Source organism: Microtus oregoni, unplaced genomic scaffold (assembly GCF_018167655.1).
Source record: "Microtus oregoni isolate MIOR12 unplaced genomic scaffold, Mior012 000000F_ref0000247, whole genome shotgun sequence".
NCBI lineage: Eukaryota > Metazoa > Chordata > Mammalia > Rodentia > Cricetidae > Microtus > Microtus oregoni.
Window position 1 is genome coordinate 92,599,239 of NW_024543059.1, and position 71,564 is coordinate 92,670,802.

Here is a 71,564-nt window from a genome sequence, read left to right on the forward strand (position 1 = left end):
CTCAAGTTGTCATATGTCAGATAGTGCAAGCACATCTCCAACTGTCTGATAGTCAAGACCTGGTGATCTGAAACCTTAAAAATCTTAGATCATGTCCCAGCAGGTTTTTTTTATTGTTTCTTTAAAACAATTTTACATTTTTGTTTTCGAGACAGGGTTTCTCTGTGCAGTCCAGGCTGTCCTGGAACTCACTCTGTACACCAGGCTGGCCTTGAACTCACAACTTTAAAAATGTGTATGGATGTTTTGTCTACATGTCTGTGCACCACATGTATGCCTGGTGTCTGAGGAAGCCAGAAAACGGTACTGGAGCCCCTGGAACTGGAGTTATAGATGATTGTAAGCTGCCGTGTGGGTCCTCTGGGAGAGCAGATAGAGATGCTAACCACCAAGTATCTCTCCAGCCCTCCAACAGTTCCATCTCCTATGTCCACTGACATAGCCTTAGGCTCTTCATCTGTCAGCAGTGTTCCTATGGCCATTTCTGAAGCTTGAATGGAATGCCTGTTAATCTTAACCAATCATAGGAGAGCAGCTCCTTAGAGTTCAGAGTCCAGCAGAAACTACTTCTTAATTTTTTACGGTTCTTTTATACAGCTTAGTATATAACTCTCATTGCTACTGAGGGGAAAGCCATTCCTTTGTTTTTTCATAGTTCTTAACTTCATAAAAGGGTACCCTTCCCACAAGGTCCATCAAGATATACAAAGAGGGATAGCCTTAGGGATGACTTATCCCAACTCATCAATATTTTGCGGTGGCCCCAGGACAGTCTTTTAATGGTCAATGAGCAGTGTCTTTTATAAAGGAAACAACAGAAGTGTTTCCTTAAGAGTGACTCAGACTAAAATGGATTTACAGTGGTATTAACACCTACTAACCACAGGAGGTGCTGGACTAGTCTGAATTCATCTCTAGCACCAAAGGCAAGAGCTGAGTGTTGCAAAGAACCACTACAATAATTTTAGAACAGACATGCTCACAGAATAGGAGTATTAATCACTATCCTTTTTGCCTACCAACATAAGCATTTAAAATTATAAGAGCACAGACGATGAACAAATATTTTAAAATTCTTTTATTTCAGAATTGCTGTAATGTACAGACATCATAAAAAAACACACATACTGGATATTTTCCATGACATAAGAGCTGGAAATAAAGTTTAAGGGCAATTAGGAGAACTGAAATTGTCCCACAGATGTCTGAGGCTAGCTCCTCCTTAAATGTCCTTGATCACCTCCTCCAGTTCTTCCTTTGTGAACATGTGGAAATTTTGACCAGGCTGCACCGTGGCTAGCTGCGGAGAAATAGAAAGGGGTTAGTAAGTAAGCTGAGTCGGGCTTCTTGCTGATGGCCCTAGCTTGGTCAGAAGTGTTGGTGAGGCAGCTGTTTATTAGGAACTAAGGGATCTGCTGTCCTGGGGTATCCTTTACAGGCAGCAGGTCCCTAAAATAACTCTGACTCCCAAATAAAAATTCTCATTGACCAATTTTTCTATTTTGAGGTTAATCCACCACATAACAGTTATGCAAACTGACATTACTGTTACCTCTTAAAGTTACTTCAGTAAGCATTACAAAAGCAAAAACAGCATAGTACACAGAGCCGGGCCCTGCAGTGGTGGCACACACCTTTAATCCCAGCACTCAGGAGGCACAAGCAGGCAGATCTCTGAGTTTGAGGCCAGCCTGGTTTACAGAGTGAGTTCCAACACAGCCAGGGCTACATAGGGAAACTCTGTCTCAAAGCACACTTCCCCCCTCAAAAAAAAAAAAAAAAAAGCAAACGAAAAACAAAACACAGAGCTAGTACATTTGCTTTCAGCTAGATTCCTTTAGGGATAAATAACATTTGTGTGTGTGTGTGTGTGTGTGTGTGTGTGTGTGTGTGTGTATGTATATATATATAGGGGGTATTTTTCATTATATATGAATATATAATTGTGTTTTTAAAAAAGATTTCCTTAATGTATTTTATGCGCATGAGTGCTCTGTCTGCAGGCATGACTGCAAGCCGGAAGAGGACATCGGATCCCATTATAGATGAATGTGAGCTGGAAATTTAACTCAGGACCTTTGGAGGAGCAGTCAGTGCTCTTAACTGCTGAGTCATCTCTCTAGCCCCTAGGAGTGTCTTTAAAGTCCGGCCCAGCCCACAAAGATAGCTCAGGAAGTGAAGACACCTGTCACCCAAGTCTGACTGCCTGAGTCTGATCCTCAGATCCCGCTGTGGAAGGACAGACTGACTCTTTAAAAATTTTTCTCTAAGCTCATACAAATACCGTAGTATGTATGTATGCCTGCCCTTACACACACTACACAGAAAATAAAGCACGTGTACTCATGCATGCGTGCGCGTGTGCACAAACACACACTTGAACGTAAAAATCAAACTTAGGGTCCAGCATGCCCTAGGCAAGCGTCCTAACACTGGGCTATATTCCCAGCCCCCAAAAAATATACTTAAGGCACATTTGTAAACTTCCAAAATGAACTTGTGTGATATTGGATTACTTGTCCAGCCTGTGTCTTCTTTATTTCCTCACCTGTAAAATGGAAACACTAAAAATCCATAGAGCAGCAGTGAAGATTAAATGTTAATCCATGCAAAGTATTTAGGATGTTAAAAAGGACCAAACAATTGTTAGCAATGATTCTTTGTTAAGATATTTTCTCTACAGCTGTCTCTGTGGCAAAGATGGTTTTGTTTAAGGGGAGAATGAAGAGCATCCAGCAGCACTGCAAGAGGAAATCATTTTGGGTACCAGTAAACCCGCAACTGGCAGTGCAGACCAACACCTCCAACCAAAAGAAACACTACATTAAAGATTGAAGAGACAGCATAGAACCCCACGATGGGGGCAACCCTGACAAACAGGTGTTAGTTCACATCGGTCTCAGATGGCTAAAGATTTATTTGGTTTTTCAAGTTTACGCCAATGTGTGTGGGCCTGCATGACTTTATGGGCACGTGTGGAAGCCAGAGCAGGTGTCAGGTCACCTAAAGCTGGCATTACAGGCAGCTGTGTGCCATCCCATATGGGTTCTGGGAAACTAAGTGCTCTTAACTGGGCCCTTGTGCTTGTTTTAAATGTCATCTTTTCCATACCGTCTTTTTACATTTTAAAACTGTACACAGTGTATGTTGTACGTGTGAACATGTGTGTTCACATGCTAGTACATGTGTACATGGAGACCAGAGGACAAACTTGGCTGTTGTTCCTTGGGTGCTGTCTACCTTGTTTTGTTCAGATCCGAACTCTACTTGCCTGGGAATTCACCAAGTAAGCTGGCTGACTGATGAGCCCCAGGGAGTCGCCTATCTTTGTCTCCTAAACATTGAGATTACAAGCACATACCATCATGCCTGGCATTTTTACATGGATTCTGAAGATCAAACTCAGATCTCTGTAAGCATTGTACTGACTAAACTATCTCCCAACCCCAGTCTACAGCATTTAGAAATAGGATTAATTAAAAGTTAGCAGATAAAACTAGCACAGTCTAGTTCTATCGTTATTATTCTTTTTAAATAAGTAAAATTCAGAAATGGGGGGAAGACATCTAACAATCTGATCTGGGAAAAGATGAAAATAAATGCCTTCATCACAAAGCCTGTCTAGTAGATTCTTCCAAAAGATATATCCAATTACAGAAATGTCTGAAGAACTTCAATTATATTTTACTAATACATATTAAGCAATGTATTCTAGTCCAGACAGCCTATAAATGAGTTCTATTATTAAGGTACTATAACTATAACTAGAATTCCCACTTCTCTTAAGGTATCTTTACTTCTGCAATATCAGTGAGAACAGAGATGAAGTATCAGTAAAAGGAATCAAGACTACAGGATGGTTCTGTGAGGTCACTCATGTCCCAGGGGTAATCCTCCCAAAAGCTTACAGGAGCTAAAAACAGAAACTTGGCAAACTCTGAATAAAAAGATCCTATAGAACCAGGAGGGAAATGAAAACTAACAGGTTTTGAGCCCTGCACTGCCTTCAGGAAGTTACTCATCACTAGGCAAGTAAAAATAACCCATATAATTCACATAATGATATGCATTTACATAATGAATAAGACGTTTTATTATTTCACTCTACTCTTATAAAACCTCCATGAGGAATGTGCACAGATGTCTTCTCTCTTTATCAATAATCCATGTATATACTAGAGGTGCTAGCAAGCAGGACTTGAGCTAAAAGTCCTGCTCCTCACTTCCTAAGGACACCAGACGCTCTCAGTGTCACCCGACATTAGAACAGTGCTGAGTGTTTGGAAAGGAAGGCCCAGAGGTTCAGGGAGGAGTCAAGGAAGAGGACACTTTTGAGTTGTGTATTAACTGGACAATGAAGGAGAGGAAGTACAGGCTGGATGTACAAATGCATACAAACATGAATACAATATTTGCAAAACGAGGTAATTCTGTAAGGACAGGTGGAATGGAGGATGAGATGAAGAGGATACTGGCTCACATCTCATGCAGAGTTATAGTACAGCAGTTTAAAAATCTAGAACCTTAGCTGTGGTGGAACACACCTATATAAACTCAGCACTAGGTTGAGTCAGGTGACTCAGTGGCTGAGTATAGCCTGAACTATACAGAGAATTCCAGGACAGCCTGACCCACCTAGTAAGACCCTATTAAAAACAAAACAAAAAATTTAGAACTAAAAAAAAAAAAGACCTGGGTACAAATCTCAACATAATCATACAGCAGTCATTAAGTAGGCAAAGCTCCAGACTCTGGGAGGGTCTAGAGTGCCTCACTAAGGCATTAGAGACTAGGAGAGGAGGTCAAAGTCTTCTAGGCTTCTGCTGTGAATGATAAGTATACTGGCTGTTCTTATCAACCAGGATGAGAAATATTGGAAGGGGAAACAGTTTTTCTGGAAAGATAATGTTTAATTTAGGACTGTTGAGCAGGGTGACAGCATTAGATGGTCAGCTGAGAGTTCTAGAGCTGTCAGGAAATACTGACAAGCAGGAGTTACCACAGCAAGGGGCAGTCTTGAGAACTAAAAAGCGGAAATAAATGATAATGACTAAGGAATGAGTAAGGAGACATAAGATACTGAATACAGCTTCTGTTTGGAAAAATAGACTTAGCAATACAGTTATAAAACAGGCTCAAGGAATATCCCACAGCAGTAAAATCTAAGTCAACTGACAAGCCAGGTGCATGTCAATAAGCTGAGTCAAAGTACCCCACTTGTATGAAATTCTACAATGCAATACAAACCTACAGTTCTAAGAGACTACAATGGGGCTAGAGGGAACTTGGAAGAGGAGGATAAAAATGTTTGTATTGACCATGGTGGCAGATACTGAGTTATAGTTGTCAAAGGTCAATGAATTCCATACCTAAATGGGTTGATGTTACTGTGTATAACTTACACAGAAAAGTTGATTTCTTTAAAAGACAGGACACACATTAAGTGGAAGATGTTTTTGTTGTTTTTAGAGACAGGGTGTCACTATTGTTCTGTCCTACACAGACTGGACTGGTCTGGACTCCTGCATCATTCCTGTTTCTGCCCCAAGTACTGGGATTACAGGTATATACCACCATGTCCCACTTGTCTGTTTTGCTGAGATAGTCTTGTTATGTGGCCCAGGTTAGCTGGGAACTCAAGCATTGTCTCCAAAGGCTGAAGTTACAGGTGCGTGCTACCACCTTTTTCTTTAAATTTGTCTTTTCTCAGAAGGAGCATCTTGTAGAAGGGATGGATACAAGTGCCAACTGAAAACCTGACCAAGAGGGAAGAAAGGCTTGAGAGCTGTACCTCTCACATGGCTGGGGTTACTTCGGCCATCAGAATGGGAGGAGCATTTGAAGCTCTAAGTCTTGGGCCTCTTTTCCAAAGACTCTCAGGCTGAGAGCTGCAGCGGAAGAGCAAGGAGACTGAGAGTTGGAGGTCACTGTGCTCACTGAGCCCAGACACCATACTGACGGAACTAGGAGTATCTCTGTAGTGAAACTTGAACCAATCAAGTCCGAGAGCCTTGACTGAAACCAAGACTACATATGAATTTGCTGAGGTGCCGAGACTCACTCCTCCAGGACCAGAGACTATCAGAAAGGGCTGACATCTCCCCGAAGGGTCAACATCATCAGTAGTTATTGTGCCACACATCTCTGAGACTGCCGAGAGGAATAATTTAAAAATGTCTGTTAAGGTAAAAGTTGGGGTTGGAGAGACTAAGAGCGCTGACTGTTCTTCCAGAGGATCCGGGTTTAATGCCCAGCACTCACATAGCAGCTCATAACTGTCTGCAACTCCAGTTCCAGGAGATCTGATACCTTCACACCAATGCACACAAAATAAATCAGTGAAAATAATTTAAAAAAAAAAAAGTGAAAGTCACCAAGGAACCCTACAGCAGTAAAGAGACTACTGACACCACCAGGCGAACTTCAGAACCAGTGCTGAATCAATGAAGGCACAAAGCAGCACATGTTATACAATTCCACTTACATGAGATTCTAGGGTGTAACTTCAGGGCATTTCCCACTGGAAACACAGTAAAGCTCCTTTCTACTTCTGCTCAAAGATAAGCCAGGTCCCTACAATTCCTTGGGACTCTGCTTTCTAGTACCCATCTTTGCCCCTTTTGTGGCAGCCTCTGAAACCAACAAGATGCCAGGACTCTCCATACTTGCCTTTAGCTAACCAATCTTCCACCAGGGATTAATCCCACCACTCCACCCAGACACCCTGGTTGGTGCTGGTTTGATTTAATACTGACTTGTGATTTATAGCATCAGATATAATAGTGCTTTTCAAACTTCTTTAAAAACAGAAATAGCCCCATATTATATGTTCTTTATCTCGGGATAACCTCTCCTCTAGCCTGAGCCAGTACTTAAGCTTAGTCCAGCATTTCCCCCATCCTTCCTATCTGTAATGTCTTGTTCTTCAACAGCTCCCATTCTCCTTCATCCCACTCGGCAAATGACCTAACAATTCCTAGGCAAATACAGGATGTCTCTCCCTGTTTACTTCCAAGCCGACACGTGTACTCATCATTGCCTCCTTTTCTTTTTTCTTTTTTTTTTTTTTTTTGGTTTTTCGAGACAGGGTTTCTCTGTGGTTTTGGAGCCTGTCCTGGAACTAGCTCTTGTAGACCAGGCTGGTCTCAAACTCACAGAGATCCGCCTGCCTCTGCCTCCCGAGTGCTGGGATTAAAGGCGTGCGCCACCACCGCCCGGCCCTCCTTTTCTCCTGTCTACTGTGAACGTCCTAAGTAAGAACATACAGAACTTGACCTGTGGTCCCCAGTCTTGATTATTTGTCACCCCTCTATTCCACAACCCAGCAAAAGGAAAAAAGAAAAAAGAATTCCTGCTTGAGTTTTACTTTTTACAATGCTGAGGAGAGAACACTGTGTTAGGCAAGCACTCTACTGCTGAGTTGCACCCATGGCCCCAACCCTTTGATCTACTGCATATGCTATAATTCTCTTTCCTGGGATATATTTTGCCTCCCTCCTCCAGGATGCTTTCCTACTCTCATCACATGTTACAGAGAAATCTGTTCTTACAGCATTCAGAAGTTCCACCCACACCCTAATTATCTGCGTAGCCCTTATACTGCACAGCACACTGCTTAGCTAGGGATTGGATTTCCTATATTCTTTGCCTGCATCCGGCATACTACCTAAAACAAAGCTGGGGTCCCATATATTGGGGTCTCAAGAACAACGCTGAATTAATTTTATTTTTTGAAACACTGTTATCTGTGCTATTTTCACCTTTTTACAGTTTTCTCTACATTAATTTTTTTCTTGTTTCTTCAATGCTGCTTTTTGCTAATGTTAATCGGCCATAAGAAAGAACCCTGTTTTTCCTTCACTCTTAAATTCACTGCACTCTGGATCCCAGCGTGACCTCATTAATGCTGATTATTACTCAAATGCTATCAATGACCTAAAAGCAGTGCATGCAGAATGATTTCCTTGATCTACCCAGTCTTCACCAGTGGGAGCGATAGCACTGTCAAGTCACAGAAGAGCAGGAAAGTACCTCTATGTTCGTGGCGTTCAGCTTCTCCTCCATTACTTGTTTGAGAATGATGAGCGAAGACTTGATGGCTTCTTTCAGTGTCATAGACTTAAACAGAGTGAGATGAGCTGTTAGTGAACACATCCCTTTCTTCAGCCCTCTCCCCTCCTCGGAAGAAGCGGCTTCGCCAATATTAATAAACTTTACATCATATTATACATTATATAATAATATAAATATTCAAGTATATGACAAGTAGAATATACTGATTCATAAGAAAAATGTCTTACTTTGCGCTGCTAACTCCCACATAGCAAATGATCATTGAGAAAGAGAGAAAGGCCACACATCTCTAGTGTATACTTGAATTCCTTGATTTAGAAAATAACATAACCTGGGCAATATTCTAACAATGCCCAATTCACCTAAAAAGGCAATCCAATGATTCAGAAAATCCAGTTTTCATTTTATTTTACCTGTCTTTGGGTTCCTATTGCTGTGATAAACACCATGACCAAAAGCAACTTAGGAAGGAAAGGGTTTGTTTCCCCTTAGAGCTCTCAGGTCCCACTTTATGACTGAGGGAAGTCAAGGCAGGGAAAGAAGCAAAGGCTGTGGAGGAGTGCTGTTTACTGCTTCTTCCTCCTGCCTTGTTCTGTTTGCTTTCTATGGATTTTTTTTGTTTGTTTGTTTGTTTTTGTTTTGTTTTTCAAGACAGGATTTCTCTGTAGCTTTGGAGCCTGTAGTGGAACTAGCTCTTGGAGACCAGGCTGGTCTTGAACTCACAGAGATCCACCTGCCTCTGCCTCCCAAGTGCTGGGATTAAAGGTGTATGCTACCACCGCCTGTCAGTTTGATTTTTTTATAGACCCCAGAAACACCTGCAGAGATGGCACTAACCACTGTGAGCTGGACCCACCCACACCAATCATTACATCAAGAAAATGTCCTACAGAATTGCCTACAGGCCAATCTGATGAGGTATTCTCTCAACTGAATTTCCGCTTCCCACATGGCTCTAACTTGTGTCAGGTTGATACACATAAAGTTAAATGAATAAATAAGAGGCACCAACTAGGACACCGACCACACCTCATGTCCTCCACATCCAACATCTGTATTACCGCCAATGGCACTTATTGTGCTTTGTTTTGCAGCACTGAGCTGATACTGCAGGTCTGTGGCAACCCTATGGTGAACAAGTTTATTGGGGACATTTCTCTAAAAGCATAAGATTACTTTGTGTCTCTGTGCTATTTCTGACTAATTGTCACAATAGTTTGAACTTCAATTTTTTGTTTGTTTGCTTTTTTGAGACAGGGTCTCTGTGTAGCCCTGGTTGTTCTGAAACTCCCTCTGTAGACCAAGCTGGCCTCAAACTCAGAGATCCACCTGCCTCTGCATGCTGGAATTAAAGGCGTACACCTCCACCACCTGGCTTAACTTCAATATTATCTATCACCCTTCCCCCCTCTTTTGTGTGTTAATGTTCATGTGTGTGCAGAGTCATGGGAGGCAGGGTTGAACGTGCATGCATGTGGATGGAGGTCGGAAGACAACCTTAGATATTATTCTTCAGATACCTTTAAAAGTGGTTGAAACCAATCTCTCACTGGCCTGGAATTCTCTAGAATGCTAGGCTGCCTAGCAAGTGACCCCCAGTGATCCACCTGTCTTTGCCTCCGGAGCATTGGGAATACAAGCCTGTGCTACAGGATCTGGCTGTCCTCCCCCTTTTAATGACATGTGTCTCTGTGTGGGTATACACACGAGAGCAGGGGCCCACAGAAAGGGTGCCAGATCCCCTGGAGCTGGAGTTACAGGGAGCTGTGAGTCACCTGTCCAGTCCCCTGTAAGAGCAGTGTGTTCTCTAACCACTGACACGTCTCTCCAGCATTGCTGGCTTTTATTAATGAGGATTCTGGGTACCATGCTTACAAAAGAAGCACTTTACTAAGGAATATAGCAAGTCACCTTTGATACTGTTGCTGTAACTGCTCTGGGGTGCCACCAGCCTCACAGGCAATGCTAACGCTAACAAATGTCGCAGCTGTCTGACGGCGCTACAGTCCATCTACTCTGGGGCTTCTCTATATTCCAAGACACAATAACACTAAAATGAGGTCAATTCATAACTGTAATGACTTCCAAGGATACCAGTAAAGGGAAGAGACACATGCCCTTTTTTAAATCAAAAACTCACAGTGGTAAAGCTTAGAGTTGATCAAAGTTTGAGTTGGGCTGAAAGCTAGCCCTCTTGTGCTTAACAGGTAAGCAAGCTAGGAAGGGAAAGGAAAAGCCCTCTTTAAAAATTATTTTATTTGTGTGTGTAGGTACCCATGGGAGTCAGAAAAGGATGTTAGATCCCTTAGAGCTGGTGTTACTGGCATTTGTGAGCCACCAAATGTAGGTACTGGGATCTGATAGAGCAGTAAGTACTCTTAACTGCTGAGCGCCATCTCTCTAGGCCCAAGAGGAAATTCAAAGTGCTACTCCAGTGAACATGTGACTGGTAAGCAGAACAGTCTGGGTATGGTGGTGCACGCCCTTAATCCCAATACTCAGGAGGCAGAGGCAGGTGGCTCTTTGCAGAGCTTGAGGCCATACTGGACTACTCGAGTTCCAGGCCAGCTCCCACAATGGTTACACAGTAAGACCCTGTCAAAGAGAAAAGAAAGAGAAATTAAGATGGGCTGGAGAGACAGCTTAGTGATTAGGAGCATTTATTGCTTTTACAGCAGCCCTGGGCTCACTTCCCAGCACCCACATGATGGCTCACAATCATGTACAACTCTAGTCCTATGGGACATGACACCTTTTTCTGACCTCCAAGGGTACTGCATGTAAGTGGTACACAGACATACAGGTAAGACGATACACACAAAATAAAATCTTAGAGTAGGGGCTAGAAAGTTGGCTCAGAGATTAAGAGCACTGGCTGCTCTTTTAAAGGTTCTGAATTCAATTCCCAGAACCCGCATGGTGGCTCACAGCCATCTATAATGTGATCTGATTCCCTCTTCTAGTATGTAGGCAAACATGCAGACAGAATACTGTATACATAATAAATAAATCTTTAAAAGAAAAAAGGAAGAAAGAAGAAAAGTCAAACAGCTTTTTAAGAGCTGGTATGAAGTTTTAGTGACTGAACAATCAAACCAGTTACAACATTCCTTTAGACCAAAGACTACTTCCACAGCAAAGCTCTAACTTCTTCATCTCAACAAAAGCTGAGGTGAGGAAGCTGGAGAAAAGCTAGAAGCCAGCAGAGGTTGGTTCATGTGGCTTAAGAAAAGCCGGCCTTTGGCCAAGAGTAGGTGGTGCACACCTTTAATCCCAGTGCTCAGGAGGCAGACACAGGCGGATCTCTGGGAGTTCTCGTAACAGCAGATAAATCAAGTGACATCCAGGCTGCAGGGCTTTCGTTTCTAGTATCAGGGACTGAGCTCACAGCCTCATACATGCTGGACAAGTGTTCTCCCAAGGAGCTGTCTTCCCGGCCCCCTCTCCCCTCCCTTTTTATATTACATATGCTTAGCTGATGAAGCACAACAACAGCCTGAGCACTGATCCCAGTTTGGAAAGAAAATTCTGTGGGGAGACACTATTACACACCATCATATGCTACAGCAAATCTTTCATGAAGGTAACAGTTAATTGATGCCATAAACTCTCTTGTATCCCTTAAGAAAGTGTCACGGTCACCCCAACCTCAGCGCCATGGGAAAAGAATTAAAATAAAAAATAAAATAAAAAGTCTCTGCTAAAGGCTCAGATGACTATTATCATTTTTAGTAATAAAAAATTGTGGTTAAACTATGAAATCTTTCAAAGACATAATGGTACTGCACAGTGGTGGTTTAAATGAGACACGCTACCAATGGGCTTTAGTATTTGAGTACTTGGTCTCCAGTTGGTGGTACTATTTGGGGAGGTTTAGGTAAATATTTGCTGGAGCAAGTATTCACTGGGGGCAGTCTTTGAGAGCTTAAAGCCTCACCCTGATTCCAGTTTCCTCTCCCTGCCTCATGCATTAAGGATGTGAGTTCTTAACTTCCTGTTCCTGCTGCTATGCCTCTCCATCACGATGGACTCTTATCCCTCTGGAATTAAGCCCAAATAAATTCTTCCCTCTATAAATCGCCATAGTCATAATGTTCTACATAGCAACGGAAAAGTAACAAAATCAGAGAATACAGTATAATGTAGCCCTAACTTTTGTAATAGACTCATCTTATACCAAACCCAAAAATACCTTTTAAGCATCCCTACATCAGGTGTTGATGTGAGCAGATATCCTTATGAGAGCCACCCGGGGATATGCATGGTGGCCTTCAACCATATTCATGAGTCACAAAACCCCAAGCCTTCCCATTCCAGAAAGAAAAGTACCAGGTGCTCACTTGTCTTAATATCCACACTAGGCATTATCAACTGCTAAATGCAGCTGTGGAGATAGAGGACAACACTGCCTGGTCTACACAGCGAACACCAGGACAACCGGGACGACAGAGAGATCCTGTCTCCAAAACTAAAAAACTCAGTGGCTTCACTTCCAGCACAGACTCACAACAACTGGAAAGACAAGCTGTATTAATTTCACTCAAGAAAAGTACAAGAAAGAGACAAAACAACACCGGTAAATGCAGTTGCAAATGAGGAAAAAGATTAACAAGTATGATCGTTTTGCTAGAAAATTAGTGTTTGATGTCTTGCTTTAGGTTGTGAATCCAAGGTGACTGTCAAAACTTACAACAAAACTCTTCAGGCATATAGTTTTAATTACAGAGACGTTATAAGATTACAGAGACTTATAAAATGACAGTGAAATTTATAACAACGGTTGATTACCTTGTGGTAAACTTCTTGCAAGGAGCTCTGGGCACCTTCTGAAGCAGAGCCGATTGCTCGAGCATCACACTGTACAAAGGTCCCAGATGGGTCCATATGGAATCTGAAAAAGACAACAATACTTTAGAGGGAAGCATTTCATGCCACAAATGCCTCAATGAAAGAAGTCTGAGCGTTTCACCCTGCAGCCAGGACACACTGCTCAAGTACTGAGGCATAGTTCCTAAAACTTTTTGTTTTGAGAAAATAGTTCTTTTTAAAGGTCCTTACTACTGATATATGCATCTGCACACACAGAAATGCCACAATGAGACCCACTTTGTGTGCTAATCAAAAAATTCACTTAAAATAGTATTTTATTTTAAAAAAGAAGAAAATGTTAAGAAAATCTCTAGCAACTCAATGGACCACATTACAGCCTTTACAGGAGTCTTTGTGTTGGTTTTTGCTTTGTTTCTTTGTTTTGGGGTTTTCTTTTACATTTTGTTTCTGGTGGGAGGTTACAAGTGCAGGGAGCAGATTTAAGGGGTACTGGAGGTAAGTGATATTGGGAAGAATGATGGGAAATCCACAAAAAATAAAAGTTAAAAAAAGAAAAGAAAATCATCTTCCTCAGGGTCTTGGGAAGGAAGAACAGAGCAAGTAACCCATGGCACTTATGCACACCCAAGATGTTAACAGAATGACCATGGTACTTATAATTGTCTTGATCAATAGTCAATCTTATCTTTGACACAACAATGTGAGGATGAAGATCAGGTGGGAATAGCAATAAGGTAACTTCTAATTCTTCTGAGAATTAGCATTGCGTCTATAGAGGTTTTCCATGAATCCCTAAATTCTTGAATAAACAAAACAGAAACACAGACTCAGAAGCCCTACTTTTTCCTAAAGAGTGCGTCTTTCTTTTTACTTTTTTTTTTTTTCATTTAATTTATGTTTGTTTGTTTGCTGGTTGGTTTTTCAAGGCAAGGTTTCTATGTATCCCTGACTGTCCTGGAACTTGCTCTGTAGACGGGGGTGGGGGGGGGGTAGGGGTGGAGGTCCCTCAAACTCAGAGATGCCTGCCTCTGACTTGTGAGTTCTGGGATTCAAGGTGTGCGACACCACCCAGTTGTTTCTTTCCTTTTAAAGCAGAGTGGCTCAAGACTGGTCTGTAACTTACTACGTAGCCACGGACAAACTTAAACTTATTCTTCTGCCTACACCTTCAGAACACCAGGAATAAAGGCACTGGTTTTATGTGGTAGTGGGATGAAACCAAGAGCTTTGTGTATACTAAGCAAGCACCCTACCAACTGAGTTATGTTTCTAACTCTTTCTAACTCTTCAGTAAACTTCAGAGTTGATCTAAACGACTAGACCACACTACAAATCATAATCATCACCACTACCCTAAAGCAGGAAGGGTGGGAATGGTACTTACAGCTGGGGTCCTTTCTCATCAACTCCTCCAAACAACAATGCTACTCCAAAGGGACGAGACTAGAACCAAAAAAAATTCATTTAGAAGAGACTACAAATAACGAGAGTGGGGAAAACATGGGCAGAGGACAAATGCCCTCAGTACTACAGAACAGCAACCAGGCTCAACACAAGCATCAGAACTAACTCACCATGGCACCTGGATCTGCATCTTCTTCTCCAAACTGCAAAGCCAGATTGGACACAGCCTGGGTGACACTCTCCACCGTCATTGTCTCATTATAGGTGAACCAATGGTTCTAGAAAAAGGGCAAAGAATGATACTGCTTCCTTGGAAAAAGGAAACTCAAAACAGTCCACCACTTCTCTACCAAGTGAAAATTGAGGTTCGCATTCCTCTTCCTGTTTCTGAGACAGGGTCTCACTACATATCACAGAAGTAGAACTTGCAATCCTCCTCCTACCTTAGCCTCCCAAGGGCTAGGATGACAGATCACCTGCCCAAATCAACACCTTCTTGATTAATACTAGCCACTGAATACTTGGGACTATATCAGAGAGGGACAAGTCTGATTGCCAGATGCTATGGCATATGCCCGTGATCCATGCTATCAGGAGGATCATGAGCACAAGGTGAGGCTGGGCTGTACGCAGAAAGATCGTGTCTCAAGAGGGAGCAGAGGAAAACGAAGGCGAGAAGAGCAGGTGAGAGAGCACATGCGTGTACACACAGATAAGCTCTGAAAATAAGACAGGCTGCTAGCCTTAAAGACTAGGGCTGACATCTAAGAGTAAAGTGGCAAGTTCAACCTTCTAACAGTCAATGTTAGTAACCAAGTGTCAATTTTCCTCAAATACTCATCTCTTCCTGTTAGAGCTTATGTTAAATTATTCTTACATAAGTATGGAGAACAAGCATGCAAATAAAAGCAGAAATGTCTACCTTGCAATTATTTTTCTTCCTATACTAGCCTATTACAGTCAAACCAGATACCCATCGGTTTCTTTGTGATTTTTGGTTTTATTAAAGAAAATCAACATTCTTAAAAAGTCACCTGGTACAAATCATTGCTTACCAGATGAGATCAATTTTATAAGCCTGGCAGAAAAGGCCTTTTACTATGACCACATCCAACAGAAAGCCAATCAGAGGATACCGTGCATGCTTTACGTAAGGTAAACCTGGAAGAAGCTGACCAGAACCTGCTTTAAGCTGCAATGCCTGGAGAGCTAAATCCCAAGTACCCAGGGTTATAGCAGGGGAATCAACCCACAACGCTCCCAAGATCCATGTCTAATAGTAACACAGACACCTGCAATATCACCCAAGTAGCTCTATCATCATTAAACAAGGTGCACATGCATCACAGTAAAAAGCAGAGAAGATGCTGATTTACCTGTGTCTCCACTCTGGCTTTATCAATTAAAGTTTTAGCATCAGCAATTAGCCCACTCATGGCACAACCTGCAATGTAAAAGCAACAGTGACCAACCGGCCAAAACTTTCTAGAACTTTTCATCCACTAAGTAAATACTAAAAATCTGGCCTGGAACCACAGCAATCAACCTAACAGAATAAATGGGAAATGAAGACCACTGAGTACAGGTATAATGATCATACAATAGAAAACCAAACATGTTGACAGTAAGTGCAGACAGTAAGCCAGCCGAACACGAATGTCCACATACTGCAGCCTACAAGTCCCTGTACAAATCTTACAGAGCACAACACACCTAACATGGACTTTCATCATTATTAGCTTATCTGTGTGTACGTGTACAGTGTGTGTGAGAGTGGGTGCACATGTCCCACAACGTGTGTAGAAGTCAGAACAACTCTTGTAAAGTCAGTTCTCTTCCTCTCATCTTTTATATGAGTTCCAGGGATGGAACTCAAGTCACCAGGTTTATGCGTCACGTGCCTTTACCCACTGAGCCACCTTGCTAGCCCCATGATGCACTTCTGAGCTAAGCAAACACTACAACCAAACCTGAGAAGATGAAACTATCTCACTGTAGACTGCAGCAGAAGCCCTCAGGAAAACATCAAAAGCCTCTTCAATTCCCTATTCCAACAAACCAACTAGTTATTTTAGAGAGAAAGTTGCCTGATGGACGAACGTGCCATGACTCAAATCTCAATCTCAGTTTCTCTCCAAAGCTTCAGATCTATGAAGTCAAATGACTCTCAGTCCATCTAGTTGAATACTACTGTCTCAACTCATTTCCCTTGTTGGAACCCCTTTTCTTCCTTGGCCTTCACAACCAATCAGATCCTAAGTTCTCTTTTGGCTACTGCCTTCATTGAAAAATTTCATAATTTGGCTGATGACCAAATACTTGAACTACTAAAAACATTTCTTTTTAGAATGCTTCATGAATTTACATGTCATCTTTACACAGGGGCCATTTTGTTGTTGTTTTGTTTTTACTTTTTCGAGACAGGGTTCCTCTGGGTAATAGCTCTGTCTGTCGTGGAACTCACTTTATAGACTAAACTGTCCTCAAACTCAAAGATTCACTTGCCGGGGCTGGAGAGATGGCTCAGTGGTTAAGAGCATTGCGTGCTCTTCCAAAGGTCCTGAGTTCAATTCCCAGCAACCACATGGTGGCTCACAACCATCTGTAATGAGGTCTGGTGCCCTCTTCTGGCCTTCAGGCATACACGCAGAAAGAATATTGTATACATAATAAATAAATAAATATTAAAAAAAAAAAAAAGATTCACTTGCCTCTGCCTCTTGAGTGCTGGGATAAAAGATGTGCACCACCACTTCCTGGCTATATTAAAAATTTTCTTAACTATTAACTCCCCTGCCTCAATTCTCAGCCCCCATCAACCTACCTTCAAAACCGTCAGGAGACTATTCTAAAACTACTGGGGTTGCAGTGTCCTCACTGTTTAGACCACTTCCTAGCAATGCAAATGTCCAAGCCCTGTAGCAGGATTGGGGAGGGGGACTTTCTATTCTCTGACCTCCAGACTCGTCTCTTGCCATACAGACTTCACTTTCCAATCATGCTAAAATGTGAATACCCCGATATTTTACAGCAGACAGCTTTGCTTTTCTAAGGCCTCATCCATTTCCAGCCCTATTCTTATTTTTAGTTTTGTAACAGAACCTTCCCTAAATTGCCCAGATTAGCCTTAAACTCATTCTGAAACCCTGACTGGCTATAGTCTAGCTGCTCAGCCTCTCAGCGCTGGAATTAGAGGCCAGGCTTGGCAAACTCAACCATGATGGCTAATCTTCACTTTCTACTGATAGGGTTTAGAATAGGGGAGACCGATGCAATACCTCCTGGTGTGTCTGGGGCAGGTTTCCAAAGGATTAACAAAACAGGGAAGACCCATTAGAGTGTGGGTAGCTGGGCTGGGGGTTCAGGTAGAAAAAAATGGAAAAAGGAGAAAGCCAAGGACTAACACAAACAGTCTTCTCTACTGCAGGTCTCCTATGATGTAAACACAGATGTTCACAATGCTTTCACCATGATGACAGTGAATCCTCTGAAACTGTGAGCCGGCCAAAAGAAAGGTTCCTTCTCTTGAGTTGTCAGATCTTTGGTCACAGTGTAGAAAAAATAACTAATATCCATGATCAATGAGCCCAGATAAAACTCTTTTTTTTTTTTTTTTTTGATTTTTCGAGACAGGGTTTCTCCATAGCTTTTGGTTCCTGTCCTGGAACTAGCTCTTGTAGACCAGGCTGGTCTCGAACTCACAGAGATCCGCCTGCCTCTGCCTCCAGTGTGCTGGGATTAAAGGCATGTGCCACCACCGCCCGGCCAGATAAAACTCTTGTTTCTCCTTCATCTCCTCACTGATCACACTGCACCACACAAATAAGACTGCCTGTTCCTGGAAGACAAACACCATGTCTCCCTCTTGTCTATAGCCGTGGAGTCTAATATAGCGTTTTCTATCTTTGAATGAAGTGACATTGAGCTATCTCCAAAGGACAGTTGACCGGAGATAACAGCAGACATGATGTTTCAATTGTAAAATCTGCTTCTCTAGCTAACAAAGAGAATACTACGCTCCCACAGTTACCATGGCATTTAGTTCTTATGGTCTTTAAGCAATTAATTATTTTGCAAATACTGTATTAATTAGGTTGAGTAAATAAGATAAGCAAATTTGAATAGCCAACTACAACACAAAGCAGTAAAATGTAAAAGTACACATCGTTTAATGCTACAATGTCAAGAGCCAAAGCAAGAAAATTATACTGAAGACCAGAGAAAGGAGGCAAAGGTAGCTGTGAGAAAAACAATTAAGTCTAACACACAGGGATAGGGTTGATCTGGTCAACTGTTAACTCTTTGAACCTTAAACACTCCAAAGATCTTGGAGAATTATTCTTTCTCAGTGGACATTACAATTTTCCATACTATCTTGGCTCTAGCTTGCTTACTATCAGGGTAAAATGGCCATCACAGGAACTAGCTTAGGATCCAATCTTTTTGTATTTAAATATCATATTTGCCAATGGTTGGGTTATAGTTCAGTGGTAGAACACTTGCCTAGCACCTGAGTATGTCTGGGTTCAATTCCAAGCACTGCAGAAAGTAAAATACAGCAAATTTGAAGATGAAAAGAATTCCCAGTAGTAGGTCAAGCATAACGAGTCCTGAGGCTGCTCTACTGCCTCCCACCTTGAAGATAACAGGGAATCAGAAGGTAAGCATTTGCTGTATGAACCTCCCTTGGATCACAGAAGATTAACTAACCAATGCCAAATCTTCTCATAGCTTCCACTTATTACTTACCTATATGAGCATCAATCTCTACAATTTTCTCGATGCTGCTAGGCTCCATTAGTGGGGAGGTAATTCTCTTCTCCACAGCTAGACACACACCCTCTGATGTCTGGATACCAATGGCCGTAGAACCAAGCTAAAACAAAACAAGACAAACAAAAACAATGCTGCAGTTATAATGCATAGCTCAAAGAAATCTCTGCATACCTAGTATGCAGGAGAACAGAGAGCACCTAATAAACACTACACTGCTCTGTGAACAGCAAAAGCACTTACAGAATTCTGTACTTTGGAAGTGGAAGTCTGGGATGTGGGGGAGCATGGGAAGCTCCATGGCAGAGTGTTCACCTTGAATGAGCAAGGCTCTGGTTCAGTTCCCGGTACCAAAAATGGGGTGGGCATCCAATAAGGTCTGAACACATCTGAAAACTGACCTATGTTAACACTAATCCTGGGAGGAGGAATTCTAAAGTTCTAATCATAGTTTTTCTTCTCTTTTCTTTTTTGTATTTTTCCCCCTGAATTCATGACTTTTACCTCTGCTATGTATACTGGTCTGTCCAATAGGTTATGCTCCCCAAACCCATGTCATCTCTGAAAAAGAAAAGAGGAAAGGAGAGTGGGAAAAGAAAGGACCACCATCCTCACTCGGCACAGTCAGCTACTAACTTAATCCAAAGTCACCAGCAGTGCACACTACGGTACATTCACATCCCCGCACCGCTCCAGTCACCCCCTCATCACTGCGTGTCTCAATTCTGTCTGCACAATGAAGACATCATAATACCTACATCAAGAAAGTAGTACCTACCACATAATAAACAAATGTCGGTCCTGCTACATTGCCACCCCACTCCTCTGAGAAAAGATCTCATCATGTAACTCTAGCGGAGCTGAAATTTGTTATATAGTCCGGGCTTGCTTCTGCCTCCCAAAGTATGAGCCACAACCCTGTCTCATCTCTAGTCTCCTGCTCTGAATGTATCGCTTATTGATACATCGATTTAAAAAAGAATGCTATCTTCACTATATTTCTCTCAAGAACTTATACTCTCTGTATTGTCTGTAAGTTAAAAAACAAATGAGGCTCTCGTAATCACAATCTTTCACCTCCAACTTTATCACTCACTATTAATGGACAAACCCTTAGCACAGCTCAACCCTCAGCAACACTAGCCGTCTACCAGAACCCTCCCTAAAGCTGTCTCCTGTAGAATATACTCTTCCTTCTGCCTCTCCAAATTTATCCACTACTCAAAGCCTCAAGACCACGTTTTATGCCCTGGATCCCCGCTGTATCTTCTTAGTTCCATAAAACAATGACCCACCAACTGTGAGCATCAGATTTGATTAAGCCTGTTATGGTAAAAAAAAGACCCACAGAATTCCATGAATCTTCTTTAAAATTTAATTCGTTTTTATTTATGTGTTTCTCTGTGTGTATGTGCACTGTATGAAGATGCCTGCAGAGGCCAGAAGAAGGCATTAGATCCCCAAAGCCTACAATAATAGGCAGTTGTGAGTCACCCACAACTGAACCCTGGAAGAGCAACAAGAGCTCTTAACCACTGAGCCATCTCTCCAGCTCCTCCATGAAACCACACACAGAGCATGTTTAATATGTCTTTTGTTTGTTTGTTTGTTATTTGAGACAGGGTTTTCTTTGTGTCACAGCTCTGACTGTTGTGGAACTCACTCTTTATTCTAGGCTGCCCTCGAACTTACAAAGATTCGCCAGCCTCTGCTTCCCGAGTACTGGAATTAAAGGCGTGCGCCACCACTGCCCGGAGTTTAACACGTCTTTAGACTAAATGTTATCAAAATATTTCTGTCTAATCTCTGACATGAAGCAACTTGCAGGAGGAAAGGTTTGCTTTGGCTCAGAGATGGAGGAGATACAGTTCATAACACAGGAGGGCAGGGACGGTGACGGGAACAGGAGTGGCTGTTCACACTGCACAACCACCAGGAAAGAGCAATGGATGCTAGTGATCAGCAAGCTCTCTCCCCTCTTTTTTAATTTTATTGATTTTTATTGAGCTCTACATTTTTCTCTGCTCCCCTTCCTGCCACTCCTCTCCCAAGGTCCCCATGCTCCCAATTTACTCAGGAGATCTTGTCTTTTTCTACTTCCCATGTAGATTAGATCTATTTATGTCTCTCTTAGTGTCCTCATTGTTGTCTAGGTTCTATGGGATTGTGATTTGTAGGCTGGTTTTCTTTGCTTTAAGTTTAAAAACCACTTATGAGTGAGTACATATGATAGGTGTCTTTCTGGGTCTGGGTTACCACACTCAAAATAATGTTTTCTAGCTTTATCCATTTGCCTGCAAAATTCAAGATGTCGTCATTTTTTTTTCTGCTGTGTAGTACTCCATTATATAAATGCATCACATTTTCCTTATCCATTCTTCGGCTGAGGGGCATTTAGGTTGTTTCCAGGTTCTGGCTATGACAAACAAAGCTGCTATTAACATAGTGGACACATGTCCTTGTGGCACGATTGAGCATCCTTTGGATATATACCCAAAAGTGGTATTGCTGGGTCTTGAGGAAGGTTGTTTCCTAATTTTCTGAGAAATCACCATACTGATATCCAAAGGGACTGTACCAGCTTGCACTCCCACCAACAATGCAGGAGTGTTCCCTTTACCCCACAACCTCTCCAGCATAAGTTGTCACCAGTGTTTTTGATCTTGGCCATTCTTAGGGTGTAAGATGGAATCTCAGAGTTGTTTTGATTTGCAAGCTCTCTTTTTATGAAGTGCAAGATCAAAGCCCACAACTGTTGCCGCCCTCATTAGGGTAAGCCTTCCCAGCACAGTTAACTTATTGTGAAAACCCAGAGGTTTGCCTCTTCAGTGATTCTAGAACCTGTTAAGCTGACAATCTTTATTCACGAGTACATCATGTCTCATATATATATTTTACTCTCAAATGTATAAAATTCTAACTTTACTTAGAAGTATTATTAAATGTACACCAGCTTCTTATTTCATTTTGGGCAACTAATTTTGGTTTTGAGATAGGGTTGTCTAGGCTAGCTTCAAAATTATGATCTCCTGTCTTAGTCTTTCATTACCACCCTGGACCCCCACTTTTTAAACAAAGGATACATGTGAAACTATAGCAGATTGCCAAAACCTCTTATGTAACTAGTGAATGCCCTAACGTCTTACTAAGGATGCAAACTGAACACATATATAAGGTCCACTTCCTCCTCAAATCTGTGACTATAATAAAGGCCTTCTAAAATAAATAGACATAATCCCATGAGGACAAACAATGGAAGAGAGACTGTTTTAAGTTTGGTAGCTCATGCCTATAATCTCAACTACCAGGAAGGCTGAGTAAGGAGGATCAGAAAGTTCAAGGCTTGCCTAAGCTACATGAGTCCAAGGCCAGCTTGTTAATTTAGTGAGATTCTGGTTTTTTGTTTGTTTTCTCTTTTTAAGACAGGGTTTCTCTGTACAGCCCTGGCCATCTTGGAACTCTCTCTATAGACCAGGCTGGCCTTGAACTTAGAGCTCTACCTGCCTCTGCCTCCTGATTGCAGGGATTAAAGGCAAGCACTACCATGCTCAGCTAGATTCTGTCTTAAACTAAAACTGAGGCTACTGATTAATGGTAGAATACACACCCTAGACCATGAGTCCACTTGCCAGTGCTGCCAGAAATGAAAAAAGAAACCCATTCCCAGGCTACTTCTACACTAAGAGTTCTGGTGTCTTCTTCTGGCCTCTGAAGGCACTGCATACACATGGTATAAATACATACAAGTAAAACCACCCAAACACATAAAAAAAATAAAATTAATCTAAAAATAAAGTTTAAATTACTGCTCTAGGAAACTGAAAACAGATGGTATGAACCTTAGGGCCTGTTTCTTTTTAACACAATTTATAGAGCCATTTTAACTTTGACTCTAAAACTACACTGGTGCATGCATGCCCTAAAAATTAAAATTAAAATAATAACAATAATAAATACAAAACCACTGTCTAGAAAATTAAACATAAGACTTATGTGTTCCCTAATTGCCATAATTTTTAAATTTGGGCACAGACTGAACCTCGGACCTCTCATTGGCCAGGCAAGCACCCTACCACGGCGCCACACCCTGGCCACTCTACCAAGGCACCACAGCTACAGCTACTCACTGCACAAAACAGAACCAAATTCACATCCACTTTTAATATTTTCTAGTAAAGCAACTCTCAAATGGGGGCTCTCTTGCCCCTACCAAATTCAACGAAGTCTAGAGCATTTCGCGGGTAAGTGCCCCACAAAGTAAAGTTATTCAGTTCAATCACATAGAAAACTGGCTTCACAGCACAAAACACGTTATCAGTCTACTTAATTTGGATTTCAATTTTCTAATAATAAAAAATAATAATAAAAAAAGAGGTCAATATTTCTGAGGTTATTTTATAAAATATATCAAGGTCAGCAAGATGACTCAGCAGGTAAAGACCTGACACAAAGCCTGACAACCTGAGCTCAGCTCCTGAATCTCCTGACCAAAGGAGAACCGACTCCTGGACGTGGTCCTCTAATTTCACACGTGCCAGACTGTGTACACATGTGTAAACACATGAACACACAGGGTATCAAAATCCAAGACTTTTTAATATCTGTATACTCTAATGCTTAAATTTCTCCTCCTAGCCACCTTTGCAGACTGAGGAGGAAAGGTAGGAGACAAGGCACATCTGAACTACGTCTCGTGTGCTATTCCCTGAACATAACGCAGTAATGCAACCAGTGTCAGACACCTAAGATAGTAACTTTGATATCACCACAGGTTTGAGAACCCATTCTAAAGGTGCATGCCCTGCCAATGCTAGTTATATCTCAGTTTCATTATTTACAAAGTATTCCAAATGATCACTTCTAGCCAGAACTATTAAGTCACTGTCTAGATGTGCATGTGCAAAGGGTGTTACACACATAACAATGTGCATGTGGAGGTCAGAGGTCAATGCTGGGCATCTTCTTCCATTGTTTTCCATCTTAGTTTTTAACACAGGGTCCATGCACTGAACTTGTACCTCACTGATTCAGCTAGGACAGCTACCAGCAAACTCTGGGGATCCACCTGCTTCTGTCTCCCCAGTGCTGGGATCACAGACAGGCACCATTACCGTAGCTACGTATGGGGGTGCTGCGGATCCAGACTCAGGTCCTCGAGCTTACATGGCAAACATCTTGAGTGAGCCATCTCCACAATCTCACTCTCTAGGTCTTCTCAAGCTAGCCAAGCCTTCTCACTGGCATCTCACAAGACATCAAAGCAAACGGCAAATTAATTAAGCTCCAAAGCATCTGAATTTTCATAATGGTTCATCTTACTATTATGGGCTACATTACTATCTAGCCCAACTAAGATTACAGAGCTCAAATCCTACCTCATTATCTCCAGAGAATCTAAAACTTACCAGTCCTAAAGGTCTTCTAAAGCAGGACAGTTTTAAGCAGAACCATTGTCTAAACTGAAGCTCAAATCAACACTACAGCTTGAAATCTGACAGTTTAGCACTTCCTACTAAAACACTTTCAATTGGAGCAAAGATCAGAAAGTACTTGCAGGTGGCCCTCTTTTTTCTATTTCTTTATCTACAATGTTTCCATTTCCCTTCTAAAACTTCACCTAGTCACTCTTTCCTGCCTTTCCAGATTCTTACACAACTACACAGCATCTTCCTTCTATAAGTAACTGAGAGACCCAGCAGCTCTCCAGTCATGTGGGGAGTCACTCCATGGAACAGCTGTAAACAACTTATGTGCTTCAAAAGCAACTAAGCCCCACAGAAGGAAACTCCAGAAGGCTGGACTTCTGAGCTAATATGAACTTTCCCAACAAAATGAGCTATCTCTTAAAAATGTTTTTAACCATATTTATTTGTCTATATTTGTGGGTAAATACATGTGTGTATCAGGGAACTGTGGAAGTAGAAGGACAACTCGAGGGACTCAGTTCCCTCCTTACACCATGTACGACTTGGGGCAATGAGCAGGTTTGTGAGAAAGCATTATAAACAGAGGTGACTAGACAGACACTGGAGACAGATGACACAGGCATGTGCTTACGAGAGTAAACTACCTGCATGGCTCCCAGTCCTCATTAGAGCAATTAGACCTGCTGTGTGAAGCCAACCCCAGAAACCAAAATCAAAATTTCTAGTTTGGGACCCAGACATCTTATTCTTTCTTTCTTCTAAGCATTCCTTTTCAATACTTCAAAGATTACAGATAAATATGCTTCTTACAACCCTGGTTTTCTGTCAGGCTTCTTAACTATCTACCAAATGAAAAGCTATTTCAATTATTCATAATTCAACATATGTAGTTCTAACTTCAGGTATATTTAGGTAGCCTTCTAATGTTTAGAATGCTAGCATAAACTACATGTTTGGAGTATGTGTGAGTGTAAGTGAATGGTTGTGTGTGTGTGTGTGTGTGTGTCTATCTATCTGTCTAGAGATCGCATGCAAAGCAAGCACTCTACCAACCAAGCCATACTCTCAGCCCTTCATATCTGATTTTGTTTCTAGATTACAGGACACACCTCCTTTTAGTCCCCAGTATCTACTACAAATTTACAATTTTACCAACAAAACTGCAGAGGGAATCAGTTATGTTATTTGCTCAAAAACAAACAAACAACAACAACAACAAACCCACAAAATATAAAAAGGGCCTGAAGAGATGACTGCATGGCTCCCAGTCCTCGTTTGCTGGCAGTGTTTGCCAGTCGTGCATGAAGACCAGAGTCTTCCCAGAACCAGTGCAGAAGCACACCCCTGTAATCCTAACCCTGGAAGGTCAGAAGTACACCCTGTAATCCTAGCACTGGAAGGTCAGAAGCACACCCCTGTAATCCTAGCACTGGTAGGTCAGAAGCACACCCTGTAATCCTAGCACTGGAAGGTCAGAAGCACACGCCTGTAATCCTAGCACTGGAAGGTCAGAAGCACACCCCTGCAATCCTAGCACTTGGAAGGTAGAGACAGAAAATCTGAATTTGTTGTTGGTCTAGCTATTTAGTCATATCAGAGAGCTTCAGGTTCACTGAGACGCCCTGTATCAAAAATAAGGTGGAAAGCAACTGAGGACACCAGTGTCAACCTTGGTCTGGACATGCCTGCTCACACACACATACAAATACAGGAGCTAACTCTGGACTTCTACATTCCTCTTTAAAGTCAAGATTTGAAATAAAAACATGTCCCTCCATTCTCACTGAAGACAAAATTCAAACAACTATGAAGCAGTTATCTGTTAAAAAAAAATCTCAAAATGGATCTCAGAAATAGTATTAAAATTCTTATCAAAATAGTAGTTGGTCAAAGGAATGTTAAGAATAGTCTCTAAAAGAACAGCTGAAACACACTTATCCCAAATGTCCTTCTAGCAATGTGAGGGCTGTTTGCTATTGTACCTTGATAGCCTCAATGGCATATTCCACTTGAAACAATCTTCCTTCCGGAGAAAAAGTATTCACACCCCTGTAATCAAGCAAACAGACAATGGTATTAGAACTTGTCAGAAGTATACAGACACTATAGACACTGGCATCAAGTTCCTTGACAACTAGCGCAGATGACTGAGATATACAAGTTGCCAGTCACTCTGCCCACAGCAAGCTTTTCAATCTTTTGTTGGTGTTTTCAAGACACTCAGATCTATACAGAGAACACCTCTCCCCCACTCCTAAGCCTAACCAAAATCTTAACCAAACTGATAGAATGAAAGCACATGACCTGAATCAAACTGAATGACTTCTGAGCCAACCTACCAATTCCTTTGATAAATGCATCCCCCAAGGCTATCACACCATTTCCAAGAAAATGTCTTTTTTTTCTTTCCTTTTTTCCCCGTTATGTGCATTTGATATTGCTGTTTTTTTGGTAAGTCAGTTAAGAATATTTATCTACCTATTTGTATGAAACAGCATTATTGTATTAAGAGACTAAGATCCATATGTTACTAAAATCTCACTAGCTTCCACACTATTCATGCCCATCACATGCTAGACTCCTCTAAAATGCGCTGCCCTAGCCGGGCAGTGGTGGCACACCTTTAATCCCAGCACTCGGGAGGCAGAGGCAGGCGGATCTCTGTGAGTTCGAGGCCAGCCTGGTCTACAAGAGCTAGTTCCAGGACAGGAACCAAAAGCTATGGAGAAACCCTGTCTTGAAAATTCAAAATAAATAAATAAATAAAATAAAATAAAATGCGCTGCCCTCTTGATCCCTCAGGAAAAGAGGCAAACATACCGTTAGCTATAGACACTTTCAGCACACAATCACCATTTAAAATGTTTTTTTTTTTTTTTTTTTTTTTTTTGGTTTTTCGAGACAGGGTTTCTCTGTGGTTTTGGAGCCTGTCCTGGAACTAGCTCTTGTAGACCAGGCTGGTCTCGAACTCACAGAGATCCCGCCTGCCTCTGCCTCCCAAGTGCTGGGATTAAAGGCGTGCGCCACCACCGCCCGGCCATTTAAAATGTTTTTGAATGAATTCATACAGACTGTAATGCTTAGTCTATGAATTCTAAACTTCAACAGTATGCATAGAGCACAGTGCTTTCAAATTTTAAACAAGACGTTCTTCAAAAGAATTTTGTGTGTGCGTGTGTGTGTGTGTGTGAGAGAGAGAGAGAGAGAGAGAGAGAGAGAGAGAGAGAAAATAAATTGCTCATAGTTGCTTAGCAGGAAAAGCGGAACTGGAATCAGAGTTCAAGAAATCTTACTTACAGAGACCAAGCTTTCAACTATTCTATTATACTATCTCTGAGAATTCTTCTCACTAAATGAGTGAAGAGAATCTCACTACCCAGTTCCTCGATCAATATCACTAAAGTCATTTAGAAGGAAGTTCAAGGTTCTAAAAAACAGTCAATCACTGAAAGAAAATCTGGGGTCAAAAGATCTAAGATCGAATGTTCTAAACGATGTGACTTCCTACCCCTACCCTCTTCTTTCCCCTACTATACGCTGTCCTAAGTTCACAGCGACTCCTCCATGGTAGTATCACTTCCATCTTAATGTCCTTGTTACCTTTAACCTAACCAGTGTAATAGCCTCCGAACTGGTGCTGACTTGTTCTTCTAATCCGACCAATTAATCTTATAAAAACAATAGTGATGAGGCAACTCCTTAAAGAAAACATTAAAGCCTGAAATAGGGGCTCCTGAGTATAACGCAGAACTCAGAACACTGAGGTCAGCCTGGGATGGTCAGTTAGCTTTGGTCACCTTGGGCTATAAATGACACCTTGTCTTTGAAAAGTAACAACAACAAAAGACCAAAAAAGGGAGCTGGAGAGATGGCTCAGGAGTTAAGATGGAGAGTTTGATTCCCAGCACTGACACAGTGGCTAAAAACCATCTGTTACTCCAGTTCCAGGAGATCCAACCCCTCTTCTGGCCTCAAAGGACACCAGACACATACACGGTACACGAACGACCCCCCAATTTTTTAATTTTTTTTTAAAAAAGAGGAAATTAATTAGCACACAGCTGCTTATAGAGACTCCAATCCTTACATTCTATTAAACCCATCAGTATCTAGCGCCATCCCAGTTTTCCTTCCCACATCCCCTATTAGCCACAATATGCACCGTACACATGTGGTAATCAGGCCGGACTTTTTCAAATACGCAGTACGCCTTTCCACTGGCTCCTTTGCTCATTCTTTACCATCCAGCAATGCTGTTGACTCTCGCCGTCATGATGGACGAAAATTCTACTTCCTCAGGACCCGTTTGAATTACCAGCTTCTTATCCCCTAACCATGAATGCAGCCTCTCATCAGAATTTCTAATGCGGACTGCAATTCCTTCAGTGCCGTTTTCTGGCTCATACTCCAGTTACTCTTGTACACAGGCGGGGAAGGGTCTTGATTTTTGCTCACTGCTGTATAACCAGCATCCTGAAGAGTGAGGGCCTTGTACCGAGCAAAAGCCTGACATCACCTGCCAAAGGTCTCTACTTACACAGTCCTGAGCAAACACAAAGGAAAAAAATCCCACAGAGCAACTAATACATAGAAAGAAATTAACAACAAACAAAACTTAATAATAAAATCTGTCAGATGAGGACCACAATTTTCTCAAAATTTTAGCACCTAAAGATGATTCTCTTCAATATTCTAGAAGCCAAGAGTTAACAACCATTTTGCTTGACAGCAGGAAACAGTTTTAAAACTTCACATCTATCTTCTATGAGTCAGGGAAAGGATAAAAAAGGCCACTCCAGCTGCTACAATTTTGACAGGATCAGTATATACTTGCCAGGAATTACACAGGCAACGCGGAGCAAAGATGTCTGCTTTCCCTAACTTTTAAAGGAACTTAATATAGCTTGCAGAGCTAATCAAAACAGAAACTGAAAGTTAAAACGTCCACAGCAGTTACAGCAGCATTAGTTAGCATTTCTAACGCCTGAAAGGTTTTTTTTTTTAAATAAACACAATCGCACACCTTTAACTTCACAAGACATTTGGCCTTCAACGGAACACTAAAATACCGTGCTTTCAACTTGTTCTTTTGGTTTTGGTCAAAAGGGACCAGCTTAGTACAGCTCTTCTGAGAATCTCTGTACATTCCAGTTCCTACATAACCAGATGGCAGGCAACTTATCCGGCACAGCTCAAACTGCCTTCGCGCTTTTTTAAAGGCAAAAACGTAAGCACAGCATGTCTCCCAACAAACTCACTCAACAGTGGCTGGTGGCTTTTTATTCAAGCAGCACATTTCACATTGGAAAAAAAAAAGCTGTCACATTTAGCTTGAAAAGATGAAGGCAGAGCTGGTGACCCCCTAACCTTATCCAGGTTAAAGGTCGGATCCCTCCCCACCGCCTGCCCCAAGCACAAACCCCAGTTCTCGCTTCCTCAGGGAGCCGGGACTAGCGGTGACTCAGCGGTAAGACAAGGGTGCCGGAACCGCTCCAGTCTAGCCTGGGGAACCCCGCCTGACGCCTCGGGAACCAGATTCCCCGGGTCCCGCCAGACTTGGGTTCCCGGAGCGCCCCATGACACTGCAGAACCCAGGCCGCGGCCCGGGCCCCGGGCCCGCCCACCCAACTCTAGACCCTGCTGCTTCCCGCCGGACGAACCTGTCGTACTCGGACCGAGTGAGGAACATGGCGAGGACCAGAGGAGGCAGCGGTGGGTACGCGGAGTTTTCAAGGGCCACACGACTCCAAGTAGCACCCTAGTCAACCACACCGCCACAGCACCAAGGAGCCTGCTCCCGTCTGCGCGTGCGCACGCGACCTTTATGGCCCGCCTCCCGGGCCTCCCTTCTATTGGCTGATCGAGATTCTCGCCGCGGTGATTTGACCGACGCACTTCCTCGATGGACCTGAGTTAACACAGGGAGGGCGGGACCAAGGCGCCCTTCCGCTTTCCATCTCCGGTGGTTGCTAAGGGCGCTGGGACTCGAGGCAAGTGGTGAGAGTGAACCTCTCCGAGGTGAGCCCGGCGCCAGATGGGCAGCTGCGAGGCTCGGATTGATAGTGGGTTGGCGGGATCGTGACGGAAGTCCCGCCAGCTCTTCCTCCTTGCGCTCGCAGACCCAGCTCCTCCCGGTCTTCCCTGCTCTGTGGCAACCGGAACCGGCTTTGCTGAGGACTTTGACTTGAGCAGAGAGATGTGTGTGCCTCCGTGCGGAATCTGCACCCGCGCGTCCGGCGCTTCTGCCAGCCTGGCTTGTTGTTGAAAAAAGTTTTAAAAGTTGATAGGTTCTGGTCTGCATGAAAGTTTTTCAAATTCTTGCATGGGTAAGGTTATTTTACCAGTTTCTCCTTGGATTCGCACACATCCCACCACACCCTAGCTATCCAAGTTTCAGATCCAAAGATTCAGAACTCAAGACCTGAAATTTAGGTTAGTCACTGCTTTTTCATGAAGAATGAGTACCTTCTTGTCGTATTATGCTTCTTGTTTCTTCTTTCTTTCTTTTCTTTTCTTTTTCGAGATAGAGTTTCTCTATAATTTTTGGAGAGTCCAGGAACTAGCTCTTTTAGACCAAGCTGGCCTCGAACTCAGAGATTTCCCTGCCTCTGCCTCCAGAGTGCTGGGATTAAAAGCGTGCGCCACCACCGCTCAACTTGTTTCCTTTTCCTGAAGGTAGAAAAACAACTTGAGAGCTTTTTAGAAACATTGTAAATGAATTATGTATCAAAGAAAGATAGGCGACTAAGAAGTCCTGGCTCTCTAGGAATGTAACTCGGTGGCAGAGTACTTGCTTAGCATGCATAAACCCCTGGTTTGAACCCATCTTGGGAGTGGGGGGCGTCCTAGATGTGGGTTGGGGAAGGAGTGGTTAGAGTACAAAGTTTCAGCTAAGATTAATACCTAGTGGCGATACCTGGTACAGCAGGGTGACGAGTTTATATCTTATACTTGAAATTTTCTAAGATCAATTTTGATAACTACCAAAAAAGGTAGTGGCTGTTAGCTTAACTTAATCATGATATTATACATATATTAAAACATCATTCCGGTGGCTGAAGAGATGGCTCAGCAGTTAAGAGCACTGTGTGTGGGCTGGAGAGATGGCTCAGTGGTTAAAAGCACTAGCTGTTCTTCCAGAGGACCCAGGTTCATATTCCCAGCACCCACATGACAGCTAACAACTGTCTGTAACTCCAGTTCTAGGGGATCTGACACCTTCACACCAATGCACATTATTTAATTATGTGCATTATTTAATAAAGTTAAACAAATTATTTAAAAAAAGAGAGAGAGAGAGCGCCAAGTACTGTTTCAGAAGACCCAAGTTCAGTTCTCAGCCTCCTTGTCTTCTCATAACCACTTTTATTCCAGCTCTAGGGGATCCACTGCTGGCACCTATACCTCTCTCTCTCCACCTCTCTCTCTCTCTCTCTCTCACACACACACACACACACACACACACACAAACACAAACATCATTTGGGGCTGAGTGTGATGGTCCCTTTAATCCCAGCACTCGGGAGGCAGAAGCAGGTTTATCTCTGAGTTCAAGGCCAGCCTAGTCTGCAGAGTGAGAGTTCCAGGAAAACCAGGGCTACACAGAGAAGCCCTGTCTCAAAAACAACCAAAAAAGAAAGAAAAAGAGAAATACTCTTGCTATAGCGAATACGTGGGGATGAAAGGCACTCGCAGCCTCTGCTAATACCCAGTGCGGTGATGAATGTCCATCTCCCAGAATGCACCGCTCTAGAGCAATTTGCTTGTGCACATATGCCAGCAATGCAGGGGGATTGTGGGTAAAGAGGAAAGCAGATGTCTCAACCTCAGTGAGAGACCCTGTCTCAAAACTAAAGCGGGAAGCGATGGAGGAAAAGGCGGATGTCGGATGCTCTTAACTGTTGAGCTGCGTGTGCTCACACACACATAATCACATCATTTCTCACTGTAACACTTCACGGAATGTCTTACCTGTGAATAGTCACTTTCATTGGCAGTTAAGCCAGGTGTCTGCCCCCCCCCCCGGAAAATAATAAAGGAGCCAGAAGAAGGCAGACTAAAAGGTTCTTCATAAGTAACAGAAAAAGGAATGATCAGTATGAATCCCAGGTCCTGAGCCCCAGATCATCAGGTCTGAAACTTTTATGGAGTGGTGGAATGTGTATAAATCCAAGAAATGCCTGGCAACATAACCTTAACCATGCAGAAGTTAGGTTTTTGTTCTTTCTTTTTAAAAAACGGTTTATTATATATAGTGTTCTGGCTGCCTGTATCCATGCAGGCCAGAAGAGGGCGCCAGATCTCATTCTAGGTGGTTGTGAGCCACGTGTGGTTGGTTGCTGGGAGTTGAACTCAGATAGGAGTACCTGAGTTCTTAACCTCTGAGCCATCTCTCCAGCCCCTCACCCTTACTTTCTTTTTTTTTTTAAATATTTATTTATTATGTATACAATATTCTTTCTGTGTGTATGCCTGAAGGCCAGAAGAGGGCACCAGACCTCATTACAGATGGTTGTGAGCCACCATGTGGTTGCTGGGAATTGAACTCAGGACCTTTGGAAGAGTGGGCAATGCTCTTAACTGCTGAGCCATCTCTCCAGCCCTCACCCTTACTTTCTTATAGGCTAAAACCTACCACCTTGGAGATGAAGAAAATAGGCTAGTGGTAAAAGGCGCCAACCACCAATTCTGACAATCTGAGTTTGAGCCCCAGGACACACATGGTTGAGGGAGAGAACCGAGTCCTGCACATTTTCCTCTGCTCGCCACACACACCACCTGGTCACTCTTTGTCCACTACTTGACACAACCTGCACTGAGGAATTGCCTACATCAGACTGACCTGTAGGCATGTCTGTAGAATGTTGTCTGATTGCTAATTCATGCAGGCAGCCCAGCTTCCATAGCCTTGTGGTCCTGTGCTGTGTTCGAGAGCTAGCTAAGCACGAGCTGGTGAGTGAGCAAGCCAGCAGCTCCTCCACGCTGCGGCTCTAGTTCCTGCTTAGGTTCCTGTCCTGACTTCTCTCAGTGGTAGACTGTGACCTGAAGGATAAGACAGATAACTCTTTCCTTCCCAAGCCGCTTTGGTCAGACTGTCTTATCACTACAACAACGAGACTACATCCCATGGCATTTGTGTCCACACATAGGCAAAATAAATAAAATATAATCTAAATTAAAATAAAATACCGAAACCTACCAACCTTTCTCAGCAACAAGCCAGGCAGCCTGAAGCACCCAGCACTGGTTCAGATGCACTGGACTGCACACACCTCTGCCCCCAGAGAAGCCATTAGGAAGAATCCCTACTTTGGATTCTTCTTTTTTTTTTTTTTTTTTTTTTGGTTTTTCGAGACAGGGTTTCTCTGTAGCTTTGGTGCCTGTCCCGGAACTAGCTCTTGTAGACCAGGCTGGCCTCGAACTCCCAGAGATCTGCCTGCCTCTGCCTCCCGAGTGCTGGGATTAAAGGCGTGCGCCACCACCGCTCGGCTGGATTCTTTTTTAAAAGCCTATAATTACCCAACTTGCAAGACTTTCTGACTACATGTAAGATAGAAATTTTTATTGCCTTCCTTCCTTCATTTATTTATTTTTTGTTGTTTTGTTTTGACACAGGGTTTCTCTGTGTAGCCCTGGCTGTCCTGGAACTCACTCTGTAGACTGAGGTGTCCTCAAACTCAGAGATTCACCTGCTTCTACCTCCCGAGTGCTGGAATTAAAGGTGTGCGCCACCACACCCTGCAAAACGTTTACTTTCAAATAGCTTCCAGAAAGTGTATTACTGTTTCAATAACTTTTGATAAAGGCACACAGTAGAAGGGGATGGGGAATGTTTCTGAAACTGAACCAGGAAGAACACCTCAAACTTTGCATGGTTTTAACAGAAGCGGAGAATGGACACCTGGGCAGACAGTAGCAAGATAGAGAGACTGCCTTTTCCAGGTAATTTAAAAACCTAGTGGTCTCTGTCTTTCTTCTTCTTCTCTCTCTCTCTCTCTCTCTTTTTTTTTTTTATTTTTTTTTTTTTTTTGGTTTTTCAAGACAGGGTTTCTCTGTAGCTTTGGAGCCTGTCCTGGAACTCCCTTTGTAGACCAGGCTGGACTCGAACTCACAGAGATCCACCTGCCTCTGCCTCCCAAGTGCTGGGATTACAGGTGTGCGCCACCACCGCCCGGCTGTCTTTCTTTTTTTTTTAAAGCCTGGTGTGGGTAGTCATCTGTAATCCCATCACTAGGAAGGCAGAGGAAGGAAGACACACTACTAGTTCAAGGCCAGCCTGCTCTACAAAGTGAGTTATAGACAAATCAGAACTGTATCACGAGACTCGGTATCAAAAGTCAAACAAGAATTATCTATAATTAGTTGATGATAACATGTGCATATATACTTGGTCTTTAAAATAAATGAAACTCGGGCTAGAGAGATGGTTCCGTGGTTAAGAGCACTGGCTGCTCTTCCAGAGGACACAGGTTCAATTCCTAGTACCCACATAGCAGCTCATAACTGTCTGTAACTCCAGTTACAGGGGATCTGACATCTTCACACCAATAAATAAAGTAAATTTTAAAATAAATGTATAATTTATAAATTAGAATAATTTTATAAAATATATTTGAATAGATTTTTTTAAAAAAAGAAATGAAACTGATATTTGTTACAACTTGGGTGTTTTTGGTAAGGCTGGAGTATAGTTCATTGGTTGAGCACTTCCCTGGCATGCATAATGCCCCGGAGTTTGATCCCCAGAACTGTACAGAGACTAGGGGAGAGGTAAGAAAAAAGAAGTGCTAAGCAGGTAAGCAGGACCCAAAAAGCCAAATATACGATTCTCTCTATGAGGTACCTAGAATAGTCAGGTCATAGAAGGGACAGTGGTTCCCAAGGATAGGGAGGCAGACATGGAGAGTCATAATTTAATAGGCACAAAGTTTTTTCTAGAAGAAAAGTTCTAGAGATAGTCAGTGGTGATGGCAATCCAATAACACGAATGTTCTTAATGCCACTGACACATGTGTTTAATAATTGTTAGGCAGGTAAATTCCATCTTACGTGCAGTTTAAAGTTAAAAAAAGGAAGTGATTGAAATGTGAGTCTTTTGAGGATCAATACTCCCTGTACTACCCAGTATGCCACAGAGACTCTAGACTGATACATTGAGAGAGAAATAAAAAACAAACAGGAGCTAATAAGCATTCCAATCACACAGAGATTAATGTGTGTCTTGGAGAAATAGAAGGCTTTTGTTGTGCCGGTTTTGGCGATGCTGATATCAGACCCAGAACCGTGCATAAGCATGTCCTCTATCACCGAGCTACATGCCCAGCCCTGACTGAAGTAAACTGAGAAAGTACAGTAGTTCATAGTGTCACTTTTAATTTTTAGTGTTTTCTAAATAAAGCAAACAGAAGTTTGTCAGTGTCCTGTCAAGTGTCAACTTGACCAAAGCTAGGACTGTCTGGGAAGAGGAAAACTCAACTGAGAAAATGCTTCCATTTCTGGGGAGCACTTTTTGACTAGTGATTGACGCCGAAGGACCCAGCCCACTATGAGCAGTGCTATCTATCCCTGGTCAAGTGTCAAGGTATATAAAAAAGCAAGCTGAGCAAGCCAATACACAGCTTTTCACCATGACCTGCTTCAGCTCCTACCTCTGGCTTCCTGCCTTGAGTTCCTACTCTGGTTTCCCCTCATGAAATAAACCCTTTTCTCCCCAGGTTGCTTTTGGTCATGGAGTTTTAACACAACAAGAGACACCTAACTAGGACATTAGATACATCCTTTGTAAATGGAATACTGCCAGAAGAGTGCTGTTGCTTCATGGAGAAATGCCGTCTAGACATTAAAGTTCCATGTTCATCCGCAGAATGAGAGTTCTTAAACATTCTGGTACTTTTTTTGGACATTTTTCCAAAGAAAGGAAAGGGGGTCCTTAACTGAATGTTGTCATAATTATTTTATGGATATAGCGCAATGTCTAAACTGTGTTACAATAAAGCATGTTACTTTTCCAAGTATGATCTAGAAACCTTGTCTTTCCACAGGAAGTAAAGAGTTTCTGAAGCTGATTGCTCAATAAATATTAGAGAAATAGAGTTCTTTGTTAATAACAGGATTTCTTGATGTTAGACATTCCTGGGCAAAATGCAGGAACTATGTGGGGAATTTTTTAAAGTGATTGCAAATCAATTGAAGTCTCTTTGCTCTTCTTAAATATTATGTTCTGCAAATCCATCTGTCCACATTTATCTCTAGCAGCTACAATTTGTTATTTACATAAAAAGACATTTTAGATTTGGCTGCTTCCTTATATGAGATTTTTTTAACCTCAATCATTTTGTAGGAATATTTAAAAATAACCACTTTTAATGCAAGGATATTGGGAGTTTTATCTAGCTTTGATTCTCGCAAGTGTCTCCAGAAATAGTAGTTGGCAGTCCTGGCTGATGACTGAGCATAGTGGGAGAGCTCTTCGACACCGGGGGCTCCACGCTTTTGAGGCTGCTGATTGAGGACAAGTAACCAATGTTCGTGCTGCCCAGGGCTTTGCTCTGCCCATCATAGGAGTCAGGCTTGGATCATAGGCTGCAGCCTCTTGCATTTTCTTTCTCTTCCCTTTTATCTTGTACAGATATTTTCCTCAATATGTATGTCTTAGAACTTGCGAACTGAACTGAGTTCTCAAAATTTAACCCCAGCCCTCAATAACTCAGAATGTGACTATATTTGGATAGAGATAGGGCTTTTAAAATGGCCCTCCAAGGAGCCAGTTAGGGTGGCCCCTCTACACTCTGACTGACGTCCTTAGAAAGAGAGGGAATCGGACACACTCAGAGTCACCAGGAAGAAATGCTCACAGAGGAGAATGGCTGTGGGAGCATACACCGAGAAGAATGCTATCTGCAAACCTCAGAAGAAACCAAACCCATCATCACCTTGACCTTGAACATCTAGCCTCCACAACAAATTTCTGTTGTCCCAGCCCCCTGCCCTGTACTCTTTTGTTCTGGCAGCTTTTGGAAATCAGCACACATGTCAGATTCCAATTTGCTATTGGCTCGTTGGTGCACCCAGACTACAGCAGTGGTAGAAGAGATCCAGGGAAACACAAAAGTTCAATGCCTTTCACTCCGGCTCGCCCAAGAGGATGCCATGCTAAGTAGCGGGAAGATGAGTGGTTCCCAGCACGAGGTGGCAACCCACTTGCTAAAGGCTTTACCATTGTTGACCTGAGACAGACTAGCAGAGGGAAAACCCTTGCAAGCATAAATTCAGGAATTTCAAATCCACTGGAAGATAATACTTATAAGGACAGCATAGCTGTCTGGTTGCTGCCAACCAGACTCCAAAGAAGGATAATGGAAAAGCCAGCGTCTCCTTTGGTGAATGACCACGTTTGAAAGACTGAGGCTCTCTTTAGTAGCTTACCAAGAGATTGTATCCTTGTAACTGAAGAACTGACACAGATGAGCCACAGACTTGGGACTTGGCCGTCACAGAGCTACAGAGTTAGACCCTTATTTGAAAAAAACAAGAGACACCGAAGCAATGGGTGGAACATCTAGGTGGGCATCATTAAGGACACTTGCACTGCAGGTCTTGTGTACTTTCTAAGGTGGCAGAGATTGTCTACCTCTCTACAATAGCATAATAAGAGGGACTACAGAGTGGCTCTCCCACAAAAAAACACACAGTTGTCCCTACCTCCTCTCCTGGCTGCCAGATTTTACTCCAAGCAAAGCCCAGCTGGGACCTGATAAAGGAGATTTTATATCACAGAGCTAAATGAGTTAACTAATGTGCAGAAAACAAAGGACTATTCTAATATCATTTAATTTTGAGGTTGCCTGATCAAAGAGGCTGGGATATAAAACTAGACAAGAATCACCAACCCGGGGGCACTTCTTCAGACAGAGGGTTTAATACCCTAGCAAGGACCAGGGACTGAAAGTCTTTGCTGGGTCGTCCTAGAAGCCTGGAGAAATTATGGTCAATGCTGAGCAAAGTAGAGGTGTTTTTGAGTTGCCCCAATACCTCACAGAGGAATAAACAACAATGTAGGAAAATTCGCTGTACACAGATCAGTACTTTATATGAGATCAGGTCATTGTTTCATAGAGGAGTCCAAAAGGAACACCCTTACCCAGGCCACCAAAAATGCCCAGGTAATAGGGGCAACAGTATCACTAAGGTCTCTGCTAAATGGGGCTGTCAACTGGAGAGTCCCTGACAGAGCTGGGACTCACTCATAATTGTGGGAATGATATCACTCCACTGTCCATATAATGGAGCCAGATGGTGCTAATCAGGCACCAGATCCTATGCGGTCCAATTACCATAAAGACCAGCAAGATCTGGCAAGAGAAGCAGTGGACATGTCCAAGTGATCCTGGTGTTTGTCAGAGACCGTCTCCCCCACGTTGGCCGTAATTTCCAGTAGAGTTTTCTATTGAAAGTATCAGGGGTGAGAAAAGATGCACGCGGGAGCTTGTGGTGCCTACTTTTGTATTAATTTGACTGGGCTATTGAGTTCCCAGGTTTTTTGATTAGAGACTGTTCTAGGTGAGTCTGTGAGAGTGTTTCTGAGTAAGTTAGCATTGAATTGGCAGACTGAGTAAAGCAGTTTGCCTGTCTTCTGTGGTGAGCCTCAGCCCATCTGCAGAAACCCTGAATAGAACAAAAAGATTGATAAGAGGGAGGGCCTTCCTGGCCGCTTAAAGTGAGACATTGTCTTTTCAGGCCTTTAGGTATGACCTGAAACACCAATTTGTGGGGTAATCCTTTCGCACACCATAAAGTTGAGTCTCTGCCTAAGGCACCTTCTGATTGGTTAAATAAAGAACTGAATGGCCAATAGCTAGGCAGGAGAGAATAGGCAGGACTTCCAGGCAGAGAGAAACACAGGGTTAGAATCTAGGTACTGCAGAGACACCAACAAGATGTGGAGCAAGTAGAACATAAGATGCAGAGGAGTAACCGAGCTCCATGGCAGAATGCAGAGTGATAGAAGCAGGTTAAATGGGGCTATAAGAGCTGGTGGGGAGAAAGTCTAAAGGCCAAGCTTTCATATTAATACTAAGTCTTTATGTCATTATTTGGAGGCTGGCCATCCAAAAACAATCCAGCAAGAAAGCTAGCTGCATGAGGTCTTCTTAGTTCTCAGGATTTCCAGCCTTCAGACTCAGACTTAAGCCATTGGCCCTCCTAGTTCTTGTTAATTTAGACTGAAATCAATTATACATCACTTCTCCTGCGTCTCCATCTTGTTGACTACAAATCTGAGGATTTGTCAGCCTCCATGGTCACGTGAAGCAATTATTTTCTCAATTTCCATCCCTCTTCCTTTCCCTTTCCCTCTTGAGGGACTAGGACTAGGTACAAAGACAAAGGAAAGAGGCTCTAAGAAGATTAATGTATGCTTCACTTAACATTTAAGATGGCTGACTTTTGGGTTAACCTTTCTTTCTCAGGCATTAGTTACAGTAATGAAGACTTAGTAAAATTGGAGACCAACTCTGGGCTCTAATATAGCACTATTATTCAAGGAAACCACTTGAGTAATATAGTAATACTAGTGACAGGTTGACTACATTGGATTGCCTTTATTCTGGAGGGGACAGTGGTCCCTTATCACAGTGGGTATCACCTGTTCTGGGTATTGGTTTTCTTTTCCTACTCACAAATCTTCAGGTAGGACTGTTACTGTAACTCCCACCATCAGGGAGCATATGGTATTCCCAACCCACAAGCATAGAACACTGTGAAGCAGTGCTTTAGGATAAAGGAGCTGAGGTGCAAGAGTAGCCCCATGGAATCCACTGGCCATGCCATACCACGCAAGGAAGAGTCTCGCCTTTCAGGGAACTAAAGTGATTTTCTTATTGCGAGAGTGAAGTTCTAAAGCAACTCTGAAGGAGAATCAGGATGTGGAATGTGTATTATGACCCAAGTGAGAAAAGGAGACATGCTCACTAACCAAGGACTGGACACTGGAACAGCCTCAGTTACCTTTCCTTCTAGAGCCCCACTATTTTTAATATCCCAAATCTAGGCTTGGCTGATCTAGTCCTCAATGGAACTACACTTTAATGAGCAAACACAGTGTCCAGTTGATCTACAAGCAGTGACTGCTCCGGGGGCACTCTAGACTCCTGAAGTCAAGTGTCCAGTTAGTAAGAAGAGGTGTCACTGTCACGACAGAGGACACAGACCAGCTTAAAGCCCAGGTGATACGTTTAGGTGTCCCCTATTATTCTTACGGCCTATTGTAACTGTGCGAGCACATGGAACAAATACGACCAGAGAAGAGCTGAGCTGTCCCATAGTTCACTGAGACCAGCCAAGGTGGTGCTAAGGGTTAGGGAGTTAGAGTCGGTCATGGAGGAGAGAAAAACACTATCAGCTGTGTCGTCTGAGATCAACTGTTATAGTTAATACCACTAACTTTGCTCTAGAAGTTTCCCTTTAGGAAGAGAAATGTATGGGAACTTGGAAAGGCTTCTCAGAACCTGCTCGAGGGAGTAGATCTGTGGGCAGAGACTGTGACGCCTATAAAAATAATCCATTCACATCGTCTATTGCGGGGTCACAGGTGATTGGTTAACCTGGCTGCTGGCTTTCAGAATCCATCAGTGTGCTTGCATCTGAGACCATGCTTCTTACTGAGTTATTCCTAGCCAAGGACTTAATTTAACATGAGCTTACTAAAGCAGGCTCACTCCTGCAAGACTTAGGACCCAACTATTGTTCTGATTTGGTTAGGAACTACACATTAAGATTTAGATTTCAGAGGGGTATTTGAAGAAAGTAATAGCAATTTTTTAATTTTAGTGTTTTATTTTATTATTTCTTTGAGACTTTCCTGAAATGTATTTTGATCATAATTCGCCCCTACTATTCCTCCAACTCCTCCCAGGTCCACCAATACCCACCCCCCTTTCCCCACTCTCTCAACCTCATGTCTTTTTTTTGTTTCTTTTAATAAGCCATGTAATCCAATCTGTGGTACTTATATACTCACAGGTGTGAGTGTATCTATTGGAGCACGGTCCGCCTACCAGAGGCCACACCCTTAGAGAAAACTGACTCTCCCTACCCTGGAAGCCTCATCTGTCAGTAACTGCAGGGGGGAGGGGGGAGAGAACCAGCTCCCAAAGTTGTTCTCTGACTTCCACACATGCCCCGTAGCATGTGCCCACACATAAACACACACAGTGATGATGCTAAACGAAAATTTTAAAATGAAAGAAAATCAGAAACCAATGAAACAAAAACACATAAACATTATATTTATTTATTAAATATGTGAGAGAAAACCTGATGAAACAAAACTTAATAATTTTCTAAGGTGGTGAGGAATAAGAATATAGTGTCAAGACTAGTTGAGAAAAAAATGAGAAAATTACTAATATTAGCAATAAACAAAGTGACATCCCTATAGGTCCTATATACATTAAAATGTAAGAGGTTACTATATACAATTCTGTGCCAATTTGACAAGTCACATAAAATTGGAAATGTATTACAAAACAAAACTTATCAGGACTGACACCAGAATAAACAGAAAATTTTATATTCTAAAGGAGCTGAATTCATAATTTAAACCACCCTACAAAGAAAGCTCCAGATGGCTTCACCGATGAATTCTTTCCAATGTATACACCGCTTTTAGAAAGGCATAAAAGACGTGTTCACACTTTCTAATGTTTATATTTTACTCTATCTGTGGCGTCCCATCCCCCACTCCCTTGCACCATTTATTGAGCACATCTATGTCAGGGCGTAGTGTTAACACTTTGGTTACAGTGGTGAGTAAAGGGGTCTTCTGAGGGGGAGTGGGAGAAGAAACTTGGGTGTTGCTTGAAGAAGCAGATCCATAAAGCAGTGAAGTAAGTGCTAATAGAGCTATGTATGCAGTACTCCGACAGATGGAGATGACACCCAGGGAAGGGGAGGCTCTCCAGGCTGGAGGAGGGACAGAATGGACAACAATATGTCTTGTGGTATGGGCATTCAAAATCTGGAAAGGAGATGTTGCTTTTCAATTAATCTAACTAATCTAAATACTTCCTCTCAGGCTGATTTTGTTGGGCATTACGTCATAGCAGGGAGAGATATAATACAGTAATGATTTTGCCATTCATCTTGTTACTCAGTCCTGAAATTTTGGGGAACTACCAATTCTTTCATTTTCATGATATCTTCATTGCCTCCTTTAGTACATCTTACCAGCCCTGCCTTCTACTTCAAATCTTCTTGATGAGTTCACACGACCTTGACAACGAGTCTCACCTGAATCATCATCATCTTTTAATTAGATTCCTTATTTTTAAAAATGTGTGTGTGTGCACGTGTGTGAAGGTGGGTGTGTAGGTGTGTGTAAAGCCAGATTGTCTTCGATTTCTCTCCACTTTTTTTTTTTTTTTTTTTTTTTTTTAGACAACATCTCACTGAACCTGAAGCTTGCCTTCTTGGTTTGTCTGTTTATTTGTTTTGAGACAGGATTTCTCTGTAGCGTCGGAGTCTGTCCTGGTACTAGCTTGAACCAGGCTGGCCTCAAACAGAGATCTGCCGGCCTCTGCCTCCTGAGTGCTGGCATTAAAGGTGTGTGCCACCACCTCCCGGCAAAGTTCACCATTTCTTCTGGATTGGCTGGCCAGAGGGCACTCTGGATTTTCCTGTCTCCTGCTGAGCCTCGGGTCTGGGGTTTCAGTCCTGAATCACGGTGCCTGCCTTATACATGGGCTCTAGGAGTCTAATGTCTTTGTGCTTTTACAGAAGGCTGTTTGTCCACTGAGCCAGCCCCCAGCTCCCATGCCCCTTCCTCCTACCTGGCCACTGCTTCTACTCCTTGTCCAGTCCAGTCTGCAGTACATAAGGAGGTGTCATTCCTCTGTTGAAAATTTTCTCATGATTCGCATCTTACTTTGTCTCGGGTTCCTGTTACTGTGATAAGACATTAAGACCGAAAGCAACCTGGGGAGGAAAGACTTTGTTTCAGCTCATAGCTGTAGTCTATCACATAGGGAAGTCAAGCAAGAACTGAAGCAGAGCTGGGCAGTGGTGGCGCATGCCTTTAATCCCAGCACTCGGGAGGCAGAGGCAGGCGGATCTCTGGGAGTTCGAGGCCAGCCTGGTCTACAAGAGCTAGTTCCGGGACAGTCACCAAAGCTACAGAGAAACCCTGTCTCAAAAAAAACTCAAGAACAATGGCAATGGGTTTTTGATCCTACTGCACGTACTGACTTTGTGGGAGCCTAGGCAGTTTGGATGCTCACCTTACTAGACCTGGATGGAGGTGGGGGTTCCTTGGACTTCCCACAGGGCAGGGAACCCTGATTGCTCTTTGGGCTGACGAGGGAGGGGGACTTGATTGGGGGAGGGGGAGGGAAATGGGAGGCGATGGCGGGGAAGAGACAGAAATCTTTAATAAATAAATAAATTTAAAAAAAAAAGAACTGAAGCAGAAGCAATGCTGCCTCCTGGCTTGTTCCACAGTGTGCTCAGCCTGCTTTCTTTCCACCCAGGACTGCCTGCACGGGCCTGTCACTGTGCTTGGTGTGGGCTCTCCTACATCAGTTGTTACTGTTTTCTCAGTTGAAGTTCACTCTTCTTAGATGATCCAAGACTATATCAGTTTTTTAAAAAAAAGCAAACAAACAAACAAAAATAACCAGCTCACACTTCAAAGTTCTTCCCATGACATCAGGGCCCTGGTGCCCCAGGCTCTTGCTATGTTGTGACCCTCTCTCCTCCTAGTCTCCCTTTCTTTTTTTAGGGCTTCAGTTACCATCGCTTCATTGTTTCTGAGCCACAGGGCAGGCTCACTGCTGCCTCTGGATTTGCACTGACAGAAGGAGGTGCACATGGCTCATTTCCTCACCTCATCCTGCTTTCTGCTGAAATGCCACCTTTTGGGGAACCAGTCTATCTAAAATATCCATTCCATTTGCTATTCTTTTACTTTGCTCTGTATATTTTGTTTTGTTGAGACAAGGTGTTGTTATGTAGCCCAGTCTGGCTTTGAACTCATGAGCCTCCTGCCTTGCATCTCAGCATGTTCTGCTCTATCTTTCCAAGTTTATAATAATGCAGGCATTAGCTCATATGTGCATTTACTTATTGGATGTATGATTTTTTTAATATTTATTTATTATGTATACAGTATTCTCAGTACTCCGCCTACAGGCCAGAAGAGGGCACCAGATCTCATTACAGATGGTCGTAAGCCACCATGTGGTTGCTGGGAATTGAACTCAGAACCTCTGGAAGAGCAGCCAGTGCTCTTAACCGCTGAGCCATCTCTCCAGCCCTTGGATGTATGATTTGACTACTAGAATTGAGCTGCACATCAGCCAAGGTCTGATTACTTTAGCATTCAAAATAGTTGTTATCACAATCTTCACCTCAATTCAGTTATGATCACTTGCTTGAACTACTTTGATATTCTACCTCCCCCAACCCCCACTACCACAGTGTGATAGCATTCTGGTTGATGTCTCTTTATATCTATTCTCTACATAAAACCATTTTGTGAGGGACCCTGTCTCTGCATTATAGACAAAATAACCTCTTTCCACAGCATGCAAACCATTTCCAACCACATCGCCCACCACGGCCTCCCTCTATTCTCCCAGGAGTGCCCAAGGCTTGGATCATTTGTTTCTTGCCTCTGTCCTGGAACACGCTCCGGCTTCTACTATGGTGCCATTTCCTGGCTCACAGAAGGATGAATATTTCCTCCTCTGGTGATGCTTGTGTTGTATTTTCATACTGGACTTAATTGCTTTTCTTCAGGAGAGAAGTTACAAATGTATGACTTCCTGAAGAGGGGACGGCTGGGTCTTAGTCATAGAGTAGTTCTTACCACATAGGAAGTGGAGATGGAAATATGGTGCAGAGTGTTCAGAGAGTAAGGAGTTGTCTATGTGGATACTATAAGGCACACATGCACAAAAGCTTGACACGCTGGGGAAGTAGAGAATCCAGTGTATCTGCAGCTTCGCAAGCACGGGAAAATGACAGGAGATGGCTGGACAGACCTGGGTGAAATCACAGAAGTCTGGTTAGGATATTTTAGATAAGATAATATCAAGGTAAAAATTCCTTTGGAATGTTATTAGCAGATAGCGGCAAGTCGTGAGCAGGGATAGAGCGTTGGCTCCAAGGTTAAGCGCACTGGGTTGGGTTTCCAGCACATCTGATGACTCACAGCCATCTGGAACCCCGGTTCTAGGAACCTAATGCCCTCTTCTGGCCTGCATGGTCACCAGGCATGCAGGATGCACACATGCACAGACATACATGCAGGCAAAACACCCACACATATTTTCTCTAATGTCATGGGTTTGGTGCAGTTGGCGTACGTCTGTAATCTCTACACTCAGTAAATAAAAGCAAGAGGCTCAGGTGTTCAAGGTCACCTTCAGCTGCCTGTCCAGCCAAGCCACAGGAGACCGTCTCAGACAAACAAAACAGATGGTCATGATGAGCTGGTTTTGGTGACTCACATCTGGAAACCTTAACAGGTGGGAGGCCGAGACGAGAGAATTGCTGGGAGTTTGAAGCGGGTTTTACAAGGCAAGTTCTAGGCCAGCCAGGCAAGTCCCTCTAACACGATTGATAATTGGTCTTAGTAATAAAAACCCAGAGTCGGATATGGGGGGGGGGGTGAAAGCTGAAAGATCAGAGAAGCAGAGCAGCCAGCCGCTAGTTCTAGCTCTTGCCTCTACGAAATCTTCAGACCGAATGGGTTATCCTGTCTCTACAAGTCCTTAGACTGGATGTCCTGAGATCCTGTCTTCTCCCGCCTTATATTCCTCTCTCAGCCCAGCCACATCCCTTCCTGTCTCCATCTCCCTATTGTTGGAATTAAAGACGTGAGAGAAACACCAACGCCTGTTTCTCTTTGAAACTGGATCAGTCTAGTGTAGCACAGGGTGGCCTTGAACTCACAGAGATCTGTCTGCCTCTGCCTCCCAAGTGCTGGGATTAAAGGTGTGCACCCACTGCCTGGCCTCTATGGCTAACTAATGGCTCACTCCAAACTCTGATCCTCAGGCAAGCTTTATTTTTTTTTATAGCACAAACAAAATATCACCACAAGGCCCTGTCTCAAAATACACCGTACACAGGGCCGGCAAGGTGGCTCAGGCACGAAAGGCACGTGCCAAGAAGCGTGACCACCTGAATTCGGCGCCTGGAATTCATATGGGGGAAGAAGAGAACGAACTCCACAAAGTTCCTCTGTGACCTCCACACATACACACATCATTGCATACATCCCACAAATTAGAATACACCAAATCATAATGACTATATAAAAAATTGGATTAAAAGAATATAAGCATGAATGGAGAGCCCAGAAGGGCATTACAGCAGTAGGTCCAGTAAGTGGTAAAGGTAGGCTGGGCTTAGTTGGGTATGGTAGGAAACAAAGGGATTCAAGGGCATCTTACAGGTAAAAGGATAAGACAGAGTAAGTGACGGTGAGGGAGATGCATTTGCACAACTGAATGACCAGGGGAATCACTTACTGAAATGGATTTGTCAGGGTGAGGCTCGAAAGAGTAACTAAGAGTTGAGACTTCAGATGCTCGAACGCGAGACATGTAATGTAATAAAGAAGTATATCAAAAAGACATTGAACATAGGAGTGCAGATTTCAGAAGAGATGTCTGTCCTGGGATGAGAGAGCCAGGGTCTTTAAAGAGAGGAGCAGATCTGGTGTGGAGAGTTAGGTTGGAGATAATAAGAACATGGAGATGGAAGGCCATTGGACTTTGAAATGCCTCTGGATAAAGACAGAAGATGAGGAAAAAAGGACTAAACACTAGGTGCTTGAAGATTGTCCGAGAACGAGGGGAAGAGACCAATAGTTTGGAAGATAATGGCACCGGGAAGAGATGGAGCTGCCTGGGTCAGTGAGAAGAATCTCAAAAGGCAGAGATTTTACAGAGACCGAGGAAGCAGTGAGGAGGAACAGCCTAAATTTCTCCCTTAACTATAGTCTTGGTTTCAGAAAATGAGGCTTCAAAGAGCATCTTAAAAAAATCTACCCCTGCTTTCTCAAATAAAGTCAATCTCATGTAGGTTTAAACAAGGCAGGAAATCTGGCAGAGTGGGGCCACAACGGTGAAAGCGTGACATGGGTAAGAAAAAGTGTTCGAGCTGGCCAGGTGGCAGCGCTCGGAGGCAGAGGCAGGTGGGACTCAGAGTCGGAGGCCAGGCTGCTCTACAGGGCAAGTTCCAGGACAGCCAAGACAGGAAAAACTAAATATACACACATACATACAGATATGATATGATACAGATATGAGTGATTAGTGTCCAAGTGATTAGAGGTAGAGGGAGGAAACGTAGCTAGAAAATGAGTCCAATTAGCTGGCTGAGTTAATTGACCACTCCTACATAAGGATCCGGGTGAAAACCCTGAGCATCGAGGTTTAAAGGAGCTTCCTGGCAGAAAGTGCACAGGGAATGTAGCGCACCCCAGCACCCCAGTGAGGGAGCAATGAACACCGCATTCAGGCCCCTCCCAGAGCTCATGGTGTGTATCTCTTTTTCTGACCCTGAGTGATAGCCTTTCTCATCTGTAATCACAGGGTCATGCTTTCCTTAGTTCTGAGTACCATTCCTGCAGTTTACCAGACCTGACTCCCTCACAGGAGCCTCGGGGTTCAGTGGAGCTCTTTCTCGTTCAGTTCTCCAGGCTTTTTCTTTAATTATTGCTTTATGTGCATTTGTGTCTGCGTGAAAGTGAAACTGGAACTCGAGTGACAGACAGTTGTGAACTGCTGGGTGGGTGCTGGGACTTGAACCCTGGTCCTCTGGAAGAGCAGTCAATGCTCTTAACCATTGAACCATCTCTCCAGCCTCATAGTTTTCTAGAGTTTAAGAGACTGGTGTCACCCATAAAGCCCGAGGCTGGAGACAAGCCCTTGGCCATTGTAATTGATTCTGAAGCCTGTGGCTTAAAGTGGGCCATTAGGGACCCTACCCAGAGCTTCGTTTAAAGCTTTCACGGGCATGCTAGGATCAGAGGTGAGCGGTAGCAGGTGGTTTGGCTGGCATGCATACACAGGGCCCTAGGTTCTATCCCTAGCGTGTCAGGTAGGTGGCGTGCACTCCAGGGGGGGACAACAGGGCTGCAGATATAACACAGTGGTAGATTACTAGTCCTGGGTTCATCCCTCAACACTGGGGCGGGGCGGCCCGTAATAATGTAAACACAGACTAATGAGGGTAACCTGGGAAATGAGGCCAGCACAGAGAAAAGCCAAGCAGAAAGAGGAAGATAAAAATAGAGAGACAGAGACGGAGAAACAGGCAGAGAGCCACACAGAAAGGCGGAGAACTGGGATCTGATGGTGTGATCTGAGTCCTTAGAGACAGTCGTCAATGAAAACTCCCCGGTTCTTCAGTTAGAGGAGGCAATCGGTTGCTTTCTTTGCTGAAGCTCATTTAAGAGTCTGCATTGATAGAATTTTGATGAATCCGCTTGGTTTTCTGGTTCAAACAGATTTGGAGCAACAATAGAAGAAAGGTTTTTGTGTGGAGAAATACGAAGCAGCAGTAGGCTCACTGGTTTTTAAAATGTTAGACATTCTGAGCATTTAACTAAATGAAATGCAGTAATTTGCTATTTGGAGCTAACACCAAAAGGAAAAAAAAAAAACAAAAATCTCTCTGTCTGTCTCTGTCTCTCTGTTGGCTTTTCAAGACAGGGTTTCTCTGTGTAGCCCTGGTTTCCCTTGTACTCACTCTGTAGCCCAGGCTCATTTCAAACTCAGAGATCAGCCCGCCTCTGCCTCCTAAGTGCTGGGATTAAAGGCAAACTCTTTCAAAACAAGAAAGAAAAGAGGGCTGGAGAGATGGCTCAGTGGTTAAGAGCATTGCCTACTCTTCCAAAGGTCCTGAGTTCAATTCCCAGCAACCACATGGTGGCTCACAACCATCTGTAATGAGGTCTGGTGTAGACATACAGACAGAATATTGTATACATAATAAATAAATATTTTAAAAAAAAAGAAAGAAAGAAAGAAAAGAAAAAGAGGTTTGCTGTTTGCTTTCTTGGTCATAACACCTTACACCACAATACCGTACAGGTAGGATGATGTTTTGTATTTATATGTTTTTGTGTGTACATGATGAGGTGTGCACATAGCACAGCTGTGTGTGGCGGTCAAGCACAGCCTTGTGGGGTCCCTTCTCTCCCTCCACATGTATGTGAGTTCCAGGGATTGAACTCAGGTCATTAGGCTTGCTCAGCAAGCGCTTTTCTGGCCCTCAGGATAATGTTTCTAACCCTAATAACATTTCCTATTTTTGTAACTGACCTCAACGCTCTCACACTTAACGCCACCTTTGGGCTCCTCCCTCACTAAGTAGCTGGAATGTTATTAGTGACGCTTCTGTTATAATTTGCGACACTAAAGCACCGGACTTTATTCTGATATATTCTACATATCCGGCATTTATGCTTTTTAAATTAAAACCTAAATATTACTTAACACATTTGAAAGCAAGCATTATGAACCTGGCATGGTGGTCCATGCCTACAACCCCTGCACTTGAGAGTGAAGACAGGAAGGAGGGTCAGTCACATGAGATCTGCCCCCCACCACACATAAAATCCCAAACATTAACAAAAACACTTCAAAAAGTCGGTACAGAATACCATCTGGCCACTGCTAGTTCTGCTGCTTTCTGACTAGCTAGCTCCCTCTCCCTTCCTCAAACTCCCCTGTGGGGTTTCAGGAGTACTGTCTCTGACCATCGAAATGATCTCTTGTGAGGCTAAGACAGGGGGTCACAACTCCTGTCTGACTCTTCCCCATCCCCTGTGGGTAGATTTCTTACTTTGAAGCCTCCTTGAGCCTGGACCTTGCTGGCCTTTTTGCCAGGAGAGTGTAGTGAAGAAGGGTAAATTTGGAAGAGGTGAGGAGTTAGGGCCTGGTGATAAGGAGAGAAGGATGGGGCTTAGAGTAAGGGTTCTTGTGAAAAGGAGGGCATGGAGGGGGGAGAGTGTGAGGAAAAGAAGCTGCTGGCTGATGTGTAAAATGATGGCATCGTGGCAAAATACCCAAACCTGGGGCTTAAAAATAGCACAGTGTATCAGAATGCTGACGTGTACAAATACTGCCGTGCAAGAATGACTACAGCCCTGACCTGCAGGCAGAGTGACTTCTGAATCTTTCTAATTTCACTTCAGGGATACATCTTCCCACCGAGAGATTCTGCTTCTTGTAGTATCCTTGGCCTCAACCTTGGCAGGCTCTGGCTCCAAGCTGGGAAGGAAAAGCCATTTGCTTAGCTCAATTTGCACTCTGCAGCTTAGCCTTGCAGACTTGTAGCTAGGTTTTAGGCAAAACACTGTGCATTGTGTTGTGGTATTTAAGCTTCACAAGAGCCATTCGTGGTGGATACTCTTATCAGCCCCATTCCTTAGATTAGAAAAAAATGCTTAGATAAAAAAATCTTTTGCAAAGGAAACACAGTTAGTGAAGAGCAGAACCCTCTAATGACCAGTCGGAGCACTTCGCCCTAGAGCCAGCTCAGCGCCCAGTCTCATCTAAACGCCGCATGTTCTGCTCAAAGCTTAAGCTTAATGGGAGAGTGAGGGTCATGAATTGGAGGCCTATTTGGGCTACATAGTAAGATTCTGATTTAAAAACAACAACAACAACAAACCAACCAACCGACCCAAGCCGTGAGTAGTCAGTAAAATCTAGGCGTTTCTCATTTAGGGCCTTTACCCTCAAGTGCCACTCAAAGATTGTTTCCTACCACTTGGCTTTCATCCATCTGATCTCCCGGGTAGATGGAAGTATTTGCTTATCATCTGTAGACCCATAGCTCATACTTTAAGTCTTTGTTATGTAAGAATGCTTTCTCTGTCTCATTTCAGAAAACAATGGAAATATTGAAATCGTTGCTTCATACAATTATCGCCATGATTTTCATTACAATACGAGGGCCCAGGAGATGGCACTTGTCCATGCCTGGAGAACAGCGCCCCTGCACTCACTCACTTGTCCACGCCTGGAGAACTGCGCCCGTGTAGTTCTCTCACACCTCCTTTTCCCTACATGCACAGATAAGAAACAGAACTTTTTTTCGGAGACAGAGTTTCTCTGTAGCTTTGGAGCCTGTCCTGGAACTAGCTCTTGTAGACCAGGCTGGCCTCGAACTCACAAAGATCCACCTATCTCTGCCTCCCAAGTGCTGGGATTAAAGGCATGCGCCACCACTGCCTGGCATTAGAAACAGAACTCTTATTGAAGACAGTGCCACTGGTTTTCATTCTCATAGAAATATTGTTCTGGGCTGGAGAGATGGCTCAGTGGTTAAGAGCATTGCCTGCTCTTCCAAAGGTCCTGAGTTCAATTCCCAGCAACCACATGGTGGCTCACAACCATCTGTAATGAGGTCTGGTGCCCTCTTCTGGCCTGCAGACATACAGACAGAATACTGTATACATAATAAATAAATATTAAAAAAAAAAGAAATATTGTTCTTAATCTGTGTTCTGAAGGATGTATAAAGATTCAGGGCTTTTGAAATGTATCGTTTTTTTGTTTTGTTGGTTTTTTTAAAACAAATTATTCATAAATTCAAATCTTTCAGAAGTAGAATTCTAAATAATAAAAGATATTTTGTCCAAAGTAAGTATTTGTTTCCTTATTGGGAGACAAAGTCTCACTATGTGTAGTCTCGGCTGACCTAAAATTCATGATTTACTTGCCTTAACCTTCCAAGCCCTGAAATTACAGGTGTCATTGTGGTCAGCCCAAGAGGGGGGTTGTGGTCTGCAGGTTAACTAAATTAAAAATAAAAAACCAACCAATAGGCAGAAATGTGGCAAGGAACTCCTCTCTCTCTCTCTCTCTCTCTCTCTCTCTCTCTCTCTCTCTGTGTGTGTGTGTGTGTGTGTGTGTGTGTGTGTGTGTAATTACATGTGCCTCTACTCCTAACAGGCAGGCATGAACTAGTCGCTGGAATATCTGTTATGGGACAACTCCACAGGTTTAATGAAAAGACAACAAGATTGGTGGCATGTCCCTGCACTGCTGGCTACTGGGGAAGCTGAGGTAGGAAGATGGATTTACCTAGAAGTCTAAGACCAGCCTGGGCAGCATAGGCAGACACTGTCTCAGCAAGCAAACAAAACACTCAGAGAGTGATGTGCCCTTGAGTGCATAGTTGGTTTGGCCACAGTGTGTGTAGTAGTTACTTTATATGCTGCTGGAACAAAATTAAAAACCTTTGTTCTTCATACATAGCCTTAGGACAACGCAAAAGGCAAATTAAGACTGGGAGAAATGTGGCCATCGCCATATCACTCCCCAGCAGCAGGAAGTCTGTCCAGCCATCCCTTGATTTTCTTCACAGAGAAGACAGGCACGTTTTTGGCTCCTGTATTATTGACAAAGTTGCTGAAGCTCCTACGGAAAGACCCAGGGAAATCCAGAATTTACACCACGTCCTCCCTTGAACATCTTGAGACGCAGAAAGTCAGAAAAACACGTTTTATTTTTTGGTGACAGAAATCAGGACAAGGACTGTCTGGAGAGTGAATGCAAACTCTTTGAAATGAGTGGCACATATCATGATTACGGTGGTGGACATGGGTGCATACATTTGTTGAAGGTCGGAGTTGAAAACGTTCACATCTTATTTTCTAGTCAGATTGCTTTTAAGTATACTGTAGTGTTTATCAAACTGCTGCTAGAGACCCACTGTGAATGAGCCATTAAAGGACAATGAATCATTATCCTGAAGGTAATGAGGCCCAGGCTTCTACTCAAAGGCTTGATTAATTTTCTATAGAATCTTGTGGGCTGAACACATGGTTTAGTGGGTAAAGGCACTTGCCACTAAGCCTGATGACCCAAGTTTTACTCCTAGGACCCACACAGTAGAACCAGAGAACTAACTCCCTGCAGGTTGTCCTCTGGCTGCCATACACTTGATATGGCACAAACACACCCACACATGAGTGAATGTAAAAACCTTTAAAAAATAACTTTACACCGGGGGGGGGGGGTGGCGCACACCTTTAATCCCAGCACTTGGGAGGCAGAGGCAGGTGGATCTCTGTGAGTTCGAGGCCAGCTTGGTCTATAGAGTGAGTTCCAGGACAGGCACCAAGGCTACATAGAGAAACCCTGTCTCAAAAAAGAAGGAAAAGGAGGAGGAGGAGGAGAAGAAGAAGAAGGAGGAGGATGAAGGAGGAGGAGAAAGAGGAAGAGGAGGGGGGGAGGAGGAGGAGGAGAAGGAGAAGAAGGAGGAGAAGGAGAAGAAGGAGAAGGAGAAGGAGAAGAAGAAGAAGAAGAAGAAGAAGAAGAAGAAGAAAAGACCACGACTTTACAACAGTACAATTATGAAAAAAAAAATTTGCAGGAATTCTAGGCTTCATTAAACCTGAATCTGCTACTAAGTAGCCAGAATTTCTTAATGAAATGGAATAGAAAATGTGAGTTTCACAAACTCTTTGCTTCAGTTTACTTGTAAAATTGTATTTACAAGATGGGCTTTTAATCCCAGCACTCAGGAGGCAGAGACAGGTAGATCTCTATGAGTGCAAGGTCAACCTGGTCTATAAAGTGAGTTTCAGGACAGCCAAGGCAGTTACACAGAGAAATCCTGTTTCTAAAATAAGGTAAAATAAAATGTTAAAACAAAATAAAATTGTATTTACTATCGGTCTATGTGTCTGCTGTGGGAGTCTGTGGTCTCCTTCAACTGTGGGGTTCCAGAGATTGAATTTAGGTCATCACGATGGCCTGGAAAGAGCTTTTGCCCCCTTGAGCCATCTCGTCAGTCCTGCTTCAATTTGTACAATGGGTCAGGTTGAAACATTTATTTACAACCAAGGTGTGTGTTTGGACATGCACACATGTGTGTACACACACGGACATCGAAAACTCAGTGCTGTGTAAGAAATCTGTATTAGAAAATTATATATATATATATATATATATATATATATATATTAGTGTGCTTGAAGAGTGGACTTTTTTTTTTCTGGTTTTTCGAGACAGGGTTTCTCTGTGGTTTTGGAGCCTGTCCTGGAACTAGCTCTTGTAGACCAGGCTGGTCTCGAACTCAGAGATCCATCTGCCTCTGCCTCCCAAGTGCTGGGATTAAAGGCGTGCGCCACCACTGCCCGGCTAAGAGTGGACTTTTGAAAATAACCCAAACACTATGTTTGTGGTGAAATACTCATAGAAAAAAAAAACAAACAAACAAACTAAAGCTACAAGTATCAGATCATATGATTGTCACAAAACAAAAGCAAGTCAAACAATCATCATATTAATAGGGTAAAGTTTCAAGCAATTTGAAAAAATTATGATGCAATGTCTGTGTACTGTTCCCAGACATAGTATGATTGGGGGGGAGGGCAAGGCTGATAAACCCGGGCTAGAACAGCAATGGACTGAGTCGAACAAGGCTGGCCAGTGGGCATTATACTATATAATAATATGTTTCATTTCATATCTGTGTGGTTTGGGACTTTACACCTCAGTCTTCGTGGTGGATTCATGAAAGTAAATGGAACAGAAATGACTGTAGATCAGGAACTTAAGGCGGCAGAATAATTTTCTAAAAAGATGTATTTATCCTTACTTTCTGTGTACGAGATGTATGAGCCTCTGATTGCATCTAGGCAATGGATAGCCTAGAACTGGAATTACAGATGGCTGTGAGTCTCCATGCGAGTTCCAGGAACCAAAGCCTGGTCCTCTGAGAAAGCAATGTTCCTAACTGCTAAACTATCTCTCTTGTCCCCGTGATTTATTAAGGGCATATCTGCAGACTAAGCAATTCCTTATTTAGCCCAGATTTGCATGTAAATCCACGGCAGAAGTTTCCTTCAAGCCCAGCCTTAGCTGCTTGTCCCACCCACTCATACCTAGGTTTGGGAAGGCTCTTATTCAGAGGTTGAATTATATAAACAGCAGAATATTTGATCAAAAAGCACTGGTTTTGAAATGCCGGAAGTAGGGAGTAAAGGCATATTATCAAAGAATGACGTTGACGGATAAAAGTTAGGAGCAAAGGAGAGAGGCTCGGAGTCTTTGGTTAAATGGTGTCTGTCACCTTTTACTACTTAGATTTCCGTTCCGTGTAAACCCAATGTGTAATACGACTGCTCACTTCCGGCTCCCACAGACCGCTTTTCAAAACTGAGGCCCATTCAAAGTCAATCAGCATGCAACTTTGCCTTAGTTTTCATGCAAACTCCAATCTCTGCGCCCACAGTTCCGTGATTCTCTTTTAAATCGTGTTGGATTTAAATTAAAAGGAGATCGAGTTCTTACGTTTTAAATTTTGATAACTTTGAAACTCATTAACATCTAAATGCCATTTGTTGTTAAAAAGTAAAACCTTGTCTACTGCGAAGTGAAAGTCTACAGTCCAGGTCTTTCTCCCTCTGCTCTGGCTGGTGGAGCACCTTCACAGCAGCACTGAGGATGTCTTGGGAAAATCTTGTGTGCTCTAGTTACTACGGTACCGAAAAAGAGAAGAACCCTCCGACAGAACGCAGGAAAACTGGAAAAGCTGCTCTAGAAGTCCACGCATCCTGGGTGGGTTCCTGTCCTTGGCCCTGGTGTTGGAGCGGCTGCGCTGTTTCAGTGGGAACCGACCTGAAAGCTTCTAACGAAGGGCTGTAGCCTCCTGGCAGCCCGACGGCTACCAGGCTCCACAGGTCCCTTTAAGGCACCCTACGCGCGGAAAAAGGGGAGCGCAGGGGGCGGGAGCAGGGTTCGCGACTGCACGCCACGTGACTCAGCTGCAGACTCGGCCAGAGAGTTTGACAGAAGTTTGAATCGGACTCGGGGGCTTTCTGCTGCCGGCGGGGCAGTAAAGCGGACACAGCCTCCGAGAGCGCAAGCAGCAGCGCCCCCACAACCCAGCCCGCCAGCCAGCCTGGAGCCCGGCCTGCCCACGGTCGCGAGTCCGCCGTCCCCAACGCCCCCGCGCGCCCCGCAGCCTCCCGCCCAGGGAGCCGAAGCCCCGCATTGCGCCCCGCCGCGCCACCATGTCCTCGACGGAGAGCCCCAGCCGCACGTCGGACAAGTCTCCGCGCCCGCAGGTACGCCCCAAGCGCCCTGTCCGTGGACTCTCACCAGCCCCTGTCCACCTAGATGTCCTACCTGAGTCCGATTCCGCTACCCCCTCCCAGTGTGAGTAGTGAGGGACCCACGTCCCCCTATCCCGCTCTCTGCCCCCCCCACTCCGCCTTGACCGTCTGCTGGCTCTGTCTCTGCAGGTGGACCGCCTGCTCGTGGGGCTGCGCTGGCGGCGCCTGGAGGAGCCGCTGGGCTTCATCAAAGTTCTCCAGTGGGTGAGTTGCCCTAGCCCCAGGCTATTTCGGGAGCCTGGATTGTGACGCTGAGCCGAAGCAATGTGGCCCCGGAGGAGGCTGGGGAGATGCCCTGGGCCCAGCTACTGCGGAAGGGTGGGGGGTGGCGACAGGTGGGCGGGGGAGGGGAGGGCCAGGGCTGCTTCTCCAGCAGTCGGTGGAAGGAGGGAGAGGAGCCAGGTCTTCGGAGTCCCGGATTCGGACCTTCTATGTGCAAGCCGCCTTTGGCCACGGTGCTCACATTTCACTCGGGCGAGAGGACTCGGGTGTAACCTTTCCAGAACTCTGATCCTGCACATACCACGATTCAGTGGCGGGAGGGGTGAGGAGGACAAGGAGGGTAAAGGTCCGTTTTGCAGTGAGAGCAAAGCCACGGAGGGCACCGGAGGGAAGGAAGAGGGTTACAGAAGTCATTCTGCCCAGAATGCTTTAGGACCTGGATGATCCGAGGGGTGGACTCAGGAGACAGACTCTCAGCTGAGGTCACTGGAGTAATTCGGGTACCTGTAACCTAGTAAAGAAGGGGATGAATGAATGAACGGTTGGTTTCTCAGTCCTCCGATTAAATAAATAAAACAATTAAGATAGAAGAAAAATCACAGCGCGATTAAAATGTGGCAGGTGTAATATTAACACTGAGCAGGGAAGGTGAGGAGGTAGATTGCAGGTCTAGAGCTATCTTTCTCAGCTTTGTGACCTCGGGCAAGTCACTTTTCGGGCAAGCAGTTTCCAACATTAGTCACTAACTTGGATCAAACCCATCAGCATGCTTAGACTAGAGCTCGATATTAAAAATTACCATGTGTTCTTAAACTTACCTTTGCCCATGGCCTCAGTTTCCCCTGCTTTGGTCTAGTAGGAATAATGTCTTGTTTTTCACTGGTACGTTAAGACATTGGCAAGCCCTCTCTTCTTAGAGCCAGTGCCCAAGATGGTCATAAATTAGAAATGTGGACAAGTACTGTCAGTTTTTCAAACTATAAACACTTGAGAAACATTTTGTACATTCTTGCAGAAATGATTCTGTTAGACAACCCATGTACCAAATGCTATATCTAGATATATATATGGTTTTTCTAGACAGGGTTTCTCTGTGTAGCCTTGGCTGTCCTGGAACTCCCTCTGTAAACACACACACACACACAGAGGAGAGAGAGAGAGAGAGATCTGCCTGCCTCTGCTTCCCTAGTGCTGGGTTTAAAGGTGTGTGCCACCTCTGCCTGGCTTATATGAAGTTATTAATACACCCTCAACAGTGGACTTATCTAGGGCACAACTTCCCATTGATACGTGGGGGGAGTGAATTCTGAAGAGCTTTGCATTCACGGGAGAGAGGGATCAGCGTGATGTCACCAAATCCTACATAATCATGGTTGGGACGGGTATCGTGAAATTTGGAGTTCAGGAACAATAGCGCATTTGGGATTGTCTCTGGGTATCTGAGACCCTGACTGGCTGCAGACCAGCCTGGGAGTCCCAAGTGTAAATAAACTCTGGGACTTTCCACTTCCCTACTGCCTCAAGAGGGGGACCAATGTTGACTGAACTCTTTCACCTTCTGCCCCTTCTTGTTCTGACTTGAGCACCAGAGGGGATTGAGTAGGAAAAGGGAGGCTTCAAAGGAACTGGCATTGAGAAGTAAGGAGGCCTCCTGAGCAACCCGGAGGAATGGGATGTAAGTGCTATCCAAGCTAGACAAATGGTTCTAATAGAAGGTTGAGACAGACTGTGAAGGGGTGGAGACAACAAGGAATGACCATCGATTTGTTTTCTCCAGGAAGATTCTGGGGCTTCCTTCTTTAATCTTGCCATCTTTCTCACGGCCGCTTCCTGCAACATTCTGCACACAGCGATTCCTAGCACAATGGTTCAGTCTTCTAACCCTAAGTCTTAGGCTCTCAACCTTCCTAGCGCTGCAACCCCTTGCATACAGTTCCTCATGTTGTGGTGACCCCCAAACATAAAATTGTTTTGTTGATACTTCATAACTGCAGTTTTGCTGTAAATATCTGATATACGGGATATGTGACCCCCATGGGGGTCGTGACCCACAGGTGGGAACGACTACCCTCAGAATTAAGACCTGACTTTTATGATCTTCAGATTTACAGAGAAGGAGTTGTGCAAAACAGGGGCCATCTTCCTCTCATCCTGCTAAATCAGGTCTCTGGGGAAAGGCTTGGAACTAGCCTGCGTTTACAGGGTAGCATCATAAGGAGCCATGAGTTGCTTTCAGGGCTCTCCCAGGTAGCCTTAAACCCGGGATGTGGGTTTGGCTGGCTTGAATCTTTGCAGATGAACAGAAAAGCACACAGGAAGCAGCGTGAGAAATACTCTTCGCCAGAGGGAAAGGGAGCATACAGATCTTGTCCTTCTTACAATGGCAGTTGAAAACTTTTTATTCTTACCCACTGGCAAAAGTTCCACCTGTAAGAAGTTTACTTGTGCAACCCTTGTGAGAAGAGAGTGATGCAATTCTTTCCTGAGTCAGGACTTAGGGTGTCTTTAAGATCTGGAAATTACTCTGGCCGTACTCGCACATACCTTTAGTCCCAGCAATTAGGAGGCAGAGACGGGCAGATCTCATTCTGGTCTACCAAACCAAACCAAATAAACAAAGACTCAGAAATTAATCTCACCTCAGTTCCAATTTAAGAATCTTATCAGGTCTATATCAAGCCAGCCATATCCATCCATCCATCTTTTTTTTTTAAAGACAGGGTCTTTCTACATAGCTCTGGTTGTCCTGGAACTCACAGGACTAGGCTGTCCTCCAACACACAGAGAGATCTGCCTGCCTCTGCTCATGAATGCAGCCAAATAATGCTGAAGTAGGTTTTTGTTGTTCTTTTTTTTAACTTTTATACTACCATTATTGTGGGGTGCATTACATTATTATATGTGCATTATTGTGCACAAGTGCCTGGCCTGCCATTCATGTGGCGTTCAAAGAAACTTGTTTTCTCTTTTCATTTTTACATAAATTTTAAGGATGGAACGCCAGGTCACCGGGGTTACATGACAAGTGCCTTTGAGCTATTTCCCTGGCCCTAAAAACTAGCTTAAAAGAAAAGAAGGGGGGGGGGAAGAATAGTATTGGATGGACTTTGACTTAAATTCAGTGTCTTTTGATTCCCATCCCTCGAAACTTGGTTAATTAATTGGTGAAATCCCATCTGAGGCTAAACTGTATGATGTAGTGATGTGGGTTCACTGGGAGAACTATGTGAGGTAATGTCTACAGGGCATGGAACATTCTTGAAGATCACGGTGGGCAGATTCCATAAGTGTGTGTTCCCTCCCCTCCCACCTTCCCTAACTTTCTTCCTTCTGTAGACTGCCTCACTAGAGTCAACCTTTGGTGAGATTACTCAGTCACCATTGCCAACCCTTCCTTTTGAATGTGAGGTACAAAAGATTCCCGGTAACTCAGTCATATGGGATTCCATTTCCTTACAAATAATAGATCAAATTAATTTTATCCAAGTACTCCCTCCTGATGAGGACAGATGATTTTGGAGTTGGGGGGGTGGGCTTTGGAATCTATACTATGAAGAAGCTATTTCATTGGTGGAATTTGGTTTTTTATTTATTTGGTGTACTTTTTTTCTATTGGAGATTTTGAACGGACACTGTCAGAATCCGTAACACCAAGGAAAGGTTGTGAAGTAGGACTGGGGGGAAGAACCCGTGTTGTTGTACTTTGCATTCCCTGAGGGCTAGTGTTCTTTGGGTTGACATGGGATTATAACTAGTAAGCCAGTCAGCATCAGAGTGGAACCTACCCTTAAACTGGAAGGTCATTCTGTCTGTTCAAAGAAATGCAAAGATGGGGGAAGCAGAGGAGGAGGTAGAGGGCAAAGTACGACCCTCACCATTACCAGCATCAGAGTCCCAGACATTCCCTGCTCTCCACTATTCCATCTTCCTTCCTTATGATCAGTGTGTTATCTCGCAGCCCTGTGTGTGAGAGAGGCATGGTTTCAAGTTCTTCGCCTCTTGGTCCTGGGGCTTTGGTCCCTACCTGGTTACGGCAGGAAGCGATCTGGTACAGGGAAGTAGAAGGTTTGAAAGCTGTGGATGGGCTAGGCTGGTACCTCTGCTCCTGCAGCCCAGGGCAGAGCACCTGCCTTCCTCTTCCTGCCATGCACGGCACAGAAGAGACCTCCTTTTCAACTGCAGGAACTCTACGGTTCCAGGGTCTTACTCATCTTATCCCTGGCATCAGGGCACAAGGCAGATGCTTCGTTTCAAATGAAGGAATGAAGAGGAAGGAGCTCAGAACAGGGAGTCGGGAGCTGTGAACTGGAAACCCAGCTCACACATTAGCTAAATATGACCTTGAGAACACCACTTAATCAGAGTAAGGAGGACTTCTGTTCCCAGAAGTGAAAGGAGACCACTTGTCTAATAATGTCTGAGGTCTTTCTGGTCCCACTGCTCTGAGAACCTATGAGCTTCTCAGATTTTCCAGTTATTTACCAACTCTGCTAGCTGGCACCACACATTGTGGTGTTCTGGGTTTGGAGGTATGGGATTGTGGTAGAGTGCTTATCTAGCGTACTTATGGTCCAGGGTTCACCTCAGGACACCACAAAATGAATAAACAAAAGAACACTCTGACAAGTAAAAAAATATCTACTCTAGATAACATGTAGATATTCCTAACTTTCAGAAAATCAAAACAGAGAAGGATAAACAGTTAATAGCAAAGTGGTTATAAGTATATTTCACTTTTTGAAAATTCACAGCAGGGCTCGTAATTTTCAAACCTGAGCATCACCGTTCAGACTTAGACTTTTCATAGTGATGGACAGCTCTGTAATCTGTGCTGAGCAGTAGAGCAGTGGTTTGTCACACGTGACTTCTGAGCACATGCTCTGGGGCTGGTATCAGCGAGCAACCGAAGCTTAGCTTGGGCTTCATTTTATTTGAAGTAATTTAAATTGCCGTAGTTGGCTGGATGGTACCTGTTGAGCAGTATAAGACATGCGCTCCATAAAGACAGCATCCCTCTCCTCTTCCTCTCTGTCTCTCCGTCGCTCTCTTTCTCTCTTCCTCTCTGTCTCTGTCTTTGTCCCCCACCCACCGCTAAAGTGACTGGTACGGGTACATACTTGAGAAATGCCACCTTTTGGCAGATGTTCAAAGTGCCCAGGGAAGGAAAAGTTCCATACTTGGTGTTCGCTGCCCTGAGGTAGGAATCGCTACGTGCTTCCTTATACTCACTGGCTAACAGACAACGACTGGAAATACACCCAGCCTTGCTGCCCTTCCTCAAGTGTGACACCCTAATTGTGTCCTGTTCTAGGCACCAGAAACCAAGAGGAATAAGGACTTCAGTGAGGAGTCAAAGAGTCACAGAGTGGATGAAGATAGGAAAATCCCTCTGAGGAGGAGCTAGTGAAGGAATTGTTTGGCTTGAGAGCCAGCTTTGAGTGTGTGAAGGGTAACAATACAAAGGCATCTGGTGACTTTTCTCTGTCCCTGGCTCTGCCAGAAGATGAGCCAGCAGTCCAATGCTGCTGCTCTCGGAGCTTAGCTCAGATGTGGAAGCTATGCAGGCACTGCAGGCCAGTTCCACTGTCTGCCTTCCTGGGTCTCGTTACCTATACAGAGATTCTCACTCCTTTGGAACAAGTCTACTGAAGACAGGGGCACACATGACCTTTAGAGAACGGTCAGTGGCTCCAGCATTGAGCTCTGCCAGGCCAGGCCATGCAAGGCACGGCGGTAGCACTGGATACCGCCCAGGGGCAGAGCACAGCTGTTGGTAAACCCGGCCAAGGGCATGCTCTGCTCAGAGCATTAGCTACAGAGGGTGGAAGAATTCCAGAGCTGGAAGCAGCCTTTAAATAAACCCCAAGTCCTTATTCTAAAAATGAAGAAACCAGGACTCAGAGAGCCAAGCCACCTAGTGAATGAATTACAGGGCCGAGACCAGAACCTGGGTTTCCTGATTCCTAATCCATGTCTCTTTTCGTTTTGATCAGTATTAGAATAATAATGCATGGGCTGGAGAGATGGCTCAACGGTTAAGAGCACTGCCTGCTCTTCCAAAGGTCCTGAGTTCAATTCCCAGCAACCACATGGTGACTCACAACCATCTGTAATGAGACCTGGTATACATGCAAGCAGAACGCTGTACACATAATTAACAAATAAATCATTTATTTATTTATTGGTTTTTGGGGGACAGGGTTTCTTTGCAGCTTTGGAGCCTGGCGTGGAACTAACTCTTGTAGACCAGGATGACCTTGAACTCACAGAGATCTGCCTGCCTCTGCCTCCCGAGTGCTGGGATTAAAGGCGTGCGCCACCACTGCCTGGCCAAATAAATCTTTTTTTTAAAGAATTTTATTTTATTTACTTTACTTTATTTTTTATGTGCATTGGCGTGAAGGTGTCAGATCCCCTGAAACTTTTTACAGACAGTTGTGAGCTGCCATATGGGTACTGGGACTTGAACCCGGATCCTCTGGAAGAGCAGTCAGTGCTCTTAACCACCAAGTCATCTCTCCAGCCCTCCAAATAAATCTTTTAAAAGGAAAAGAAAAGAAAAGAAAAATAATGCACAACTCTATTCCTGAGCGGATGCAGGCCTGGAAGATAGATTACTGTCTTCTTCTTGCTTAATGTCCAGAACACTGACTGAGTGACAGAGAAGCAGATAAAAGAACACTAGTGTCATGCCAAAGGTAGGTGCACAGGAAATGGGCTGAACACAATACGGGAGAACAAGAGATTACAGTTTCTTACTTTATAATCTAATCAATGTGGTTAGAAGGAAACGTGAGACTCACAGGACGGGGACAATTCATATCCCTCAAGACAGAAGATGCAGTCAGCTGGGCTGAGAGGTGCAGCGAATAATCCAGTGGTCTGAACGGAACACTCCACTTCTTCCCACTGGAGAATAGCAGCACAGGCAGATTACAGAGAGGATAGCCGAGGGAAACAGAGGCCGATAAGGAAAGTAGAGGGTGCTTTCCCCTGGGCGTGAGCCAGGCCTGTCAACATTTGCCCAGCCGGCGCTGCTGCTGGAAAGGGCTGTGCTCTCGGGGAAGAAAAGTCAGGCTGGCAGTGCCGCAGAACAGCTTCGTAGAAGCCTCCCCCATCGTCCCGCCGACGAGGCAAGAAGCTACTGGAGCTTAGAAATAAAGTAAGTGCCAGAGTCCATGCCTGGTCAAGGAGGAATGAAAATGAAATCAAATGGAAAACGTTCCAGGCAGGCCTGATCTGGCTGGATCTATTTCTGATCTCTTGTTTGGAGGGGGGAGGGAGGGGAGTCTAGCTTTGAAACAGACATTCCCAAAGCCAGAGTTACAGAGGTTGGAGAAATGGCTCAGATGTTAAGAGCACTGGTTGTTCTTAGAGAGATCCTGAGTTTAATTCTCAGCAACCACATTGTGACTCACAACCATCTGTAATGAGACCTGGCGCCCTCTTCTGGCCTGCAAGCTTGCAAGCCTACTATTCACTGTATACATAATAAATAAATAAATAAATAAATACAAGCCAAACCAAAAACAAGCAAGCAAACAAACAAAAAACGGAATTACAGAGGTTTTGTGTTAGTCATTATCTTACAGAAGCTATGTGTGGTCTCAAGTGCCAAGCCCAATAGAGAGTTCTGGAAACTGTTTCCTCTCACTTCCTCTCCCTTGAGACCACACTCAAAGTTGCCCATCTTCATTGAGTTACTTGGTCCAACGCTTTGTTCAGAGAATATAATATTTAGAATGGCAGCTGAGGGTCCCTACCAGGAGAAACTTGGTAAAAGGAATCCTGACTCCCTACCCACCAAGCACCTGCATCCTCTGGAGTCGAAGGGTGGCTCTTTACCTTGGACAGGTGAGATCTTCCAACTCTCACAGGGGCTTCACTTTCTCTCAGCTCTTTGCTATTTTCGCCTTCGGGTCCTGCGGCTCTTACAGCGGGGAGACAGGAGCCATGGTTCGCTGCAACAACGAAGCCAAGGATGTGAGCTCCATCATTGTTTTGTTCGGCTATCCCTTCAGGTGAGTAGGGCTTGGCTGTGGTCTTATGCCCTCCTCTCGCTGGGTTAGCAGGGCTTCCTTCCTCCTCTGCTCCTACCAACCTCTCCTCATTTCTTCCTGCTCACAGGACATGCAATCTAAAGACCATTTGCTGTGTGCCGCTCTAGATCAAAATACAACAAGACCTGGCTCATTCTTTTAGCCATTTCAGACACTGACCAGAGTGAAACACTATATCATTGTTACAATGTTCCGGTCCAAACTCCAGCAATGGCAGCTCACCACAGCTCAGAGAGAAACCAGCTGTTGGGGTGGGGAGCCGGGGACACTATGGGTCTGGGCCAGTGACAACTCTCTCTGCCCCTCTGCAGATTCCTCAGCACCTTGAAGGAAGGAAGCTTGTTAGAGTTTAGATGTTAAACAATAGATGTGAAATGCTCACCCGATGTCACCCAAACACAAGGAGGTGCATTTTTTTTTCGTTTTTTTTGAGACAGCTTTGGAGCCTGTCCTGGAACTAGCTCTTGTAGACCAGGCTGGCCTTGAACTCATAGAAATCTGCCTGCCTCTGCCTCCCATGCTGGGATTAAAGGTGTGCACCACCACTGCCTGGCAAGGAGGTACATCTTCACCAAGAAGTAGAAGAGGACACTCACCCCTGAGGATTTGGGAGCCTGAGGAGTGGGGAAATGTCTGTTCAGAAGGGAGTGGAGGCAGAGCTCATCTTTTCCGGATATCTGAAACCATTTCAGCCTCCAGTTTAGACTAAGTATCTCTTCTACACAACAAGCTGTATTTCCCATTCTGTTCGTTGTACCAAATCAGGGAGGGCTAAATCAAATCTGAGAATGGGAATTCAAACCTTAATGTGACCACCGTTTAATACGGGCTTGTGTGTTTCTAAGGGCAGAATGAATCTGATTTGTCTAGTGGTTTGACTATCAGAAATAGTTGGGCTGTCTATATATGTTAGTGACTTAAAGGCCCCTCAAGATATATAGAGATTCAGGATGACCATTTCTGGCCAGATGGATGGGTATGGTGTGGATACTGATGGAGCTTGGAGGGAATCTTAGATGAGGGCTGTAGCTTAGTGCTAAAGTCCTTGCCTAGCACGTGAAACCCCATGTTCAAACCCCAGTACTACCAGAGGAGAAATGAGTAGAATCTTGAGGTAGCTCCTGTCTTGACTGCAAGATTTCCTCAGTTCTTACCTACATGACTCCTTTCCCAGGGTGAGAGCCAACACAGGGGCCCTTCTTGGGCAGGGCGAGAGGGGCTTGCCCTGGCTCAGCATGGCTCCCATTGCCACCTGCAGGTTGCACCGGGTCCAGTATGAGATGCCCCTCTGTGACGAAGACTCCACCTCCAAAACCATGCACCTCATGGGAGACTTCTCTGCCCCCGCCGAGTTCTTTGTGACCCTTGGCATCTTTTCCTTCTTCTATACAATGGCTGCCCTGGTCCTCTACCTGCGCTTCCACAACCTCTACACAGAGAACAAACGCTTCCCCCTGGTGGTGAGTGAGTACAGCCCAGAGGATGGGACCAAGAAATGGAAGAGCTCTTTGTTAGAAGGCTGAAGTCAAGAGCCAGAGGGGAGGTCAAAAGTGATGTCTTCTCCGAGTCCTTGATACCTGTGTGTGGAATGGACCTCTGCCCTACCAACCTCGCTTGGTTTGTTTGCAGCCAGAGGAGGCAGGATCTAGAGCTAACCTAACTGGGTTCAAATCCTAGTGCTTGCTCGTAGTAGCTGTGTGACATTAGACAAGTTACTCAGCCTCTCTCTACATGAATTTCCTTGGCTCTAAAATAAAGGTGAAGCCATGGGCAAGTGTTTTAGGGGGATAAAATGAGCATTCACGTATTGCATCTAGCATGCAGTTATTCTCAATGAGAGCTTTCTATTATTAGTAGTATTTCCTTCCTCTATATTTCAGACATTCAAGATGGGAAGTAGGCTTTAGAGACCTCAGTTGTCTTCTGAATCTGCCTTCTTCGTTACTCATAATTTGAATAGTGGTGTCCAAAGGGAAGTAGAGAGGAAAGAGTAGGGAATTTAAGTCACTTGGCTTGCAAGGAGGGAGGGTTATCAGCTGTTGCCTTGGCAGCTCCTCGCCTGACCTTAATTCTAAGGGCAGGGGCATGGCAGTCTGAATGGCAGCATTCCTTTGGTGGCATTGAATAGAGGCCTGTAGGATGGGAAGGGACATCTGTCTTGGGACCTCAGGATTCTAGTGTGACAAGAGGGTCATTCTGAGCATGTCTTTTTCCCTCCGCTCTTCCTAGGACTTCTGTGTGACTGTCTCCTTCACCTTCTTCTGGCTGGTTGCCGCAGCTGCCTGGGGCAAGGGCTTAACTGATGTCAAAGGGGCCACGCGGCCATCCAGTCTGACCGCAGCCATGTCCGTGTGTCATGGAGAGGATGCAGTGTGCAGTGCCGGCGCCACACCCTCGATGGGGCTAGCTAACATCTCTGTGGTGAGACCCATGTCTGGGAAAGGCGTGCTAGCCCAGATGTCCCAGCTAGCTGGTTCTGAGACGAATAGAGAAGGTGTCCCCAGAGCCAACAGGCTGTGCAACTAGACTAGTAACCCCTGCATCTGATATTGGCCTGAGAAGATATTTTTGGATGAGGAGAATCTGAGTCACTCCTTTGCCACTCTTAGCTGCCCCAGAGGTTACCCCTTTTTGCCTGTTTGGCCACGTGTCTCGTGAGAGCATGCGCAGAGGGAGTTTAGGGCCATGATGGGGCTCAGAGCTGTGAGTGGACCAGTGTGAGAGAGAAACTGCCCCCTTGTCACTTAGTGGGTGTGGGGGGCAATGGTGGGTTCCGCTGGCAGGAGATCCAAGCTATTATGGTGTTGAGAGACAGCCATGTAAGCAGGTAAACACCTACCTGCAGCACTGATCTGCTAAAAATGCCCCTTGTCACCTCAGCCATCCCATACCCCCCTCAGAAATTACCCCAGACCTCCCCAAGGCCCACAGCTGAAATGTTTCACCACCAGTGCACCAGGGAGCCTTCTGAAACCACACACATAGGTTTCTCTTCCAGTTTCTAATTGTAAACATTTTCACATACCCACCCAGCAAAACTGATTTTTTTTTTTTTACAGGGATGGCCTACATAGTCACCACCTAAATGGTGACATTTCGTTGTACCCGTTTTCTATGTATTTATCCATTTTTCCTTATCTACTATTTTTGTTTTGATTTTTGAGACAGGGTCTTGCTCTATAACCCGAGTTGTCCTTGAACACATATAGCCCAAGCTGCCTTTGAATTTGTGATCCTCTTGCCTCAACTTTCTAAGTACCAGGATTCCTGATTCGTGCCACTACACTCAGCTTTTCTTTTCATTTGTGTTTCAAGATACTCTCTGTTGGGTGACTCAGACTGGTCCAAATTCACAATCTTTCCTCCTGAATTGCCTAAGTTCTGGGGTTGCACTGGTGTAAGCCACCATGCATGGATTATTGATCTTATTATTACTATTTTGGGAAAGAGTCTTACTATACAGCTGCGGCTGGCCCAGAACTCGCTATGTAGAACAGATGGGTATCCAACTAATAGGGATCCACATGCCTCTGCCTCCCAAGTACTAGGACTGAAGGTGTGTGCCACCATGGCTAACTCGACCCATGTTTGACAATGCTTTTCAAAGTGAATTGCGAACATCAGTTCTTTTGTCCCTAACTACTCTTTTGTTATGTTTTTGTTTTTGTGTTTTGAGACAGGGTCTCTCAGTGTAACATTGGCTGTCCTGGTATTGTCTTATACCAGGTTGGCCTCAAAATCACAGAGACCCACCCGTCTCTACCTCCGGAGTACTGGGATTAAAGGCGTGCTATGTTGTCAGTTTTTCAAAACATTTAAAATATTTGAATAGATCTGGTGTGGTGGCACACACCTGTAGTACCAACAGCCTATCAGGCAGAGGCAGGAGGCTTCCAGGTTCTAGAACAGGCTGGGTACACAGAAAAAGCAAACAACAGCAACAGCAAGAACAACAGATGTTTGAACAAAGCCTTCTCCGAGTCTCTAGCCCTAGAGGAGTACCTTGGACAGCTCCAGGCTCATTCACCTCAAGCAGGCTGCCACGTGTTCCTTGATTTACTTAGCATTCCTAGGGCCAGATTCAGCTAGGACCAAGCTACACTGCGCATGAGCACTCTGGGTACAAATTTGCCGCTTTCGCTGGAGAATGGCCTTGAACCCTGCCTCTACACCTGGTTCTCTGTGCTCTTCCTATTCCCATTTCTCCTGCGGCTCCTCCTTGACTGTTCTCACAAACGCTCCTGATTTCTTTTGTAGCTCTTCGGCTTTATCAACTTCTTCCTGTGGGCTGGAAACTGTTGGTTTGTGTTCAAAGAGACACCGTGGTACGGACAGGGCCAGGACCAGGGCCAGGGCCCCAGCCAGGAGAGTGCCGCAGAACAGGGGGCAGTGGAGAAGCAGTAAGCAGCTGGCTACTCCCGAACTGGACAGCACCTCTTCATCTCCTCCGGCTTCCACAGGACCTTCCTCCTCCTCCAACTCCCTTCCCCCGTCCTTCTGGGCTTTGAGATTTGAGACAATGGATGGGTAGGTAGGCATCAGCTATTGGTTACCTGGGCAGCCCTCCACTGGCTCCCTCATCCCACATCCTGCTGGAGCTGCACATGGCAGGAACTCGGTACTTCTTGTCTACCTGCCTGGACTCAGGTATCCTACTGGGCTTTAGTTTGTGCCCTCAAGCCTCCGAGAGAGAGCCTGTGCTTGCTGCAGGTGAGGGCAAGAAACTAGAGTCTTGATACTGGTCTCTAAAAGCTGCTCTCTGTTATCCTTTGTCCAGTCTCAGTGCAGTGAGGAGGGGGGAAGTCAACTGGCAGCCTTACCCTGATTCCTGTCTGGAGAGCCCAGCAGTGGTTTGATGACATCTCTCCAATGCTGTCATCTAGTCTCTGTATCTTATCTCTAGCCCTGCCCCACCAGTCCCATGTGCTCCCCAGTCTCCTCTCTGACCTCTCTTTGTCCATAGCTCCCACCATGTGTGAAACAGGGAGACCCATTACCCTATCCAAGGGCCCTCTAAGGGTCCACACGAGGCCTTGACTCAATGGGAGCAGACAGAGTTGCCCTTGTACCGCAGCTTCGAGGAAGAAAGCCAGGGAAGTTGCTGACGGAATACATTTTCTGTCCCCTCTGTTCTCCCTCAGCTGGAACACTGTCATCAGCTCCCCAGACTCCACTTACTCATGGAACCCCTAACTTCCTCGTCCTTTGTGGGCTTGGTTTTGTCTCACCCTTAGGAAACAAGATGAGAAGGCTAGGAATATTTCCACTTCCTTCTCCCACCCCACCCCACCTGTCAGTCCATCCCCCTTCCCTAACCTTTTGGAGATAAGGCATTTAAGATCCTTTTCTTTTGTGGCAAGTCTGTCTAGGCCTTCGTTTCATTCCTGTGGGCTGTGGGCGGGCCGAAAGGACCACCATGAGGCTGAGGTGCCCAGCAGTCCCAGGACATGGATAGATAGGCTTGCTTGTCCCTTACTGTCTGCTCATCTTCTCAAACCAGCACCTTTTCTAGGCCTTTTATACCTCTCCTTCCTCACCTTTGCACAGAGGTGTTCTATCTCCTCATCTCTCGAAGTCCTCCCTCACTTCCATATGGTAGCGGACTCTACCCCTTCCCCAGTCCCGGGCAGCCCGATGCTATTGGTGCTTCTTCACTTCGGGACCCAGTTCCATATTTGTCTTTGGTGTGTCTCCCTTTCCTGACACTCCCATCCCTCCTCAGGCCCCAAGGTCTGAGAGTACCAATTGAAGAAATACCATCTGCCCCCTACCCAGGTCAAAACCCCTTGGTCTACCCTGGCAGTAGGGCTGCTCAGGGAAAGATGAAGAAGGAAGAATCCAGCCATTTACCAATTTAATGCCAATTGATCCACCTAGTATACTAAAAATGAATGTGTTCTGTGCTAACCTGTTCTCAAGACAGGGTCAACCCTCTCCAACCTCCTCACCTTCCCCAATGCTTCCCCACATTAGGCTGTGTATTACTTGGGTCCCTAGGGCTTAGAACCTTAAACTTTGGGCCATCCATTTCTTCTTTGGGTTATAATCCCCCACTTGATGGGGGAGAGAGGTAATGATATTTACACACATCTAGATGTTTCTAAGCCTTTCAGTAAAAGAATTTTGAATTTTTGTCTTTGGTTTTAGATTTTACAGAAAGAGTTTAAGGAGGGAAAAAGTTGATGCGGGTGAGAATGTTTCTAAATCTTAAACTCTCTATCGTAAGTTGTTCCCATGGTTAACTAAGGACAAAGGGGACAGTTTTGCCTATAGCTCTAGAGATACAAAGAACAAAGGGGTGACCTTTATTTTTCTTCAAGCAAGTCCCTGTGGGGATGCGTGAGCAGCTTCTACTCAAACTGTGTTTGGGTTCTGTGTCTATATTTATAATTTATTTGAAATGTGATAGATAAAGTGTCCTCAATGGGGCCTTAGGTTAGCAACTGACCTATCAGCTGCTCTAGAACGGGAGCTGTCCACGCCCACTGAGCCCTCTCAGCCCAGAGTTCTCTCTAGGGCTGAGAAGGCTCTTCCTCACCAAGAGCCTGGCTGGTTCTTGGCCACCCTAAGAGGGAAGACCAGTTCAACTTACTACCTCTAGGGGGCGGAACAGGGGTAAGTGCCAAG

At 44.3% G+C, this 71,564-nt stretch overlaps 2 protein-coding genes and 1 long non-coding RNA gene across 3 annotated transcripts; 2 read left to right on the forward strand and 1 right to left on the reverse strand.

The window, feature by feature from the left end:
* Positions 1–1,063: 1,063 nt before the first annotated feature.
* Psma5 (proteasome 20S subunit alpha 5) lies at positions 1,064–30,324 on the reverse strand. The gene is made up of 9 exons (XM_041659175.1): positions 30,167–30,324; positions 26,489–26,555; positions 19,057–19,183; positions 15,684–15,751; positions 14,478–14,585; positions 14,288–14,346; positions 12,862–12,964; positions 8,032–8,118; positions 1,064–1,300 (listed from the first exon to the last, which is right to left on the reverse strand). The coding sequence occupies exons 1-9, from the start codon at positions 30,193–30,195 to the stop codon at positions 1,223–1,225; spliced, it is 726 nt and encodes a 241-aa protein (XP_041515109.1). The 5' UTR covers positions 30,196–30,324; the 3' UTR covers positions 1,064–1,222.
* Positions 30,325–30,781: 457 nt separating this feature from the next.
* LOC121453300 lies at positions 30,782–36,261 on the forward strand. The gene is made up of 3 exons (XR_005975022.1): positions 30,782–30,832; positions 34,391–34,448; positions 36,221–36,261. It is a non-coding gene; the product is annotated as an uncharacterized LOC121453300 (long non-coding RNA).
* Positions 36,262–56,409: 20,148 nt separating this feature from the next.
* Sypl2 (synaptophysin like 2) lies at positions 56,410–71,034 on the forward strand. Its single transcript, XM_041656515.1, has 6 exons — positions 56,410–56,607; positions 56,785–56,859; positions 64,774–64,898; positions 66,196–66,397; positions 67,167–67,358; positions 69,195–71,034. The coding sequence occupies exons 1-6, from the start codon at positions 56,554–56,556 to the stop codon at positions 69,339–69,341; spliced, it is 795 nt and encodes a 264-aa protein (XP_041512449.1). The 5' UTR covers positions 56,410–56,553; the 3' UTR covers positions 69,342–71,034.
* Positions 71,035–71,564: the final 530 nt, after the last annotated feature.

Bases quoted from the DNA above. Each gene is read 5' to 3' on its own strand.
- Sypl2 (XM_041656515.1), top strand. From the start codon at position 56,554: ATGTCCTCGACGGAGAGCCCCAGCCGCACGTCGGACAAGTCTCCGCGC. The intron at 56,608-56,784 runs GTACGCCCCAAG...CTGTCTCTGCAG, and splicing joins ACAAGTCTCCGCGCCCGCAG to GTGGACCGCCTGCTCGTGGG. The intron at 67,359-69,194 runs GTGAGACCCATG...TTTCTTTTGTAG, and splicing joins GGCTAGCTAACATCTCTGTG to CTCTTCGGCTTTATCAACTT.
- Psma5 (XM_041659175.1), bottom strand. From the start codon at position 30,195: ATGTTCCTCACTCGGTCCGAGTACGACAG. The intron at 15,752-19,056 runs GTAAGTAATAAG...TTTACATTGCAG, and splicing joins AGAGATTGATGCTCATATAG to GTTGTGCCATGAGTGGGCTA. The intron at 8,119-12,861 runs GTAATCAACCGT...ACTCTGTTTAAG, and splicing joins TGCAAGAAGTTTACCACAAG to TCTATGACACTGAAAGAAGC.